We start from the raw sequence: 71,894 nt of genomic DNA, 5'->3' as shown, positions 1-71,894 counted from the left end.
TTATCTGAAAGCGAGGTTTACATCGTGCCTTGCAGGGTTATGTGCTGTTAAACCTGTGGTTAATGCAACGACTTGCAAAACTGTTATCTGTCTGCAGGCAATATTTTAATGTTGCACTATTTCCTTTAATACTTGAACTCTATAAGCACGCTCTATTTTGTGTAGAAAACATAATAAAACCATATATAAGATATATAAAGCAGATTAAATTTTTCAACTAAATAGCATTGGAAAATAACCACTTGAAAAATGTGACTAACATGAAATACTTAGGTTTTAATCACATATACAGAAAACTGAAGAATTTAAACATAGAAAATATCTCTTAGGAAACATGAAGGAACAGCTATGAACACTTACAGTTACAGGAAATTAATTTTTTTGTTTTGTTTTGTTTTTTATTTCGATGTACACCAGTTTTAGCTTGGGCAAGAGGTTGTAGGATAGTTTCTGGATCTTTCTTTAGACAAGAAATGCTTTAAATGTCATCAGTATATTTACACCGACTGCTTTAGCCAACAGAAGTCTGAGACCAATCACAAACAATTGCATGGTGTTTCCCTTAGGATCACCTAAAAAAAGAAAAAATCTCTATATATGAACAAAACATTCAAACCATTAACCTTCCAGACATCATATATACAGTATATTTATTAATAGAATGTACTCACCAGAGTAAGTTTTTGTTTCAAGTTTCAAGATTTCAGTTGAATTGGTCAAGTCAGTCACGTTAGTCGGACTTTCAGTCAAGTCAGTCGGACCACAGTCTGGTGCTGAGAAAAGATTAACATGGAGATTCTCATGAAAATCTATATAATCTTATTGATTTATTTTAGACTCATTGCCTCATTTGCAGAAGAAAAAAAAAACAATCAAGAAATGATGTATACTTACATTTTACAGAATTTCTATCAATGGATTTGTTTTTCATTTGACATGTTTCGATTGCATCTTTGGAAAATGTTGCGAAGTAATACGTCCCGTCATTGGACATCACAGCTCTGTCAACAGTGTGATTAACAGATTTCTTATTTTCTAAGGACAGAGATAATGTGCCTTCTTTTGGAGAGAAGGATGCAGCCAGACATGTTTCCCATTTTTCATTGTTGCCATATGAAGATAATATCGATAGCTCTGGCAAAGACTGAGGCACGTTCTCTAAAATAAAAATAAAATGGAAATAAATTACAAATATAAATATGCTGTCAAGTCAAGTCTTAATTAAGGCTTATCACGTAAAATTAAAACAGCCGCAAGTAAAAGATTTGAGAGATAGAATGATGTACAAACATATCTGATTCAACAGTTAAAACAACATAATAAAATTTATGATTCTAGGGCAGGATGAATTAGCTTCAGCTTGATACAAATTCCATTCCTACCTCAGTTTCTACACATATTAGAGCTGGATCAGTCAGATTGAACCCTTTTTAACAGTACACTGGCATTATTAGGAATTTTTGATCAGTATAAAATGAATTAACTTTTATACTTAAGAAATTATTCTGGATACTATTGGATTTGAGCGGGAGAGATTTTTACCTCACAGAATTTGAGAGGTTTATGAACAAGCACTTAGGGCATCTCAGAGAAAAGAAATGGGTTTGATATTACCATTTAATTTGAAGATTTGCATGAAAACATTTGTTTTTTTGTTTTTTTTCAGTGAAAATTTTACCACAAGTAGAAAAAACAAAAATACCTATTAAACACTACAAAATTCTTGAATGTCTACTTTCATAACCTTCATATTTACCACCATTATGGAGTCAGATGTGACAAAGGCATTCAAAGAAGAACATGGACATAACAAAACAGGACCGAACAATTTTTTTTGCCTCTGGGATTTTAAATATCGACAAGTTCTTCAGCCATATAGGGCAAAACCTCACAGTATTTCATCACAGATTACCAAAATGAATACATTTAAATTTATAACATGCCCCATTGACATTTTAGCAAACACTCTTCTAATCCTCAACTGACAACCCTTTTAATAAATTATTCATAAATTACATGATGGCATTTTTAAACAGCATTATCTGCAATTTCCTCTGTGCACAATTATGATTATTAAGGTGATTTTTCTACACTATTCTACCCACAGTATTTTTTGTAAACATTGACATTGCCATTGATTATTAAATGTTATATCCAAAGGCCTTATATATAATAGATATGTAATAGAAATTTTCATTCAATTTTCCAGCAAGGATAAATAAATACTGCTGCTTTAGTTCTTTTAACAATTGTAAATATCTTTAATATTATCTCTTTAGTTATATACAAAAATACAATGCTTGTTTTGTGCATGTTTGTTCAGTCTATTTGGTCTGTAAAAATCATATTATATGCAAAACAACAAACATCTGAGACTCTATAATTTAGACTAACTAGATTTAATTTTCATTATTTTTACTCTATTGCTCTTCAATATGAAATCAGTCCACTTGATGATGTAAGACTTTTCGGTAATAGAGATTTCTGTGATTTTCTGAAATTGTCTTCTATTTTGCAAATGATTAAAAGTGAAGGGTCAATAAGTAGACACTGAATGTTTTAGCAAAAAAAACATCTGATGCTAGGTCTTTTTTTGGTGTAAATTTCATTGTTTAAGAAATGTAAAAGTAACTTTTAGAAAAATATCCGTAGAATTATTTTTCAAATTTTTGGGGGAATGAAGAGGTACATCTGAGAATGGCAAATAAATAACTTGAATCTTGAATATGGAGTCAAACCATTTTATGGATGAATTGAAGGGTAAAGTAAAGGAAATAAAGAAATTAGTGCTTGGTGCAGTATACATGGCATTATAGAATATTTCAATCCTGGTTTTATACAACTTTTTCTAGATAGATAGATAGATAGATAGATAGATAGATAGATAGATAGATAGATAGATAGATATTAATATATATTCAACTTGTACTGTAATATAGTTTGTAGATTATTTACATATTTACATTCCAATACTCTCCAAAGGCCAGTATTAAGTTATTACTGAGTATTAGTTACGTTGTATTATTATCAGCATTATTATACCTCTTTTTTTTTAGTTTATTTGGCATAACCTGGTATTAAAAGTGAAACTTTTTATGCTTCAATTCATATTATATTGCATTTTTAACTGTTTTGCATTATTATTATGAAACAATTTGAAAAACTTTAAGATGAACTTTAACTTTGTCTTTTATAATAAGCAAATGCAGAAAATGAATAATGTACATATACAGTCAAATATAGATCCATTTTTAGAAATTGAATGACCTCAATAACAATTGTGAAATTTAGTGGGGGGTTTTCTGCAGGAATTTTGCAGTTAAATTTCATTTTGCAATGTTAAATATTATGTTTATTTTAATATCTATTCCTTGCCAAAAAATTCTGTCAGCTGATTTTTCTTAACTAGAATTCTCTCAGATTCTCACATGGCTTATTTCCACCAGATATACTTTTAACATGCAATTTGTTCTCTAATGACAAATACATCTTGAAACGTGCAAATTTTTATATTGTATAGATTATTATAACTGGATAAGTTTTTAACTGGATAAGTTATTTTCATTTTTAGGTTAATCATTCTACATGTAAAACAGCTGTATTTACAACCTACGTTTTATGCATGTGTGCCCCATTTTTCACATAGAACATACTCTATACTACACGAGACATATATATGAATATACAAACATTTTTGCACCTTTGCAATATTGCCATTTCTCCTTTAAAAAGAAATTAAGCTTACGGTTCTGGTTCAAGCTGCCAGTACTTTTTAAAGTGGCATTAGTTAATTCTTGGAACTCATTTTTATACCATTGTCAAGTTACAAGTAACAACATAAGCAATTAAACACTGCATTGGCCATTTTCATTTGTACACATATCCTCTAAGAATAATCACATCTAAGCCAAATTTTCAAGAACAAAACATTAACAAGTTGCAATTTACTTATTTCAACAACAAGAAAAGTAAGGTGAAAAATTACTTACTTGGTTCAACGTGAAGGTTGATCGGCTTTCCGAACAAGAGAGGATCAGTGTCACTGTGATTCGAGCCTTTACAAATACCCTGCGCCCCAAGGTTGTCTTATGAACAGCATAAATAAAGCTAAAAACTGTTATTTTATTATAGAAGAAGGTCATGTTAAGCTTTAACTACATCAAATTAATGACAGGAACATTGTGAGTGTATTTTTTTTTGTTTTGTTTAATAAATTGAAAATATCAGCCTGGTACACAATCAAATCTGTTCAGGTTACTTTTAATAGATTATATAGAAAAATGTTTACATTAGTTAAAATTACTATAGGTCAAAATTTGTAATTATGATGAATATCTTACTTATTTGATATAATGCTATGGTTAATTGGCTTTCAAAAAGGTTTTTCTTCTGCATCCAAAAACGTCTTTAAACATTTAAACAACATCCCCATGATTTTTAATAACCATCCTTTTGCATAGACAAAAATCTATAGTGTAGTTTGTAGACATCTCCAATTTCCTCCATTTTCCTCCATAGAAGCACATGCATCTTTCCAGAGTAAAATCCCCTCTAAAATAATTCCAAAAACATACAAAAATACCTCCTTATACACTAATACAGCCGTGATTATCCAGCACTCCTGAGTCTCCAGTTGTTTAACACATCCAAATTAAGAAAATTCTATACAGGTATTTTGTACAGGGTTTAACTGTGTTTGAGTCACTGTGGTAAGAGTAAGACACAGTGATATTCCTCAGCCCAAAATCCCTTTGACAAATCAGCAGGGGCGTCTCTAGAGTTTCTAGAGTTTCTAGAGTTTGATCACCATTGGAGCACAACCCCCATCAAGAATTTTACAAAAGTGCTTCAAAAATGTGTTTCATTAGAATCCTACATATAAACGTTGTTACAAAGAGTGTTACAAAGAAAAGTGGATTTTTGGGAAAATTCAAAGTGAAGGCAGAAAGAAAGAAAGAAAATGTCAAGCTTGATTTACATTAAAGACATTTTCTATTCAAATCAAATCAAATTTTATTTGTCACGTACACATACATACGGAGTAAGACATGCAGTGAAATGCTTTTTGCATCTGTCTGGTATTCAAACATAAAAGGAATGCAATTAGGAATGCAATTTTGCATTTTAAAAAGAATCAAACCAAAATGAGGTAGATAAATCAAAAGTATAACCTATATAAAAACTATATAAAATATGAAAATATGAAAATATATGTGAAATAGAATTTTATAATTAACTATTCAGGATACTTTTAAAAGAACACCTAGAAGAAAAAAAAATTACCAGTCATTTCTATTTCATTATAACGAAACTCTTTACTTACTTTATGATATGATGAATGGGCTTTTCGAAAGTTTTTTCTTCTGCCATAAAAACGTTTTTCCCATGGTCTTAATGCTTTGTATTAAACTTCCAGTAAGATGTTCAATGCTTATCTCCAATGTCCATGTCATTCACCCTCCAAGAAAGCACAAACTGGAGTCTCCGGGTTGTTTAACACACGTTCCATATGGAATACAGGTTTTTGTACGGGGCTTAACTGTGTTTGAGTTACCGTGGTAGTCCGTGTACACAGTGATATTCTACCATACAAAAAAGGTTTTGTGGGGCGTTCCTTCACTTTAATCACGAGTGAGGCACAATCCCCTGTAGAATTTTATAAAACTTCAAATAAAATTTGGATTATGAAACTGTGAGTCCAACAATTGAGGACTTAAGGATTGATTTACCAAGAGGAATGGTAGAAAAACCCAATTTCTTTTAGTCGCAAATTTCTCGAAGCTTTACAACAAAGCAACGAAGCACTCCTTTTAATATACTTTTGTTTGCAATAAATTTTATTTACTTTCTTTACATACATAAATATATACTTTTTCTAATATATTTTTAGGACAAAGACAAAAGACATGAGCACGTGTAAATTTAAAAAGGATAGATAAAAGGAAATTATATAAAATTACAACAACAAAAAAAGGTTGAAATAATATTTACCCTAACTTTATATTTTATAAAGAGAATTTATTCATTTATTTATTTGTTTGATGTTTTACTACTTTTATTTATTTCTTTTAATAGAGTTTTGGACTTATTCTACCTTTACCTTTTTTATTTCATTTATTATTCATTAATATTTAGATTTTTTTTTAATTAAAGTACAAGTAATTCAAGTGTAAGGTTTTGTATACTACACATAATAAAATAAAAGTATATAAAAAACATTCCATATTGTAATTTAATATTCCCATGCTAGAAAAATTAAACACATGCATATATATATATATATATATATATATATATATATATATATATATATATATATATATATCCCAAGAACACCACAAATGGAGATAACAAAAACACTTACAATGTATGAAGAAAGCAAGACTACGGTCAATGTAGATTATTAGCCATTTAGTCACAGTCATGGTAGAGGTTTACATACAGGTTTGTTTTTTTTTTTGGTATTTTTCTCTTCAGTTGTCTAAACAAAGTACAATTCCACAAAAGGACAAGTGACATAACCTGTTGTTGCAGTCCATTCTTATCATGGTACCATTTGAACCTACATCTATATCTACAAATAGATATTTAATTTAAAATAGCCCATATAATCGGCCAAATTATACAAGGCCATAAAAAAAATACAAGGTTTTTAAAAACCTGGATTTAAAAGCATCTATAGAGAGTCAAACACTATTGCAGAGCTTCCACTGACCGACTCTCAATAACATAGACCAAAATACAACGAATAGACCAATGTAGAAGGGATTGACCTCAGTTGTTTAATCCCTTTAATTAATAAAACAGTATATATGTGCATCTTTTATTTTTATAACTGTCCTTACAGTCAACAAGGTTCTTCTAATAGTAATATTAGTAGTACTGTGGTATTTCCACAATACCAATCAATAGATATTCAGTAGAGTCTGGAAACTGGATAGTGTGTCAACACAATATATTTTATACACATTTACATTTCTGGCCTTATCCAGAGTGACACAATTTATTTCCATTTATACAACTGAGCAATTAAGGGTTAAGGGCCTTGCTCAGGGGCCTAGCAGTGGCAGCTTGGTGGACCTGGGATTCTAACTCATGACCTGCTGATCTGTAGTCCAATGCCTTAACACGCTAACCTACACCACGGCACTCCCGTAGCAGGTTTTTGTACAGCAGTGTAATGTGAAATGAACTACTGTGGTATACCCCACCACAGTGGCACAAAGCTGAACAAAAACTCCTTCGTTTCAAATAGCAGTGCAGGATATTCTGAAGAGCTCTTGAGCTTTCTTGCATTATTTGTGAAAAGCTACACAAATGACCTACAAATCTACAAATAGTGATGAATTACTAATGAGAATAATCACATGTATATTTACAGTTAGTCAAACTACAAATTTACAAAGGTCTGTTTTAAAAGGTCTGGTTCCTTATGCAGTCTAAAACAATGTTTCCGTGATTAGGAGCAATAGAAGTGAGACACTGCCTGAGCTGATGTTGATCACGGTAAATTTTGGATACTGCTTCAGGATTTCTGTTAATCTGAAAGTTAATCTGTTAAGCAAAACCATTGATAAAAGTTAAGGTTAATAAAGATTTTCATTAAAGAATTGGTGTATTTTTTTTTTGTAATTGATCAAAAATACTAAAAATATGCGCCAGAAGTGAGATAACTGAAGAATCAGTGTACTAAGAGCCAGAGTACGGTCAAAGAGATTATTGTGTCAGATTAAGACTAAGACTAAGACAATGGGAAAATGGATAAAAAAAAATAAAAAAAAAGAGCAAGGGCAAAAATATTCTGCAGAAATGTGTACAAAAGGTATGTGTACATACAAATGCACTGAATTGGGCTTAAATGATATTGTATATTTTTAACGGTGAATGTTCAGGTGATGATGGCAAGGAAAAACTCCCTGAGACAACATGAGGACGAAGACTTTAAAGGGAACCCATCCTTATCTGCATGACACAGGCAGTGCCATTATAAATCATTTCCATTCATTTATTATATGTTATGCTTTATAACTGTGGGTCATTTAACTGTGGGTCATTCATAACTGTGGGAAGTTCCTTAATGGAAACTTTTGTTCAAAAAGGAAACTAATGTTCAAAACTGTTCAAACCAATTGCAGTCCAAAGCCATCTTCATGTTTTTCTCAGTAATTTCACGTATCTCCGTTCTGTCTTCAACATCAGTGAGAGCTTTCCCAGTCATGAGACTCCAACCAGGATGGATCAGGCAGGTCTGGAGAACAGAAGGTGTCAGGATCACTAGTACTGTATCAGCACTAGGTCATCATCATCACATAATCATGCAAAAATAAGAATATAGTCTCACGAAAGTGTCCAAGTATTGCTTGTACAATCACTTTTTTAATCCTTCCCTTCATAATCCAGACCTGCAGAACTTTCTCCTACAAAGCTCCCCATCTCTCAGATCCTTTCAGTTAGTGTTCAGGACTCAAACACAGTTGCAGAGTTTACAAAGCTTTTGGAATTTAGCTCATAAACGAAACCCGTTTTCAAACATATTACTGTACATCATGAACTCTGCTTGTAATCCCTTCAGACAAAGGGAAAAGATGGAGATGAATTTTTGAGCACCATATATTTTAATGACAGTGATAAAGGTGTGGAACCATGTGTAGTTGTTTTTGAACAAAGCCAAGTGTGAAATGACTTACTGTGGTACCCCAAGTACCACGATGGCATACCGCTGAACAAAAACTCACTGCCACCCTCTATATGTGTCTTGATTATGACACATTATTACGCTAATCTGCATCAAGTCATTAAAAGTATGTTAGCAGCGGGGGAAAAAAACAGGAACTATAAATTTGCCAAAAAGTCTGAACCTGGCTGATTAATCGTGGTATTTCCTCAGCATGAGGGAAAATTCTTCTTCTTTCTTTGCATAGCCACATACTGTACATATACTGTACAGTGGAAAGGATTTATTTACGTAAAAATATGGCATGATCTTCAACTACGTTCCAGGAATCAACCAACACAATCAGGTTTTACTAATAACATCAAATTATTGAATTTTATTGAATATCTCATTCAAATATTCAGACTTGCCCTGCGATGGGTTGGCACTCCGTCCAGGGTGTATCCTGCCTTGATGCCCGATGACGTCTGAGATAGGCACAGGCTCCCCGTGACCCGAGAAGTTTGGACAAGCGGTAGAAAATGAATGAATGAATGAATGAAATATTCAGACTATAGGTTGGAAAAATATCAACAGGAGTCAATAAAAGCTGATCAGTTAAAAATTGGCAAAATTGGCAAAATTGAGATGTGGGCTAGAGCTAATTTATTTAAGACAAAGTTGGTCTAAGTATCATGACATGAAAGCTGTAATTCTTCTCCGTCATCTCATATCCGTCTTTAGATTTCTGTCTGGAATGTCTCGAATGTATAGCAAAAAATAAATAAAATTTAAATTTACTCCAGAAGTGCATTAAGCTATATTTACAGCATTTAGCAGACACCCTTATCCAGAGTGACTTACATTTTGTATTTCAATTTATACAACCAAGCAATTGAGGGTTAAGGGCCTTGCTCAGGGGCCCATCAGTGGCGGCTTGATGGACCTGGGATTTGAACTGATGACCCACTGATCAGTAATCCAACGCCTTAACCACTATACTACCACAGTAGTCGTTCTAACCCATTTTATCTCACAATCCAAAAGGTTAGTGGTGATTATGTTGGTAACCAGACCAACCAGACGTAAATTCCAATAATTAACATTGTAAAATGGAGGAAAACTTCAAGGTTCATGTTTATCTTGAGGCTTTTGTGCTGTCAAGATCTATTGCTATTGCATAGCTGTGTTTCTGTAGAGGCTCCAAGTTGCCTTGAATAACTGTGGCCCCAGTCGACACAGTGAAACATTCTGGTGCAAAAACCGTTCAAAAGAACTTGCATGAGTAGGAACTGAGATAAGGTAAAAGGTGCTTGTGGTAAAAAACCACTTTGGTTTTCTCAGGAAACAGATGATTTGGTAACATTTGTCTATTTGGGCTTCAGAAAGTTAGAAAGTAGTTTCAGAAAGCTAGGAATTATGTAGCTGATAATCTATTTCTATTTTCTTTGAATTTAAACATAATCCTTTGTATTATATCCTTAAAATAGATTTAAGAAATTAAGATAAATAACAATACGGTGTTATCTGAAGGAAGAAATTGAAATGTGAAATATATATTGTGTGAGACAGACTTCTATTTCTTGTTAGGTGCATTAACCTCATAGTTCCTGTGAAAATGAGTCGGTTAACTAAACAAGTCTTGACTCGATGATTATACTTGGGGTATAGGGAAAATAGTCTAAATTAGCAGAATAAAATTGAAATCAATTCAACTCAAATGGCAGTTTATTTATTTATTTAGTTAGTTTGTTATTTTGTGAACATCAATAATTATCCCAGCATTCAGTATTGCGACTTCCTAGACTAATCGTCTCTTCTTACAGAGCTACTTCGTCAATCCGGATGTTCTACCCCTGGATGGAGTCTCATAACCCGGTGGTCACCCTGCCAGGAATTGATCTGCATGGTCAGCCAGTGTCTCACGGGATTGTTGTGGAAGGAGCCGCCCGGAGACTGTCATGCCTTCTTTGAACCATTGTTGTGTCAGTCAGCAGTATGGTCTGGGCTTTATCAGCAATCATTTGCAGTTTTTGAGAGGAAGGAATTAGTTTTGGGTTTTGTCATAAACTCTGAGTTTGCGCTGACCCGTTATTTCCTAAGGAGCTCTCGGTTGCACTGTTATAAACTGTTATAGAAAGAACATTATTGACTTTTACATTATTTCATGTCCAGTGTCACCCGAATGAGGATGAGGTTCATTTCTGAGCCTGGTTCCTCTCAAGGTTTCTTCCTCATATCATCTCAGGGAGTTTTTCCTTGCCGTCGACACCTCTGGCTTGCTCATTGGGGATAGATGGTAAAGATATATACTGTAGTAACTTAATTTTAAACTTTATATTTTATTAATTTATTTTTATACTTATTTGTTTTCTGTTTTTAAACTTCTGTAAAGCTGCATTGAGACAACGTAAATTGTTTACGTGCTACACAAATAAATTGAATTGAATACCTATCAGTCCATCCGTCCGTCCATCCATCCACCCACCTACCTACCTACCCATCTATTCATCCACCTATCTATCGATTTATCCATCCCTATATCTACCAATCTACCTATCGACGCATCTATCCATGCATCTATCCATCCACCTATCTATCAATTAAATTATTCAGAATTAATGGATGAACAGATATGAACGTATGTTTGAATAGGATGTGAAGTATTTTGGGGTTTGTTTGCTTGAACAAGAATTCACACAATATGCTGGAATTTTTACATTTTTCCTACCAGTTTTTTTTTTTTTAATTTCTAAAGACTTAACTTTTAAAAAAGTTTCTAAACACTTAATATGCATAAACAGAGAAATTTTAGAGCCCATATACAGTGGCAAGAAAACGTGGTTTTCTACAAATAATGTGACACGAATAGACAAAGACAAAACCAACAACATACAAACAATTGTAATCTTTCATGTTTTTATTGAATCCCATTAAACATTCACAATTCTGTGGGGAAAAGTAAGTCAACACAAATTTAATAACTAGTTGTTAGTAGCAGCTTTGGCTACTAAATTCCAACAAAGCATTTCCTGCATCTGCGGATTAGACCTGCACAACGTTCCGAAGGAATTTTAGTAGAACTGCTTCATCTCAGGTATGTTCTTGAGGTCGTTCCACAGCATCTCTATGGGGTTAAGGTCGGCGCTCTAAAAAGTTGGATTTACTTCAATATTTAGGAACATGTTCCTGGTGCATCACCTAACTTCTGCTGTGTTTCAGCTGTTATTATCCTCTTACTGGAGGTATCTTGATAATTTCCTCGAATGATGTCAGTTGGCCCAGACCAACTGACATCATTCGATGCTCCATCAACTGTAATGATCAAGCCTGAGGTGAGGTGAGGTGATGTGAGGTGTGGCAAGGAAAAACTCCCCGAGATGAGATGAGGAAGAAACCTTGAGAAGAAACAGACTCAGAAAGGGAACATCATCATTTGGGTGACACTGGACAGGAAATAATTTCAATGTAAATAGTATTTAAGGACTCAGATGTTTTCAGTTCCTTTTTTTACACAAGTCTTAGTGCAGCATGTTCTTCCCAAACAATTCAGCATTCCCAGTAGCGTTACGGAGCATCATGGTGAACTTCAGCAAAGTTCAGCGACACAGACTGGGATTTTTGTGGAAGGCAGTGGCTTTTTTATGTAGCATAATGTCCATGGACACCCTGCCTGGGTAATGTTTTTTTTTTTTCAAATAGCAGAAACCAGTTCCAATATTTTCTTCATTGAACACTTCCGCGGTCACTCCATCTACGCTTTATATTTTTCAACCCTTTCCAGACTCTAATTTCCAACTCTAATTAACTTTGCCAGTCATTACACTAAGGTTTAATTCCAACCTACTAGGAATATTAAAAATAATATATTTGAAAAGTTAATGAAGAATATGCTAATTTGTCAGTAGTTGATGACTGTAGCTTAGCTGAAGGTCAAATCAAATTTGAATATTTTAATTACTATGTTTTATCCTGGTTCATGTACATTGTGGACAGCTTTTTTCAGAGTAATGCAAATCTTCTGTACATCCTGAATAGGTTTTTTTGGCCTTTTTTCTGACATACAATAAATGGTTTCTATAGCAACAACAAATTTTTCATGACTAAGCATTTCACTAACAAATAAAATTCATATTTATTCCATTCATATTTAGGAATCTCTCCCATTGAGGCAACAATGAAGGCTCCCTGTTTAATGAATATGCTACTAATTTCCCATAAACACACAAGATGAAGAGTTGCATTGCTTAAGCACCAAAATGGAAAAAGAAATGACATGAGAAAAGAAGAAGAGGACATTTTTTTTTTTTACTTTATTGAAGGCATAGCTGATTTCAGCATTTCATGTCTGTCAAAAGAGGCAGGAACAATAAATCAAGCCCATCTCAGAAGGAGACATCATCATCATCATCATGTGATCTAACCTCTTACACAAAGATCCTCTAAAAAGATTTGCTGGATATCCCCTCGATTCCTAAATACACAAAAATGTTATTTTTCATGCAGACTTCCAAAGGGATTCTCATAAAACGTGGATGGGTGTCGTTTTAGCTTTCTCTGTCGAGTGGCTGTATAAAGCTGGTTGTCGTTTCTTTTTTTTTTTCTTTTTTTCTCTGGACGTGTATTGGAATGTTAATATTGCCACTGTTAACGGCAGCCACCGTCAGAAACCGAGTAGAGGAAATGGTATTATTGACGATTGTTACGCAGTAATCAGAAAGGCTTCAGGAGGGTGAGGACAACCTTTAGAACCAACTGCCTAGTGACTCAAGTGCAGTTGATGAAAAACTCAATGTTTGGGGTGATAATAAAAGGGACAATGAGCGAGTGACTGAAGCCTTAACTGTGCTCATTAGATCTTTTGATACGTTATAAGGTAATTATTTTCTTAAGGTTTAGCTTGTTTTATTATGCCATTTTAAATCTTTTAAATACATTTCTTTTTTTTCTTTTTTTTTTTTTTTTTTTAAATGCAACGAGAAGCACGATCACACAGCAAATAGAGATATTTAAAGTTGTCTCTGATAAAAAGTCTCTACGGGAAAATTAAGAAAAGAAAAAAAGAAAAAAAAAAAGAAAACAAAAACAATGTGCTTTCCCTTCATACGCGAAACCGCTGTTCTTCTTAGGCTTCTATGGCTGGTATGCCATAAACCATAAAAAGAAAAGCTACTCGAGACATACTTAGACATTGAAGCTTATCCAACACTGACCTCCAGCCAGAAAATAGCCAGCCATTATTAAACAAACAGAGGCACAAAACCGGGCGTTAACACTTTTTTTTTTCTCCGTAGTGCTGCATGTCTAAACTTCAGAACGTTATCTCAGCAGATTAGAACAGACAGTAACTGATTTTTCAAAAGAACAAAATCGTCAAAACCCCTTGTTGGACCAGATCAGAGAAACAAAACTCAAGCTAACTGAAACTTGACAGAGACAGTAAGATCAGCAATAGAGACAAAACCTTGTAGAGCTTGTCCAGAACCAGCGCTAGCCTATTGAGTCACAACTGATCAGAATGCGGCTAGGTCTGTATTTATCCGCGTTCTTTTATTATACAATAGTCGCTATTTTGAGGAACAGCACAAAAAGCTTTGTCAGGTTTTTTGTTTTTTTTTTTTTTCCTAAAGAGTGATGGAAGAAAACACCGGTTTCTTTTGATCGATGAAGGGGACTTGATATCGATGTTTCCTGATCCGGTTACAATTAGTGGCTATGGAAATGTTCTCGTCCCTTCATTCAGAGAACGGTTCATTCATTCTGCTTGCGTTCCTTCTGCTTCCCCCATCCACAATGCTGAACCAGCAGCGTTGATGCTGGACCCGTTTTTTTTTTCCTTCTTCTTCTTTGCTAGTTATCTTCGAGACGCTGCCAACCATGATGTTGGTGATTCTTTAAAAAACAAAAACAGACAAAGCGAGAGAAACACTGACGAGGCACAAAAAATGAAAAGGAAAAAAACCAAAAGGAGAGAGCGTGCGAGCTGGAAAATATTATATTAAAAAAAAAAAGGCTCAAAACTTTGAAAGGCAGAACATGAACGAATGGAGCTGCTTCGTAAGCAAGTTAAAGTGTTGCTCAAGAAAACAAGAAGAGCTAGAAGGGACGGGGGAGTAGAATATAGAAAGCTCCCCCTTTAGCAGTAAACTACTGAACATATTAATTCAATATTGTCTCAAAGCTAAAACTGCTACATAACAAGTCACAAAATACAGTATTGTTAAATGCAATCTCTATTGCAGCTAATGATACTACACTCAATATCTAGAGTCTAAGGCCCTACCTCCGTTTGATTCGTTTTTAAGCTATAATATTATGGTGCAGTTCATAGCAGTCTCATTTCTAGAAGAGCAGATAACAGACCACCCCACCCCACCCCCCCACCCCCCAAAAAAAACTTCCAATAGATATCTAACTATATCCTGTGCGTGACCAACATAGGCACACTCGTTACACCCACTGCAATATACACAGCACTTTATTCTCACTATATCTTTCCCACCCTAGATACAGAGCCCTCCTCCAATCTAATACGTTTGGAAAAGTTCATCCGTCTGTTTTGCCCTTCCATTTTTACCCGTCCATAAACAACCCATTCTTCTCCCTCAAAAACAGAAACGCATACACAAAACACACACACGCGCGCACACACACGCACCCAAACGTCATCACTCTCTCCCATGTGCTGTGAATCAGTCCTGCAAAGCAGGTAAAAGCAGGTGTTTTAGACAAGGTCCGGTCCAGCGTCCAGAGCCCGAATGAAACAGGAGAAGTACTTTTTTTTTTTTGTCCCTTAGAGGAAGCAGAGTGGTGATCAGAGAGGGAGTTCCCACTAAGTCACCCTCCATGTGACCGGTTCTGCAGCGGCTACATGCTGAGCAGTGCGGTATATCAGGTGCTTTTTGTGCCCTCCTTGCCTTTGAGGCGCAGAAAGACAAAGATGGAGAGACGGAGAGAAAGAGAGAGGAGAGGGCTTCACCTCCCCTGCCGCTCAGACAAGCGGTTGCTTTGGAGCGTGTTGGTTCACGCCTGCCGCCGTCTCCAGCCTCCACACGCAGATTAACGCCGGAAAACAAATTTCCGATTGGAGCTTGTGGTTTTGCACCTCTTCTTTGTCTTCAGTATCGTTTTCGCACAAGTGCTTTGCACCCGCTCTGTTTATCTCTTCAGTGCGGCGGATTCATGGTGCCGTGGCCACGCTGCTGCTTCTGCTTTTGCTGCATGAGGAGCTGCTCCAAAGCAGAAGGGCCTGGTGGCATCATTGAGCTCGACCAGATAGACTGAGGACACACAGAGGCTCGATTATAAAATTAAACTGCTGATGAAAACCATTTGAAACAGAGATCCAGCAAATATTCTCGTGCCCTCTTTACCGAACTACTAATATCAACACCTATCCTGTTACTGTGAAAACTGTACCTTGAAGCTGTCGAGTAAGACAGTGGATGAGTCATCCATGGGCATATCCTGGGCTGCCCAGCTATTGGTTGGGGCACTCTGGTGCCAGCTGTTTGGTTCTGGGGCAGATGATCCAGCAGGCAAGTAATCTAGCCCAAAGCCACTTACGCCTACAGACGAAATAGTGACCCAAAGTTCAAGATCTTCATTTATGCATAGAAATAATGGTCATAATTAACGTTGACGCCTCAGTTTAAAGAAAGCTTACCAGTCTTTTCAGGCTTCCAGCGGTCAGCTGTTCTGCGGTCACGGCTGTCTGGTGTGCCAATGGGGCCAAAATTGGAAAAGGGCAGAGCACCGTGGCTGTGAGTGGGAGGCGACGATGGCAGACTGCTCGGGTTGGACGAGTGAGGGGATTGGCTGGCTGGGGTTGAGTGATCTGCCAACACAGGAAAACAAACTCTAAAATTCTTTGGCAAAGAAAATGCTTTTTAATTAGCAGTTGTGTATTGTGTATATATAAAATGTTCACACGCTCAGAAAGATGACCTACCTGAGCTGGCAGGAAGAGAGGGTGACCATGGAGTTCCTTCAAACAGTGAGTAAAGAGAATGTTCCTGGTGCATCATGGGTACATCAGGCTTTGGTGTGCTCGCTATGTTTTTACCATATGCCTCGCTGAATATGCTGTTGTTTTGGTAGTTCTCCTAGAACACAGACAATTCAAGAGTTTTTTTCAAGATCAACCACAATGCTGTTTGTGTCCGTTGTTAAGAGCAGTTATTAAACCTGCCTGTAAATGGAAATGACACCTGAACACTAATAGGTTGCTGTTTCTCACAACTTTTCAGACCTAGTGCTGTTAAATCAGTGGGAAAGTAATCAAACTGCACCAGATTCATGGAGTATTTCGGTGGAGTGTGCTGCCATCTAGTGGTACAAACATAGTTCTTCAGGCTGCCAGGACATTGTGTTTCGATAATGATAATAATAATAATAATAATTAAAGCTGCAAGCAGCATTTCCCAGATTCAAGCGTTTAAGGCCTTTGGATTGACATGACAATATATGGCATGTCATGCTACATATGTCATGCTACAGAGGGTGCCACAACATATGTCATGTGAAGTACTCACCCGTCCAGTTTTCCCTAAAATAAACAAAGTCATATCCATTAGAGATGAGCCGGATACTCGGCTGAAACGAGTATCCGGTACGGATAAAGCACTTCTGCCGAGTACGAGTATTATACGAGTAATACGAGTCAATATTTGTGCTCGGATTGTATGAAAATAATCATTGGCTAGCGTTTAACCGGTAATTAAAGCCCCGCCCACTTCAAGACCCACCTACTTCCGGGTTAGGCCCCACCCACTCTGAGTCAGAACCAGAATCAGAATCTTTGCCTTACAAGTCAGCACAAAATTGGGTTTTTGGACTGTTGGGGGCACTAGAGGGCTTTTTTTTTTAAAATGGCTGTTTTTAGTGATTTTTCCGTTATAGCGCCACGGTTTTAAACTGTGACCTCAGTTTGACCTCTTTCACATGTGTCCCAAGTTTGGTGTTGATAGCTCATTTAATTCTTGAGTTATTGACATTTTAGTAAAACTGGCCCCTCACAGTCCAAACTTTTTGGGGCCCCTTAAGGACCCTGAATCAAAATTTAGACTTTTTTTTCGAAAATTATTGTCTTTGAGACTCCAGAGAATATTACTGCACTGGATTGGTCTTGATCAGGCGAAAAACCTAGGACTAGTTAGCAAAAGTAGGTTTCGGATAAAATGCGCGATAGCGAAAAACTTTAATGGCGGAAATGAAATTGGAGTTATATGTTTTTTAAGTCATGAGCCAAGGATTCCACTGATATAAAGCACTTGAGATTTGGACATAGGGGTTTTAGGGGTTTAGGGGTTATGGGGACAAACACGTTTTGGGGCGCTGAAGCGCCCCAAATTGTCCGATTCTGCTGAGATTTTGGCCCTGAGTAACTGTGACCAGTACTACCATCTGACCAAGTTTGAGCTCTCTAGGCCTTATGGTTTGGGCTGCACGACCATTTCTAGGGCGGAATAATAATAATAATAATAATAATAATAATAATAATAATAATAATAATAATAAAAATCCTAACAAAAACAATAGGTTTCCAGCGCGTCGCGCTTGAACCCTAATAATAAAAAATTACTGATTTACCTGAATGGGAAAGACGGAGCGGTGTAGAAGAGAGGACTGTCCCATTACCTCTGATCCACTGTCCAGCCTGGACTGGCTCGACAACTACAAAAAAACGCAGAAGCAAAATAAATAGGTTCTGGAGGAGAACTACATGTACAAGCATTCAGCTAGCTAGCTAGCTTTAAAAGAAAAAAAGTCAAAAATGCACTGGTGTATCTCTACAATTAACTACACAAAACCTGAAGCATTAACGTCGACACAAACAAAAAAGCTGAAGCAACAGAGTTTGTAAATAAGAAGACAGAGGAATAAAAAGCCCTGCAAATAGAAATAGGAGGGAAAACGACATACAAACATGTTTCTTCCAGGAGCAGAATTAAGAGGGCCGGCCAAGGCCTGGTAGAAATCATGAGGCTTAGAAAAGACCAACTCCTCCTCCTCCTCCAAGTCTGCCAGAGTTTTTAACAGGTCTGGAGGAAGAAGAGGAGAGCTCTTGTTGTCCTAGTGAAAGATGAAGCACACAGGAAAGGAAGGAGACAGAAGAAAAATGGAAGAAGAAAAAAAAAAAAAGAGAGAGAGAGAGAGAGAGAGAGAAACAGGCCTTTAAGAATGAGAGCACCTGACAAAAGAGAACCTGAGAAATGCAACAGTTTAGCTTATCTCTACTGGATTCATGGAAACAGCCACGTTAGTATCAGTCGAACTAAAACGTTAAAGAAATTTCACCAGCTTGGGAAGAATAGAAAAGTAAAAGTTTAAGGCATGCGTCAGTTAGACCTGCTTTTAGTACTGTACTAAAAAGAGCTCCATGTGTAACGAGATTAATCGGAAATCAGTCTTGCACCCACACACACACACACGCAATACTCGTCCTAACAAAACAAAAAGTATGCAAGATTAACCTTCGTTTAACCTTAAATCAGAAAGGGATCAAAGTATTCTGGAGGTCTGGAACTTTGTCCAAAATCATATATTTATTTCTTTTTTATTTCTTTCTTTTTTACAAAAACAAAAGCTAAACAAACATCTTGATGAAAACATAATTGTCAAAATATTACCCTTATTACTGTGATGACGAATTTTCACTTCTTAAATCGGAGTTAGATTTTAAAACACCCATCATACATTGCTAATGCAAAGAAATAATACAAATCAATTAATTAAAAAAAAATAAAAAAAAAAAAAAAATGAAGAATCAAGTATCAACAAACCTCATAAGATGGAGCTCTGGGTGTGTTCTCCTGCTCGGGGCAAAAGACTCCAGGCTGGTGTTTTCCCATCCTGTCTGCCAAGCTGCCCCTGTTCTCAGTCATACGGTATGGTGGATCCCAGAAAAAATCCGGCATCTTCACTTCCTGGAAATTCATTTTCTTGTCCATGCTAGGCTGGGGGGGCTGCAGGGACATAGTTGGGGGTATGGGGTGCTCAAAGAGCTTCATGTGGTCCTGTGCAGGCATAAAGAATGGTTGTTTGACGGACATAGGCATCTTGGACATGGAGGACGGGGCCTGGTGTTGGCTCCACATTTGGCCAGCCTGCTCGGACACTGGCATGTATGACTGTAAGAAAAACATTTAATGACAATGAAGACAGAATCGTAAGACAGTGTACTCGCAAAAATGCTCCCATACTGTCAGAGATCACACGATACTACGTGACAAACCTAGTGTCCTTGACAATGAGAATGAATTGGAAAAGCCTGTATGAAATCTAAGCCAAGGAAGACAAAGCTGGCTAGTTTAATGTTTACTTATCATCAGTACCTGCGGCATGCCGGTGTGGTGAGGTGGACTCTTGCCCAGCTGAGAGGTCTGCTTGGTGGGTGACTGTTGCTGCTGCTGCACCTGAAGCTGCACACTCTGCTGTAGGGCTTGTTTGGAAGGCTGTGGAGGAGCTGGCTGTGGTTGCTGGGGCTGAGGTGGGGCTTGAGGTTGAGGAGGCCCCTGAGTGAGAGACCCAGGACCAGAGGGCCTCTGCTGGCTATAGGGAATGTGTGAGGGCTTTCCAGATTGCACCTGATTGGGAGACTGAGGATGGGAGGTAGGCTGCAGGAAGGAGGTGGGGACAGACACACCTGTTGGGAAGGTGAAGCCAGGGTTCATAGAAAATGCCACAGGGGGTGGGATCACATATGCAGGCGGAGGAAAACCTGGTGGAGAAGAAAAGAAATGAAGAAATCATGTATTGGTTCATAAAATCGTTTGTTACAGAAGACACCGAAAGGGTAGGTTTGTACCTGGCCTACTGGGGAGAGGAGGAAACGCTCCTGGGTGGTGTATGGGAATGAACTGGGAAGAGCAAGTTGTCTGCGTCTGCGTGACAGGAGTTTTCCTTGCCTCGGACACTGGAGTCTTCCTCATTTCTGCCTGAGTTTTCACCTTGACAGAATTGTATGAAAAAGAAATCAAATGGACTGATTCAATCATGCTGAATTCCACAATAAGAGGTGCACAAATATCAGAAAAAGGATTCCACTCACCTGCTTCCCTGCATCCAATGCTTTCTCGTGACTGTTCTTTTTAACTTCACTCTTCCTCTTGCCATCCTTCTTCTGTTCATTTTTCAGTGGCAATCCGTTGCCCTTGCCAAAGCCTGCTCGCTCCTTCCCTCCGTCCCTGTGCTGCTGGTTACGGCTCTGCTCACGGCTTTGATCGCGAGGTTTGATGTTCTCCTTGAAAGTGACTACAGGCCTCTCGCTGCTGTCCAGACCGCTGCTCTGGCTCTTCCCCATGGAAAGTACTGATTTGAGGCCAGAAGAGCCATCGTTAGGATTCTGCTCACCGTTCGATGATTCCTGCAACACAGAAGGTTCCTTCTCCTGCGGCTCTTCCACCGCCAGCTCAGGGATTTCGGTGAAGAAGAGGAGTAAACCATCACTGATGCGGCACTGGATTAGGCTGTAGAGACAAGAGTGACGAGAACGTTGAAACGGTTCAGAAAATGTGATACATAAAGTTAAGCCTGGACAAAGAAAGGGGGGGAGAAGAGATACTGACCCAGGGTGGTTGTCTGCCACCCACTTGCCCAAACTGATGAGCCTCTGATGACGGGCATGAACTATGAAGCTCTCTCTGCCAACTGCAATGCCCTGGTGTCCTTTGGAAAAGTCTAGCAACCTGGATCATCAAAATGCTTTTTAGTTTAACAAGTAGGACACAGAACAAATACAAAAACATATAGTAGAGGTCTTGCTGGACACAACGACTTGGTATCAGTCTGAGTGCAAGGGCTTCTGATTATGATAAAGTAATTAAGGTTAAGTTACCTCAATGCCGGCCTCAAAGCCAAAAAGCCTTGGAGCTCAAACTCTTCCGGGAGTGGAGTAGCTGTAACAGAACCAGACACAGAGCTTCAGAGCTGCTTTCCATTACACGGCGCTGCAACGAGAGGCATGATAATGCACCACTAAACGGATCTACACATTACCTGATGAATTTGACACATCCTCCTCCTTGGGCTGGAAGCTGTTAAGTATGGACACCAGCCATGGCCAAATGCTGTGTGAAGATGACACATATCACATAAATCAAGATGAGGCGCATAATAAAACTTGCTGTTCTGCCAAACACCAATAATCAACAAACGGCAAGGAAAGCAATACATTTTCAGATTAATTTCATCCAATAGGGCCCATATTCCACGTAGCCTGTGTAGCACCATAGCAGTACTTTTCCAGCATTCAATTATCTAGAATACTCCAACTTGACGTGATTTCAACAATCGTGTGAGACACACGTAGAATTTTTTCCCTCCCTCGGTTTGTATGCAAGAAATCCACGCAAGAACATACAGGAAAAGCTACCTGTGAAAGTAGGTAGGAGGTTACTGTATATAGGGGACTCATAATATATATAGGTGACTGACAAATCAAATCAGCCAGCTAAATACAGTAACCACCTACATAGATTTACAGGACGATTTATCTAAAGGTAAATCGACACACAAAAAGGATGCACGCGGCCTTGGGGTGGCGTTTGTGGTAGAGTTGTTCTGCATGGTACATACAAATCAACAGCTACATGGAATTGAAAAGGAAGAAACGTCATACTATTGTCTGTGATCAACAGCGCTCTCGGTAAACACGCCTGACCGCAGCCTTAGCCAATCCAGGGACACCTTGATAGCTGGCAGAGGGCACTCGCCCATGATCTCCTCCTGGTTCTTGTTCAGTAAGGCTCGGCTGCACATCACACCCAGGAAAGACACTGAAGGAAAAGACGCTTGCATTAGAACAACTTAAAAGTCAAAAGTGCTTGAATATGACATTATAAAAAGGTAAGAAGTTAAACGATTATAAATTCGTACATGGCACTGGAATAAAAGACTAAATTCCATATTTTGCTTAAATTTGAAATATGTAAGTAATGTAATGAACCAGACAATTGTTAATATTTAACGATTTAATATCCAACTCTCAGGTCACATTTTTTTGGGCTCAAGAATCTTTGCTATTTGATCCAAACTTCAGATAACGCGCATGTCAATCAAACGCAGACTTAAAAGCAATGCTGGTGGCACTTACTGAAAAGGCCGAGAAGCTGGATCCAACTAAGCTGTTCGTCTGAGCTGAAGCTTTGGTCGTCAGTGTCGTTGCTGAAGTCTCGGAGGTGGTGCAGCTCGAACAGGTTAATAACGGTTATGTGGACGAGCTGCTGAGAGCTGAATGCTTTCTGGAGAATCAGTCGCTGTAATAAAGCCATGAGAAAAATGAGACCGCGTGTATACCATTACCACACTGACTAAACATTTGAACCAACTGGGCAAGTGTGTAATATGAGCAGCGAGCTTGGGGCCAGAAAAGATCCGGATAGGCATAAAAGGCTACCGAGCATTAACAAACAGCAACCTAGTTCATCTTGGCTGGGAACGTAGACTGGAAATTGCTGGACTGGAAGCCTGCCTTCCTGCATGATTTAACAATGTTTTGGTGCAGCCTAAACCAGTTGCACTACTTCAGTGACGTGTCTCATCCGATCTTCAAATGATTAAACGCTTCTTTCACCTGAGCGAAATACGCATTAAACGTTGTTAGCGCAAATGCTGCCTGCATACCTGAAACTGCTCTTCCAGCTTCTCCCTCAGTGAACCGAGTTTCTCCAGGCTTTTGCTGAGGTAAACATGTCCGTGGAATTTGATGAAGGCCTTGATGAAATCGGACACGCTCCATTTCGTTTTGACCTCGTCGCGGCTGCAGGATGTACAGACAGAACGGTGTAATGAAATCATCAAAACATAAAGGCTACTCGTTAATATATACGTCATTCCCAACTTCTTGAGACCCCTATGGATATGAAGCAAATATTAAAGTGCTAGGAGATGAATTTGTCAAGCTATTAAAAAAAAGAGAGAGAAAGATTAAGAAAAAGAAATGTGCGTACCTCTCGAGAGCCTTAGATAGCGCTTTCTGTAAGTTGGTGGAAGCTGCTGGAAAGGGGAATTTGACTGCAATGCTTCTACAGTAGTAGAAGATCGTCGTGAGGTGGTCTCCTTTAGAGGAAGCCAGGATAGCCAGCTGATTGTACGGTTGACCTGGTGGCAAATCCAGACAGATCAGGATCATTGTTAGAAGGTTGTTCGAGTTTAGGTTTTTAAACGTTTTCATCTGTTAGTTATTAATATAGAATTGTAGCAGTGGTGAAGTCACAATGTGCTGATGTGACTGTTTGGGGCTTCAGGTTTAATTAATTAATAAATAAATAAATAAATAAATAAATAAATAAATACAAATAAGCCAATAAAATGTGACCAACCATTTGATGGAACGAGCTGAGCTGCGTGTCTGTAATAGGATTCTGCCTGGCTTGTCTGGTTGCGATATCGTGCTGTCGTAAGGGAGGGAAAAAAATTTGATGCTCGAAAAACAATCGATGCAACAATTAATAACCACATTAGAGTCAGACTGAAGAGTCTGTGTGAAGACTCACCAATGTCCCCCAGGTGGACGAGACAGTGCTGGCAGATGTAAGAGCAGGAGCTGGGCTGTGGCTTTACAATCGCGCTGGAGTTACACTGTTTATTGCTGATTATGCCGAGCTGAGATGACTTCACCCGACACGGTAAGTCCACGTTGAACACCGTGCATAGCTCCTGCAACAACTGTGGAAGAAGAATTTTTAAGCACCGAAGGTAAGTAGGAATTGTACGGGGATGTTTTTCTTGTTCTAAATTCATCGTAGACTTATCAGCAACTCACCTGTGTGTAGAATCCACTAGCTGCCTCGAGAAAGAGAGAGAGATTTGCCTGTACTTCACTTCGGTTGGGGTTGGCTCTGTTTTTAGCCTGACTCTGTAGTGTTGTTATCTGATTCTTAAAAGCATGGTTCCAGCTGATGGGGGGAAAAAATAGATCGTTTGGAAAGGATTTACCTTCTATACGCATTTAAAAAAATGGTTTTAAAAGAATGTTACAAGCGAGACACCTGGTCCTCAAATACACTATTGGTGTAATTTACTCATAGCAGTTATGATGCTAAAGATGTAACTATAGTAAAAGACTGATTTTCCCGTACAGGTCTTGTTCGACTTTCTTGTCCAGAGCATACTCCAGGTCCGTCACCAGCATTTTCTGGTACAGGTCCTGAAGAGCCTGCCGTGACGTCCAGACCTCTGCAGCGCCAAGCTTCGAATCTGCAAAGCACACAAAATGCTAAATCACGCAGGAGCACAACCTTGCAGACGCATTGGAAATATGCTAACTTTTATATCACACACACAAAAAAATTAAAGTCATTATATTCACGCATGTAATATGACCATACCTGTCATGTCAGCCTTCAGGGCCTCTGCCTGGCTGCTCAAAAAGAAAAAAATATATAATAATAATCACTTATCTTATAGCACACTCAGATATAGATATGCAACACATCAAGTCATCTAGTAAAACAAGACAACAAAATAAACGCTTGTCATTCAAATCCCCAGTACAGCTATATAACGTACATGATCCATGGGCGTTCATGCAGGGTGGATTAGGAGCATAGTTTTGCATTTGAGCAAAATAATTCCTATTAATTAGGTAAATATTAATTATGTATAATGAAAGGCGGTGGCACAGAAGTCACACAGAAGAGTTCAACCACTCAACAGAACAGCAGTATGTTAAAAAAGTTTCAGAACTAACTAGATCATTTAACTCCCAAGTAGGAGAACAACGCAGTACACGTCAAGTTCAATGTGGTCTCACAGAGATGTCTTGAATCTATTGGCAAGTGTTTTGTAAACAGCATTAGTAATCCAATTCACTGTGATGCATATAAAGTTATTATATTGACCGTGAACGCTCTCATACGCGGTCCGTTTGAATCAAACAGTGCTAAGTTTTCCCATTCAGTCTCCTGTCAAAACATCTGTCTCTTTCTCGTGCCTATTTCTGGTGAGAAAGCGATACGACCCTGAATCAACCTGAAAGCAAGAAGGACAGTGGAAACGCAGTTCAATCGGTTCAGGATATTTGGACTCCTGGCACTGGTTACTTTACCTTTTCCCTTTACCATATTTCTGACTAATAAATGTCAAAGTTGTATGAGAACGTCTTCAGTCTCAGCCAAAACAAAACCTCAATTTCTCAGTCCATCGGACATGATTTAGCAGATAGAAAGCTGCAGAAGTGACCTGACCCAAGAGAAACCATGCATGAATAATATGGACACAAACTGTCAAAGCATGGCACCAGCAGGCCTCTGATGTTTTGCATAACTTGGCAAGAGAAACTTGCAAAGGCTCAGCTTGGCGAGCGTGAGAATATCAGCGCTCCATCAAATATGAAGCTCTGTCAGGAACAAGGGATGGTGCTTAGACAGAACTGAACTGATGAAAATGCACCAAGCAGCAACAAGTAACGCTGTCTGTAAAACACACACGTTACGCTTCGCTTAGACTCATCATATACAGACCCTAGGTTTATAAGTATACAACGTATGAAAGGATTGACGCGTGCGACGTCAGAAAACAAATCCTGTCCATTCGGAAAACAAAACCTTTGTACCTTACACGTGCTTGTGTGGGTGTGTAAATTTTACGCAGAAGACCACTATCTAATGTAAACTTTGTAGACCTTGAACATTATGTCAAAGTTAAATCGCTTGTTTTCTTCGCCATCACAGTCATCACAGACAGTCGTATCTGGAGCAAATTCCAGAAGTGCTTTGGGGTCTCTATTAAAACGTTCGTTTATTTTATTGCAACTAGAAATAAAAGGACAGACCGGTCTATCTGCATATAACCTTACACCATAGACAATGCACACGAGTAAGAAGAAAACATCAGCTTTATACAAATATACTAAATTGCTGATAAACCGTGAAGCCCACCATGTTTTCTATTGACATGTAATTCTGATGCAGCAGCTCGAGACGGTAGCATAGGCTGGAACTCTAATCACAAGTTTATATCAGACTAATTCTATTAAGTGACTGTTTCCATGGCAACAGGACATTTGCAGGAACTTGTCGCAAGACAACCTGAATAGTCTGATCGGGTTTAAACCCATGTACTGATCTGGAACAGTACATTTTCTGCCGAGAAAAGACAGGAGAGTCTACATGACAAATCTGTTCCTGTTATTGCTTATGCTACAGCAACGATTCCATTCCCTCACCAGCCAATCGCTTGATCAGTTTTTCTTTTAGAAACCAGACAGTAGAATATTTTCATATTCTGTAACATTCACATAAGCCACCTGCATTAATATCAACCTGTGGAACTACCGTTTGACCACAAATAGTACACACCTTCTGTTCTGACCAATAAGATTCAAGAATTCAGCCACATAATATAATAAAGATCCTCTGATAGCCGTGCAAACTCGGGGCAATAAGGAAATTACATTCCCTTAATGTAGCTGCCCTCCTATTGGTGGATTTTTGACCAGCATAAAAGTACCGGTCCCTTTAGTCCTATTCTGACTGGATTACTTTTATCAGCGGGACGTCTGTAATCACTAATTACTGTAATAAAACTCTTCCGTACAGAAAATAAAATAATACTACAGACAGAGGGAGCTTCTTGCAGGTTGTATTTGGTCGTGTACGGCGTCGCATGGCGGCCGACGAGGCACTGGATTAGAGCAGGCTATTCAGTCTCTACAAGACGAAACACTACAAACAGCTGTGATGGAAGCATGCTATGAAGTGGCATCTTGCATCTGCTAAAATGATCACGTCATAAGACAGAGAAAAACATTGCTACGGCTCATCTGCACAAACAAACAAATAAATGTAGCAGTTGTTAAACAGGAAAACAGTAAATTACCCCAGGACCTGTCCATGCAGGGCTTTTTCTTGTGGCATTACGTACTTAAGCTCTATCCAGACTGCAGTTTTGTGTCACTATATGACTACGAACATTAAAATCATTCAATCCAAATACATATATATTCAATTATATATATATTTTTTTTTAATGTGGGTTTTTTTTTTCGTCTTTCAGAGCAAATTTTCTTTAAAAATCTTAAATGTAAGATGAAATATTCCAAAGTCTGAATCCTTAATAAGTATAAAGGATTTGTTAATTTCTTAATAAATGATTTGTTCCTTAGACTGTGTTGCTCGCTATAGACTCGGTCTTAACTAGTTAACTAGGGAGTTAATAGACTACTAGTTAAACAGTAAACCTCTCTCACACACACAGGTGTGTGTGTGTGCGCGCGCGCGCACATCTATTCAAACCAAACTCGGTCTCAAAATCAGCAAAACAAACCAGAGTTACACGAGCAATAACGCAGAAATAAACGCCCCCAGATGTTTGTGCGCGTTCTCGACGACATCCTCGCACATCTGGGCGCGTAAAGCAGGCAAATAAAAAGCCAAACAAAAACACTTGTCTGTCTAAAATAACCAAGCAACGAAGACAGACAGCTTCATAGCTAGCTAGACCGCAGGAATGTGAAACCTTCTCCACAAACAGAAGCAAATGTCAAAGCTCACACGCTAAATAATAATAATAAGCTATATTACTATTAATCGTTATTATTAATAATATTAGCTGTACTGGGCATAACAAAATGGCTCGTGCTAAACACCTTTTCTACATGCTGCGTCGTTTTGTTTGCTAACGTTAGCTTCAAGGAAAAAGGTTAGCGAGTCGAATTAGCTGGACATTCGAAACGAGAACACGTAAAATAAGCAGCTCGTATACACTAATGTTATAAAGTACAGAACGGTGAATATACGTAGATAAACACATGAACATTTTAGTCTTACAAGAAATTTGTTCGAAATTTGTTTCACTCACCAGCGCTGCTATTTAGCTTAGCTTAGTTTAGCTTAGCTTAGCTTAGCTAACCGAGCACTCGGAATAGCTATTCCTTAGCAACGCCTGGAACTACTGACCCGAAACACGAGCGTCAAGCCGCGGGAAGTCGTTTATTGACGTTTCCTTACCGCAAATATTGGCCACAGAGGTTCATCCTGCCGGACTATTAAAAAACCGCAAGTCCAGAAGCTAAATCTACACCCGGCGCCATATTGTCCATCACTTATAGCTACCGCTTGCTAGCAAGAAGAAATGCATGATTATTTTCACACCCATAATTCGACAACATTCCGTCAAGTCTTACTACAATTGGCTGAACGGTCTGTCAATATAAGCCATCAGCCAATCATACATCAGGGGGCGTGACTTGTTAGAATATCAGCGGGGAGTTAAAGTAAAATAGCAGGAATCGTCCTCTAGAGGGCGATCGTGAGCTGTCGTCGTTTTCAATCTCCTAGTCTTCACTGCGCAAAATTTGTGTGTTTATTAGCTATATTACAAGTAAAATTTGCCCTGAATGACTTGTATAATAATGTTTATAATTAACACAAATCCAAGATTTAATTTATAATGAAATTTCCAATAAGGCTTTTTTTGGTTATCTATTTGTTTGACTATTTTTGCTTTTGGTAAAGGATTCCTACATTACCCACAATGCAGTTTTTACTACCTACTGATGAAAATACCAGTGAAATTTATTTGTTTTGTTATATATTGAATTCTATTAGAGTAATCCATTGTTTCATATTGCAGGATAGCTGAATCTCTGCTGTAACTCCATGCAATTGTGTCAAACTACCGCATTGCATTCTGGAACTTTGAGTCCAACAATTGCTGTATTGACAGTATGACATTGAAACATAATCATTAAAATAGTTTTTCACTAAATATATTTAATGTCTTATAGGGCTGAAATGTTCTTAAAGCATATCACATCAGCCAAAACTGCTATAACATGGGACGTTGATTATCTTGTTACAGTGTCAAGAGGTGGAATATATTAGGCAGCAAGTAAACAGTCAGTTCTCAAAGTTGATGTGTTGGAAGTAGAGAAAAATGGGCAAGCGTATGGACATTGAGTGAATGACTGTGTTATTGTGTGTAAAGGGAAAAGCCATTATGCCACAGATCCTTAGTGTTCTTGGGATAGGCCGTAAATCCATCAGGACCCTGACCATGAAAAGGCAGTTACTGAAGATTAAATACATGATGAACCTGCCAGCATAATTAAAACTGGTGTTCTTTTTATTTCACTAGAAATAATGAGGATTTCTCTCCTTTATTTCATTTAAATTATTAAGGCTTTTATTTATTTAATTAAATTTTAGCTCCTCAATTTAATTATACTGGATAGAAAGGATTAATCTGTAACCATCTGCCTCATGGTTGCCAAACAAGGATATGTTCCTCATCCCCCTCCTTGTTCAACAAAGTAAGTACTGAGCAGCTAGTGAAAGGGATAGAAAAAGGATTTTTTGGGTTTGCACCACTGGGAGACACTCAATGTAGAATGTAGGATTGATTTTCAGAAAAGGCTTCTTGTGTAGAATATCTTTAATTGGTATCATCCAACAAGCCCCTGAGTGTACTCAGCATATCATTTATTAGGGCAGATCCAATAATCAATGTCAGTGTCCATAGCGTAGGTCAAGGAAAAGGTAGGTAGCATAATCCATATATTTAAGTGATTAAACCATCAGAAGACACAGCAAAAACAGAGCTCAGAAAGTCACACACAATAACAGGTAAGACATCACCGAAAGACCTGCCAAATATTGTGTATGTCCTCCTAAATCTGACCTGTGAAAGTCATGGACTCCTCAAGACCTCTGAAGGTGTGCTGTGGTATCTGGCACCAAGATATTAGCAGCATATCCTTTAAGTCCTGTAAGTTATGAGGTAGGACCTCCATGGATTAGACTTGTTTGTTCTTCACATCCTATTTTGAAACCAATTCAACATCGTGAACATTTTGTCATGTTCCTCGAACCATTCCTGAATAATGTTTGCAGTGTGGCAGGGCATTATCCTGTTGAAAGAGTCCACCTGGTCTATACTTGGTGTATTTGGTATGCAACAATGTTTAAGTAAGTGGTACATGTCAAATTAGCATCCATATGATTGCCAGGACCCAAGGTTTCCAACCAGAAAATGGGGTACATTCCTTGTTCCAATCCCCAAATTCCTTGTACATTTGGGGATTTAACAGTCCCAGGCCAGTTCCTCCCGGTTTTCTTCATGACTCACCTTCCAGTTTAATGCTCATTCAACAGCATTTTTGTCCACACTATCTACAGCATTGTGTAAATAAACCATTTGAATGAAATTGCCTAAGAACCATAAAACAATAGGGTTCTATGAGCCCAACAATGGTAAACTATATGGCCAAATGTTCGTGGACACTTGATCATATGTCCACGTACAAGTCTAAAAGTAGATTTTTTTAATACAATTAACAAATATGATGACAATTGTACAGTCAGCAGCATGAGACTTTGTCTTTCAGGGTCTGCTAACACGTTGCATGTAGTGGATTGGTTTACAGATTTGAATGCCATTCCATCCTAGTCCCAAAGGAATTTCTACCACAGATGCACAAAGGTCTGTGGAGCTGACCATCACATTCATATCCCCAAAGAAAGTCTATGCTTGATGCAGCATTGTAATTTCCCTTTACTTTAATTTAACCAATGTGTTATTGATTTTTTATTGTTATGGTTGTTGTTGGATATCTTTTATTTACTTTGTAATACTTGTGATATGCTGGAAAAGCTCAATATATGATTATTTTGCAGAAACAAAAACTACAAATAATAAAAAAAAATGAACATTCATTTTTAATTTATTTTATAACTAGATTTGTAAAGTTTGTCGTGAAAAACGTTGACGTTGACTTGTCGGAGCAAGCATTCTCAATGATGCATGCTGGGGTGGCAATTACTTTTGGAGGTGAGTGGATTCGAGCATGTGACGTCACCCGAATACCCGTGACGCCCCTCATTTATTTGGGGGCGGGGTTGCACTTGACGTCAAGTGACGTCATCCGGATACCTGTGAGAACAGCAAAACTCCCAATACTTATTGGAGTGTTTCTATCTTTTCAGCTTTAATTATTTCACAAACTGTTTGGTCTTTTCAAAACATCTCACAACGTTTCTATACGTAGAGAAAAATAAGAGCAAGAAAATAAAGACCTCTATTTCTCCATGTGCATATATTTTTAATATAAAAGATTTACTACTCTCCAATGATCCTACATAGAACCACTTTTTGGGAAAAGGTCCTATTGGCTAAGCTCAAAACCACAGGCTTCAAAATATAACCAGAAGGAACCTCTTTTCTTTTCAGTCTTTAGGTTTCTTTACATCTTTTTTTTTTTTAAAAAAAAAAAAAAACAAAGCACGTGTGTTGCTTTAAGACAAGAGGTTAGGCAGCCAATCAGAGTCCAGCTCTGCGTCTAGAGGAGTGGAGCATCTCTGCCGCAGCTGAACCAAACCTCGCCTTTTTTTTTTCTTGGAACATCTAAACAAAAAGGCCTACAAAATCAAGCACGTATATGAAAAAGAGACAAAGTGGACGACCATCAACATGACAGAAACGGCCAAAACTCACGTTATATTGCTTTCCTGCGGAAGCTTCAACCCCATCACAAAGGGACACATTCATATGTTCGGTAAGCAATTCCTCTGTTTCTCTGATACACACCCTTATTTTGTGTTGTTGTTTTTTTGTTGTTGTTGTTGTTGTTGTTTAAATATATGTGTATATTTCTTTAATTTTGGGACGCCGCATGATTTAGCGGTTAGTGATTTAGGTTTAGGGTCGCTGTCCAAATCGCGGTGCTGAAATGGGCGACGGCCGCTGACACGCCAAACAACGTCCACGTAGCGTGATCATGTGGCGCAACTAGGCCTAGATGATTTATGCAACTCATGTTCACTAATACCCAAATGCTTTTTTTTCTCACTTCCTGCTTTTTGTCCTCATTACAAACAACGACAACTATGATTTAACTAGAATTAAACAATGCATGATGTATATATTGGGTTACAGTGGTTTGGTTATTCAAAAATATCAAGCAACCCCAACAAAGATCACATTCAATTTCATTAACAAACCGTAAACCAAGCCTGACTGATATGTTTTCAAAGTGCCTCTGCGTCACCCAGAGAGTGGTCGAGGCTAGATACAAGACTTAGTTTTTATCAATTCCCTCTGATGAGATGAAATCACTCAGAAAAAGATGTGTTAGGATCCATTTTGGGTCTGATCCCATTCATGATTTTTTCCCTCAAATGTAGTTTACATCAAATATATATATGTATAAATATAGGGTATTTTAGTCTGAAATGTTTACAAACCTTTACCATCACCAAAGAGAGAAGTGGCATCCAGTCTTCCCTGGAAATGAAATAAGCTTCCATTAACAGATCCTAATAACAAGCCTGGGCTCGTGTGAGATAAAATCAGATAGAAGAGTAGAGTCTGGTTCCTTGCCAGCATCACATCTGCTTTACTCATTAGGGAGTGAAATGCTCTGTACATTTAGATATCTGTAATAAATACAGAGCAGAGCATAAAATACAAATCAGATCAATTAAATGCGATCATAATTACAAGCCTGAACGTCTAGAAGAGGATGGGTTTGGGTTCCTTTTGGGTCTAACTTATTGTCAACATTATTTGACCTGAAAATGCAAAAATGTTTACAAACCTTTGAAAAGCCTCTCTTTGTCCCCAAAAGGGAAATGATATCCAGTCATCAATGAAAATAAAATAAACTGGCAGAAACAGATCCTAACTACAGGCCTTAGCTTATTGATTTCCACTGATGAGATAAAAAAAAAATCCCCTTTAAATGCATGGGTTTGTTCTTTCTCCTTGCTTCCATCACCTCCGGTTTGTTCACCAGGGATCTAAAGATACTGTACAATTCGATTTCTGTAAACATTCCTCGGATACAGTGCTGTGATTAGAAGCTTTGGCCTATGTAGACTGCAAAGCAGATCATTTGAATGGGATTAACAGATGCTGATTACAAACCAGAAGATTTGCAGGAAGCTGCTTTGTAACTATATTGAGTACATTCTTGAAACTGCTATTAAAATCAAATGGAATGAAACAAGATTTAAAGCTGAGGTGACTTCCTTCTGCATTCATTAAGGAAAACTCTCACCATACTGTGGTTGACCTGGCTGAATGTATATAGTAATGCCCAAAAGTTTGAGATTGAATTTCTGACTGTTCAAAATGGGTATGATTCTACTTCGAATTTTTTTGAATTCCAAAGTTTAGGTTAATATTGAAAGGAAAATAATCTGTGTAAAGTTTCTATGTAGAATCCAGAACCCGGAAAACTAAATCTCAAATTATTTGATGGTAGTTCATAGAGAAGTATATGGAGGATTATTATTATGTCATATAATAAGGGGCTTTATGGAACATTTTATTTAGCTCTGTTTGGCACATTCACAGCATTTAGCAGACACCCTGGGTTAAGGTCTTTTCTCAGGGGCCCAACAGTGGTAGATTAGCGAAACTGGGATTCAAACTCACAACCTTCCGTTTGGTAGACCAATACCTTAACCACTAGGCTACCACAGCCACTTCACACAGCACCTGTACATTACAGCACAGTGAAGTTCTTTTCTTTCCAAATCCCAGCTTTGGAAGTTGGGGTTAGAGCGCAGGGTCAGTCATGATACAGAACCCCTGGAGCAGAGAGAGTTAAGGGCCTTTGCTCATGGTGCTGGGACTCGACCTTCCGTTCAAAAACCCAGTGCTTTAACTACTTGGTGCTGCATTTAATGTTTATCATAAGCTTATGCCTTACAAATTCTTTCTATAAAAATGAAGTCAGAGGGTAGATGATGCTGTGACTTGCAATTTAGAACCTGGTAAGCAAGAAGTAAAGGAAGTGCAGGAATCTGAGTACTCCATGCTTGCAAAACTGAGGTGCTATATGAAAGATATAGCTTTTCTCAGTATATTGTGACTGTATCAAGATACTCCTCTTGATTATTTCGTCTTGAGTGTCAGCATTAATCATGTCCTCTGTTCATTGGCATGGCAACAGACACTATGTTTATGAGGCTCACAGAATATCATATGGTATCAGATGTTGGAATTGGAAACCATATACTAGGCATTGGTGTTTGCGGTGCATCTGAATGCACTGGGAGTGTTTTAAACTCCTTTTTAAAGGTTTCACTGTGTCCAGAAATGGGAACAGATTCAAATTTCCATTGTTAGACTCAGTTCTCTTGCTAGTGAATAAAAGTGTCGCCAAAAGCAGTTTATTAAATACATTGCATGTTTGGCGGAATAATATAATGGCCGTATACCTCGTGCGGAAGTAGAATTATTTTGCAGGTGCTTAAAAAATACCGTCTCATAGGGTAAAGAAATGTATTTCAAAAGGACAAAATATGATTAATGTTAAAAGGGTACCTGATCTTTCCACAAATATATCTCAAGAGGACATTTTATTTGTTGTACACCGCTGCTCCACTCACATTTACTGCTCAAAATGATAAATGGGGGAACAGAATGTCTTTGCAGTCAGACCTGGGGCTTTTCAGACTTCTGGGTCGTTATTTTGGTGGCCTGTCCTTGTTTTAGATATTACATCTATTGTTTCTGAGTTTGACGATCTGTCCCTGTCTTCATGCTCCCGTGGCTATAGACTACCACAGCTTACATTGTTAGCTCAAGTCAGTCCTATCTGGAGCATATTGTGGATTAACTTTCTTTCTGAAACATTGCAATATAGCATGTATGTGCAGTATAGTATGGCTCCAGTAAATATTAATGTGCTTGTTCAAATATAAATAATTATTGTTTCTATGGTAACAGCCCATTCACATGGATGTGTCAATAATCTACATCTTAAAATATATGGATTTTCTTTTCAATGTAAAATCTATCATTGATCATATGGTGAAACTTTCTCGAAGGAGTCTCCAGTCTCAATAAGTTTACGACCACAGAAAATATTTCCAAGACGAACTGGTTAAACAGCACAATATAAATAAAGCCACTTCACTTGGACTAACTTAGTAAAAGCAAAAGGTAAGTTTGAACACCGTCATGACAATCTTGTTATCCGTTTTTGCAGAAAAAGCCAGAGAGTTCCTGCATAAGACAGGACGCTTCATAGTGATTGGCGGGATCATTTCACCTGTACACGACTCCTATGGCAAACCGGTAAGTGGCAGCTGGAAAACAAAGACTGAAGATCATTTTAAACAAACATATGCACTCGGTTGCAAAATGATTATTCACAGTTCTGGATCTCATTCTGAGATCTTTTGTGTCTCATGTGGAATTAATGAAAAGCTTGTCCTAGATTCTAGCTCATCGCTTTAAAAATAAACCTTTTTACACCCTCCTTCTATGCATTAATGAGTAAAATCAATGGTTTGGATTCATTCGCCCTTATTCGTCAGGGTCCGAGTGTCCAAACATGTCTTTTTAACCATTTGAAACCAAAAAAACTTTAAACAAAATCGATATCAATATCATAAATAAGTAATAAGCAGAGTGAATAATTAATTAGAGTACTTATTAGCAAATAGAAGGCAACTAAAATACTGAAAGTAATGGGGTTGAGTGTCAACATTTTTTATGTGAATTGAAGGCTCTGAAGTGGATCATTATTACAATAATAGATGCATTTAGTACAAGAGATAACACACACCAAGCATTTTGGTGGTCTATTGTTCGGTGTTTGATTCATTTCTAAACTGAAAAAAAAAAGCAATAAATATCTTGAGGTCTTATAACAGACTTAATGAGAGCTTTAAACAATCAGCATTCTCAGCAGCTCCAATTCACCTTCACGGTCATTTTTTATTTTAGTGAATGTTTACTTTTTTTCTTTGGATCCTGAAAGCACTTAAAATGCTGACTCATCACGTTCACCAATCCATGAATCAGATGCGGTGTTATTTGTATGTCACTATGTTTCACGGTGTTACGATTTTTTCATCTATCATTCAGATTAGACTAATATGTGTTGCTCACACCTCTGAGGATTTGATTGACTTTAAACACAAGCATTTGGCTGAAAAACAAAATCATGGTGGATAAAAATATAGACAGAAAGAGATCCTGAAGAAGAAATCACAATATTCGTATACATATCATCAAGCATGGACTGTTTGGACTGTTTCCTGTCAGACCACTAGTGGGCGAACTGTCAGTGCTTATTCTACGTCATTATTGTGTTTTTGTCTATAAGTTTTGTCTACGCCATGTGCTTTTGTTATCAGAATCAGAATCAGAATCAGTTTTATTGGCCAAGTGTGTTGACACACACAAGGAATTTGGTTCCAGCTGTTTGTGACTCTCAAAAGTACAGATATAAATAACACTATACTATACAAGACAATACAGATGACGTGATACAATATATGTATACATACAGTATACAAAATATGAGTACAAAATATATGACTGATCAGTCATGTAAATAAAGTGTGAGAAGTGCATGGTAGTGCTCTTGTACAATAATACAGCAGCAGTAGTGTGTGTAACATATACAGATGATTTGATGACTGACAGTTCTGATAATGCAGTACTTATAGATATGAACAGTTTGTTCCTGAGTCTGGCAGTTTTGGTAAACAAAGTTCTGTAGCGCCTGCCAGAAGGAAGGACCTCTAAGAGGTTGTGTCCAGGGTGTGAAGGGTCAGTAGGTTTCTGGTTCTTGTGTGGTACCTGGGGAGTGGGCAGGGGAGCACCAATGATTTTTTTCTACTGTCTTTACTGTGCGTTGCAGTCTGTACTCCGGTTTCCTCCCCCGGTCCAAAGACATGCATGGTAGGTTGATTGGCATCTCTGAAAAATTGTCCGTAGTGTGTGATTGCGTGAATGAATGAGAGTGTGTGTGTGCACCCTGCGATGGGTTGGCACTCGGTCCAGGGTGTATCCTGCCTTGATGCCCGATGACGCCTGAGATAGGCACAGGCTCCCCGTGACCCGAGGTAGTTCGGATAAGCGGTAGACAATGAGTGAGTGAGTGAGTGAGTGAGTTGCAGTCTGTTCCTGTCCTGTTTTGTTGCTGCACCAAACCAGATGGTGATGGATGTGCACAGGACAGATTCAATGACTGCAGTGTAGAACTGCATCAACAGCTCCTGTGGCATACCATACTTCCTTAATTGACCTAGAAATTACATCCTCTGCTGGGCCTTTTTGATAATGGAGTTTAAGTTGCACTCCCATTTCAGGTCATAATGGTAGTGCCCAGAAACGTGAAGGACTACACAGATGACACAGGGCTGTAGGATATTGTGGGAGGGAGTACTGTTGAGGGGTCTTTCCTAAAGTCCACTATCATCTCCACAGTTTTGACGGTGTTTAGATTTGAGCTGTTCTGACTGCAGCATAGCACCAACCGCTTCACCTCCTGCTGGTATGCAGACTCATTGCCATCTTGGATGAGACCGATGAGCGTAGTATCATCTGCAAATTTTAGTTTAACAGTTGACAGTCACTTGAAGTGCAGTCATTGTTATAGAGGGAGAATAGCAGTGGGGAGAGGACACATCCCTGAGGAGCACCAGTGCTGACTGTCCGAATACTGGAGGTAACACCTCCCAGACTCACTTGTTGTCTCCTGCCTGTCAGGAAGCTGGTGATCCACTGACAGATGGCAGGGGGTATAGTGAGCTTTAGGAGTTTGGAGAGGAGAATTTCCTGAATTATTGTATTAAAAGCCATCAAAAGGCAGTCAAGGTGTTGCAGAATGTAGTGCAGCCCAACGTTGACTGCGTCGTCCCCCGATCTGTTTGCTCGGTAGGCAAACTGTAGGGGATCCAGCATCCATTCTGGTAAAGTCTATAGGTGGGCCAATACGAGCTGTTCAAAGGTCTTCATGACAACAGATGTCCGAGCGACAGGCCTGTAGTCGTTTAGTCCAGTGATGGAGGGTTTCTTGGGTTTCTTGGGGACCGGGATCACTGTGGAGAGTTTAAAGAAGGAGGAGACCTCACACAGCTCCAGTGATCTGTTGAAGATATGGGTGAAGATAGGAGGCAGCTTAGCACATGCTTTGAGACAGGAGGGAAAGATACAGTGAGCAGGCGTTGAGGTCGTAGGTTATGTTTTGTGTTTCCACGTCTGTTCCACGTCTTTGCACACCTGTTTCTCATGTTCCACTGATTACTTCCCCTATAGCTACATATAAACACACTTAGGTGTGTCCGTGTCACCAGTCTCGTGTTTCTCATGGTTCTGTGATTAGCTATACCTTCTGATTTCTGTATTTATTCTTGTTTAGTTTTCCATAGTGTTCTCCTGTGTTTGTAGTTTTCTTATCAAAACCCATAGTTTGCTTTTATCCTGTGTTTGGGTTTGTACTCTGTACTGTGGTGAACCAGGTGTTCTCCCAACAGAGACCCGGATTCAAACCCCACTTTTGGTGGTTTATTTATAAAATATTTTATTCCTCGATCCTTTTTTTGTTGTGTATTTGACTAAAAATTTAATTTGAAGAAAGATGCTAACATACACGAACAAACAAGACATGGAGCAAAAAAGTCAAAAAAACATCTTATATCTGACAAGAAATAGGTTTAAGTCCAAGGATAGACACACGAGTCACTGAAACACGGCTACGTATGTAGCACCAGAGAGCACTTTATTCTGTAGCTACAACTAAGGTCTGAATACTGTTGCATTATTTCAGAATAACCTCTGAGCCAAATGCATCTATTCTGCTTGTGGGTATATTATACCAATGCTTTCCTCCATGTGGTTTCTTTTAGGGTCTTATTTCAAGCAGACATCGGCTCACCATGTGTCAGCTGGCAGTGCAGTCATCTGACTGGATCAGGTATTTGTCAATGAGTCAGAACGTCATATGTAGTAAATTTCATTGTATTTTAATATGTAACTGTAGATTGTTTACACCATTTTGCCTTTTTCCTTTGAACAGGGTCGACCCTTGGGAATGTTATCAGGACACCTGGCAGACTACCTGCAGTGTACTGGAACACCACCGAGACCTTATGAAGGTCCGCGTCATACTGTATATGTAATACGTAAAATACAAGATTGCCCGATTAGAATAAATTTCACGCTTTTAATATTGATGTGTTTAATCCATATTCCTGCAGAGAGTAACAGGATGCATTCTATCTAATGTGAACACACCCTCTACAACTCCGGTGATTGGCCAGCCCCAGAACACCACTTCTCCAATCTTCCAGAACAACAACTCCTCGAACAAACCCACAGCTAGTAAGTGTCTCTGTATATGCTTTCGTACATATACCGTACTTGCAAGTATATTATTACAGATTATATTTGGACTAATATCCTTATCCATATCCTAGATTTCATTACGTAGGTTTGTTATATTTGGCGTTTATTTTGTTGACACGTATATAACAAAGTCCTCAAAGGAACAGAGGAACGAACGTAAAAGAAGTAGCTTATTTATTTCATGATCCATTTTTTCAAAGCAGAACACATACTTTAGCCAGGGTTAACATCTAATCCTGGCTCTTCCTAATCTGATAATCTGAAGAGTCACACTGTATGTTTCAAAACTCTGGGTTTCATTTTCTCCCAGTGAAATGTGATTGCTTTTCTATTTGGAATTTGGTTGTTGATGGTTTATTTCTCTCTCTTATCCAGTTAAGCTGTGGGGAAAGATGAGTGAGAGTTTGGGCAAAATCTGCTGTGTTCGCCCGCACGTGGAGCGCTTCACTTTTGTTGGTGTGTATTATATGATCTGATATTAAGATACGATAAAAATGTTTCCTTTGCTAACTGATGTATCCACTCCATAAGTTTCCTCCATTACCTACAAGAATATTGGAATAAACTGCGTACATATTAAATGAGAATGTAATGGATGGGGCATTTCCATAATTCTGTTTCATTTGAGCAGATGAAAACGCAAACCTCGGGACCACAGTGCGTTACGAAGAAATCGGTGAGTATTTGATGCTTCGTGTCTTGTGTTTTGACACTGTAGTGAGTCACTGACGGGATGACACAATAATGATGGGAGAGATATATAGCCATTTAGCTTTTGAGCTAAATTGCTTGAGTCATTGAGCAGATTTTCATCTTTCATAGTGTTTGGCTTTAATGTGTATCACTCATTTGGTTTAATGATTAATATTGTAAATTATTTACTTCATGTCATGATAGTTAATAATTTGATTCTCTAAAGTTAGGCTTGATGAATGAAAGTTACATTGATATGAACTTTCATGTCAAAATGTGTCCATACACTTGTGTTGTATGTTAGCACAACGGTTTATTTGTTGTTGTTTTTTTATAGAACCGTAGGGTCCATTAATTAGCCCCAAAACAAGTTTTAAAGTACCAACAGAGAACCCTTTTGAAACCCTTTCTTTTGAGCTAAGAACAACTAGGGTTTCATATAGAAGCCCAATGAACCTTTTATCTAATGCTTGTTATTTCTTTGTTTTAAAAAATTAGTCGAATTGCGGTGTTTACCTCACACCACTAGTGTTGGGGGCTTGATTCCCACTTCTGCCATATTTGTGTGTGGAGTTTGCATGTACTCCCCATGCCTTAGGTCTTCTCAAGGTACTCTGGTTTCCTGCCCCAGTCCAACGACTTGCATTGTAGGCTGATTGGTATCTCTAAATCGTCTGTAGTGTGAGTGAGTGTGTGCGATTGTGCCCTGTGATAGACTGGCATCCCGTCCAGGATGTACCTTGCCTTGTGCTCCAAATCTTTTGGGATAGGTTCTAGTTTCCCTGCAACCCTGTAGGATAAGTGGTGTAGAGGATGGATGGATTTTTCGAAGGATTCACTGATTGATTCATTCATTGATTAATTCATTGATGGATTGATTGATTATTAGTCTTCAAATTATGGATGGCTTAACCTATAATATGTCATGTAAGTGGGCAAGACCAAACTGTAGGCTTTGGGACATCAATTTAACAGCTAGATGCTTGGAATTTTCAGTATACTGCTCAGTGAATAAGAGTAAAGGTATTGTGCATACCACAATGTCACTTTATTGTGCTGTTTTGTATAGAATTGCGTATCCTGCTCCTGTGTGGAAGTGATCTACTGGAGTCCTTCTGCATTCCTGGGCTATGGAACGAGAGTGATGTGAGTATCATATAAGTCCCAAAGAGTCTAAAAGTCCATCTAAAAGTGGTTTATTTAAAGTATTTTTTTTTTTACATCAGAACAAAAGGCTGCTTTGAACTTCATTGTTCCTTTCTGGACTGAAATACTGTGTCTTGCACAGAACTCTGCCTTCTTGAGGTTTTCCTCTTGTGGTAGTGTTACAAATTGGAATTAAAATGGTTAATATGGGTCAATAATTAGTAAAAAATATATATATATATATATATATATATATATATATTGTTGGCTAAATTACAGCTGTAAGTCTTTTGGAATATGTCTTTATCATGTTGAGCAAAATCTTGGAACTCAAGAATGCCCCAAAACCAAAGAATTAAACCTTAAAAATATTATAGTTGGTGTCATAAGACATATGGGAATAGGCCCCAGATGCTGTAATAGTTTTAAGGAAATATATAAATAACCACACCAGAGTCAAAGCTTTACACATCTGGATCCTGGAATTTCCTGACCATTGCCTTTGACAAAATTGATGACTCTTTGCCAGACAGTTGGTAAACAGCAAGCCTTGCCGTAGACTGGATATTCTATAATTCTGACCATTTTCCCAATCCGTGCTGATGTTACAACCACCATGCACCATAGATGTCCACCAAATTTCGCACTGTGTACCAAGGGTAGAACTTTTTGGTCTTCTATGACCAAAGAACCTCTCCAACAAGCCTTTTGACAAACTCCAAATGGGATTTCCTGTGGCATACTTCATGGTTTTCTTTCAAAAAGGCGAGCTGCATGATATGTTTTCCCCTATGAGCGTTGGATGTCTCCAGCATCTTCAGCATCACCTTTGGCCACTTGCTTGCATTCACACTATTGTTGCCCACCGTACCTGGTTACTGACCTTTGGTGGGTGGCTTCCTGGATTTAGATATGCACGGAATTGTTTTTTTAACCAAAGCTTAGATTTTTCCTTTTCTAGAATTTTGTCCTATTCCAGTAGCACCATCAGTAGCACCTTCTTCAGCTGTATTACAGTTCCAAGTTCTAATCAGTGAATACTTGTGCAAGACACTGTATTAAAAGCTAGTGAGGTAGATGAATTTCACTCACTCACTCACTCATTTTCTACCGCTTATCCGAACTACCTCGGGTCACGGGGAGCCTGTGCCTATCTCAGGCGTCATAGGACATCAAGGCAGGATACACCCTGGACGGAGTGCCAACCCATCGCAGGGCACACACACACACTCTCATTCACTCACACACTCACACACTACGGACAATTTTCCAGAGATGCCAATCAACCTACCATGCACGTCTTTGGACCGGGGGAGGAAACCGGAGTACCCGGAGGAAACCCCCAAGGCACGGGGAGAACATGCAAACTCCACGCACACAAGGCGGAGGTGGGAATCAAACCCCCAACCCTGGAGGTGTGAGGCAAACGTGCTAGCCACTAAGCCACCGTGCCCCCCGTAGATGAATTTGCTGTTTGTAAATCCACTGAGATGAGGCCGACTCTGTGCGAATCCTGAGACATCTACAGATCTACCAGTTCCAGTTGGACTCTGTGATACTAAGAGGAGATCTGAACTCCATGTGATCCTTACACCAATACAACATTTGTTTGACTGTATATTTGTAATCACACCCTCTAGTGTCACCCATATGAGGATGGGTTTCCCCTTTGAGTCTGGTTCCTCTCAAGGTTTCTTCCTTACCAATTTAAGGGAGTTTTTCCTTGCCACTGCTGCCTGAGTCACCTCAGACTTGCTCATTGGGGGATAAATACATATACATACATACATACATACATACATACATACTGTACATACACACTGTGAACTATATATATATATATATCTTGAATTTTTATTATATTAATTCTTTATATTTCTCCTTATGTTTACCTTCTGCTCTATGTTTATGTTCTGTAAAGCTGCTATACAAGTAATATATATGTCCATTGTAAAAGCGCTATACAAATAAACTTGAATTGAATTGAATTGAATTGCATTGAATTGCATTGAATTGCATTGAATTGCATTGAGGGGAGCACGGTGGCTTAGTGGTTAGCACGTTCGCCTCAGACCTCCAGGGTTGGGGGTTCGATTCCCGCCTCCGCCTTGTGTGCGTGGAGTTTGCATGTTCTCCCTGTGCCTCAGGGGTTTCCTCCGGGTACTCCGGTTTCCTCCCACGGTCCAAAGATATGCATGGTAGGTTGATTGGCATTTCTGGAAAATTGTCCCTAGTGTGTGAATGAGAGAGTGTGTGTGCCCTGCGATGGGTTGGCACTCTGTCCAGGTTGTATCCTGCCTTGATGCCCAATGACGACAGAGGCTCCCCGTGACCCGAGGTAGTTCGGATAAGCAGTAGTGAGTGAATTGAATTGAATTGAATTGAATTAAATCATTTTGTACTGTGTGATTTTGCAGATGGAGGTGATTGTAGGTGACTTTGGGATCGTGGTGGTGCCTCGGGATGGAACTGACACAGAAAGGATAATGAATCCTTCCTCTGTGCTTCGTAAGCACACGGTAAAGTGCTACAAAGCTACCTGAACCACCATAAGATCTTCAATCATTTGGCATTTTTAGAATATTATTTTAGCATTATATTCTTCTCCTAACCATCATTGATTTTCCTTAAAACACAGTGCTGAAGCAAACTGATGGAAAATCTTACTCCTTCTTCCCCATGACAGGGCAATATCATTGTGGTGAAGGACGATATGAACCATCCGATGTCAGTTGTTAGTTCAACTAAAAGCAGGTGAGGAAAAACATGCACGTTCCTTGTTCGGCTTTTTATCAGGGGTGTTTGATTACTCCTATATATACACCAAAGCACTGTGCCCATGATACAAAACAAGTTGATGCTGATGATGGGAACTGCAGTCATTGTGCTATTATAAGTCTGTGGGAGCTGATTTCAGCAGTTTCTCAGGGAATCGATGACGTAAACCGCAAACCTGAGAATTATTAGTAACCTTGAAAAACACTGGCTGTTTTTTCTTGCACTTGTGAGTAATCTTGGAAACATAATATTAGAAATCTGTCTGTCAAACATAAAAATACATCAATGCACACTTTATGGCCAAATATTTGTAAGCACCTGACCATTACACACATACATGCTTGATGAACATCCTATTCCGGATATTCTAGTAGTTCTACTTTGCGGTTTTAATAACCTCCATTCTTCTGGGATTGCTTTCCAATAGATTTTGTATTTTGTGACTATGAGGATTTGCCCTTTCAGCCACAAGAGCGTTAGTGAGATCAGGCACTGATGTTGGGTGAAGGTCTCTGTTCCATCCCAAAGATCTTGAGTGGGAACGAGGTCAGGAACCTTGAGTTCTTTTACATCAGCTTTGGTAAAGCTACAAAGACATTCAGTCATGTCTGCACTTACAGTACAACTTTTTGGCATCAGGTTGAGCAAGAACCACATGTTAATGTGATGATCAGGTGTTCAGATACTTTCAGCCTTATAGAATAAGGTGTGTTTGGATTTCTTGGTATCAAGCACAACAGTGAGGCTGGGGCTGATTTTCTTTCTTTCCCAGACTATCAATTCTAGTCATGTCAGATGTTTACAGAGAATGAAACGCCGCCTAGATTTCGTCTGACAAATCCATAACCAACAATCAGCAGTTTTGTATTCAGAAGGAATATGGAATGAACCTCAATATGACCTTATGATATAATGCATTTATTTGTTAAGACACTAATTGATAGATTTTACCACCAGACCTCATTTATGTTAATTAAATTGCCTCTCTAAAGTCATTTGCAGATAGTCTAACTATTTGTGTCCACGGTGTAACATTTACCTCTTTCCTGTAGACTGGCCCTCCAGCACGGAGACGGCCACGTGGTGGACTACCTGACTCAGCCGGTGATTGACTACATCCTGCAGAACCAGCTTTACATCACCGCGTCTGGATAGAAGAGAGGATGCAAGCGGATGCTTCTCTTTAAGCTGCCCCGTCCGTCTCCCTGTGTGTGAATAACAGTGTAGTCCTGCCTCACTCTACCACTGCTTTTTCCATATAGAGGAGTGTAACCTACAGTATCTGTCATCCTTTCTAACTGTATCATAGTGACTTGTCAGGAGTAATGGTGCGCTGCATTGTGCCGAACAGACCCGCCCTGTACCAATGCAGTGCGAGGAAATGGAGCAGGTGGACATAGTGATCTAATGATGTGAGAGAAAGGGATCTTTAAAAGAACAGAAAATTAAAATGAAGAGGGAGTAATACAGAAATTGTTACCGGCTTGAATGTTGGCCTTGCTGTCAGTTTGATACTGTCCTTTCCTCTAATTGCATGTCTAGAGGTTTTCTTTTACCGCACGAGTGCTTGAATAGCATTGTAGACTGTAGTCCGCTGTAACAGTGTTTCCGAAGACCCAAAAAAAAAAAAAAAAAAAAAGTGCTTAGGCGCATCTCATCTCTAACTTCATTTTCTATTGAATATATGACTGTGTACAAAGGAATTTGGATTGCTGTCCTTTTTGCAACTGCAACTATTATGCTGCACTGTTCTTGTCTTCGATGTGCATTCATGCATATGTCATTTGTATTTGGTTGCACATTAAAGAATGACCTTTCCTTTTGCGCACTACTCTTAATAATGCTGTGTTTGCTTGTAGAAAAGCTTGAGAAAGACATTAATCTGTAATATTGTAGTACTGCTGTTACTTTTGGGGCTGCCATTTTCCAGCTTTATATGACAAGAAGTCAAGCTACTGTATACTAATGCTTCTAAACTCTTAAATAGGAAGTCAACCTATCTGAATTTGATTTCAGTGTCTGAAATCTAAGGCATTATTTATTAGCTTGATTAGATTGAGTGAATTAGTAAATAAAAGTTATACAATAAAGATGTGCAGCGAGTTTAAACCTGGCATATAAATGAAATAAAAATTGACCGGATACATTATTAGGTATACGTTCATGTATGTGTAATTATCCAATCAGCCAGTTGTACTGTTGTCACATCAAGCCCCAGGTTCTTGTTCTTGGCTGGCCAGGGTGGAACCCAGAGCGGTTTTCTTCTATTGTAGCTCCCCACAAGACGTTTGATGTTTTCAGATGCTTTTCTGCTCACCATGTTCGTAAATAGAGTTTACTTGATTTACTATATGGGGGCACGGTGGCTTAGTGGTAAGCACGTTCGCCTCACACCTCCAGGGTTGGGGGTTCGATTCCCGCCTCCACCTTGTGTGTGTGGAGTTTGCATGTTCTCCCCGTGCCTCGGGGGTTTCCTCCGGGTACTCCGGTTTCCTCCCCCGGTCCAAAGACATGCATGGTAGGTTGATTGGCATCTCTGGAAAATCGTCCGTAGTGTGTGATTGCGTGAGTGAATGAGAGTGTGTGTGTGCCCTGTGATGGGTTGGCACTCCGTCCAGGGTGTATCCTGCCTTGATGCCCGATGACGCCTGAGATAGGCACAGGCTCCCCGTGACTTGAGATAGTTCGGATAAGCGGTAGAAAATGAGTGAGAGAGATTGAGAATTTACTCTTGTCTCTCAGGGAGCGAGCCATTTAAAATTCTGTCTCTTTCTCAATCACAAACATTGATCTGGATCAATCACAAGGTTCAATACTTTTAAAAAAAAATCCAACAATGTCCAGGGACAAAAAGCAGGGATTATTATCGTTGCTCATTGTTTTCCCTGTCATATAAAAAAATGGGGGCAAACACATAACCATCTTTTTTAGTAATCATTTATTAAGTGGACTGTTATTGTTGTTGTAGCTCTCAAGTGGTTACTTATTTATTAAAGTTTTAAAGCTTACGTCAAAGTATTAAATCTTGAATTTTTAAAATGACTTGGGACTGTTTGAGACACACCTCTGATCTGATCTAATCGTATCTTATCTTAGAACCAGACCTGATTGTTCTCTGATGAAATTCTGACAAATACTGATGTTTGCTGTAAACATTAACTCAAGCTCATGACGTATATCTATCCAATTTTATGCATCGCTCAACTGCCACATGGTTGAATAATTGGATATATGAATGAAATGATATATTTCATGTATGATTAATATAAAAGTAGTTATTAACATTACTATGAAAGAGCAGTTAGAGTATACAGAGTTTGGTTTGCATTTTTTTTCCCCTGGGCTTGAGGGGTTCTCTCTGGGAACTCTGGTTTCCTCTCCAGTCTAAAGACATGCACTGTAGGCTGATCAACATCTCTAAATTGTCTGTCTGTGTGCGATTGTGCCCCGCTATGTTTTGGCACCCCATCCAGGGTGTCCATTGCCTTGTACCTTGAGTCCCTGGAATGGGCTTCATGATCCCTGTGAACCTGTATAGGATAAATAGTGCAGAAATACTGAAGTAACACCTATTTAAATACTTGACGTTTACAGGAGGAGGTGATAAAGAAAGGGAAGAATCATTTGAATCTTGAATCATTTTCAGCACTTGAAGGTTTTTATGATTGGTTGACAATCAGCTCAATCAGCTCAATTATAAACCTCACAATGACATTATTCACTATACTTTCAAATGCTACGTTGATTCTTCGGAGTCTTACACACAACCATCTCTTCACTGAGCTGTAAATTGTCATTTTAATCTGACATGTAATATTATGGTAATATTATGTGTGAACAGAACCAAGGTGGACAGGTGAAATAGGAACTAGTTCATCTTTAGTCATTTTTACAAATAAGTAAAGATATTTTAACTAGCGGAAAGAATGGGCTGATAGAATGGAGGTTGTGTTGGTTTTTGTAGAGGGTATATTTTTTTTCACTGTTTTGTGATAAACTGAGCTTGAAACACGTGGCTATACTTCATCCAAGTGTATGAATCATAGGTTAGGTCATTGGAATTGGGTTACTTCAGCTATGTGTCATTGTGCATGAGGCAATAATATGGTTTATCACAGGGTTACAGTGGATACATAATACACATAATACATAATCTCACTTTGCATGGCTTACTCCATTTTTGATGGATATATATATATATATATATATATATATATATATATATATATATATATATATATACCTCCATAATCCACTCAGCTTCCTGTAAAGCATAATCCACACACAAGACTTCCCTTCAGTTTTGTTCATTCAGCTTATTTTATTTCTGCTTTTTTTTTTTTTTTTTACATTGCTTGAGTATAAATGTATGTGTCTATTGATTTGCACATAATGGAACAGATATAAAAAAAAAACACACATTGTGGTGCCAGTGTTTTATTTTATGTCAAGTCAATTCTTTTAAATTATGTAAGACGAGATTTATTTATAAGACTAGACTATATTCTGTCGTGGCAGACTTGACTGCAAACCAACTCAACATCAACAAAAGGTTCACCATAAGACACTGAAACAAAGAACCTTATGTAAGGGACACAGATGAGGGTGATTAGGACGTTTGAACTGCTGGGGTTGGTGGAAATGCAATTCAAGTGCGTATTTGGCATTCACAGACACTTGAGCCCGCATGGATCCCAAAGAGTGAATCAAGCTCGAGAATGGGATGAGACAGCCAGATGAGGTCAGGGTGCTTAGATCAAGATGCTGGCAGAAGACACGAGGCCCTTCACCATACAGCATGGTAGAGCAAGGGACGCGGAATAGAGGTGAGGGTTTTTGGAGTCACCAGTGTGATGTGCTGGTACTGATGCGGATTGAAGTTGACAAAGAGAATTTGTAAGGTTTGAGTTGCAGGCGAGGTTTATCTTTATCGGGAAAACAATCCAAACCAGGACAGAAATTTAAGGACAAAGACAGTTTTAGGTGATCAGAAAAAAAGACAGCAAAGACAAGTCCTTAATAGCTAGACAAGACAATAGAAAAGGCAAAGGCATGGTGAGCCAGGCAAGGTTTGCAATGAGTAGGTTTATATTTTAATAGGTATGATTGAAGATTGGCATGTGATGGGAAGTCCTAACTGTGCTGGTGAAGATTGCTGTGTGAGTTGGGAAGTATAGTGTGTGGCAGCCGTGTTTGTAGGCTGTAGTTTGTACTAGGAAGTGAAGACTGGTGTCAAATCAGCGCTGACATGACATAATTGTCTGGGAATGTTTGCAATACGATGATTGTGGTGACATCAAGAAGGTTCTTGATAGAACCTTAATGGCTCAAATAAATTCAAGTCTATCCAGCATTTTGGTCAAAAATCATTTAATACGAAATACTTTTTCTCACATTAAGTTTTTATTAGTAGTAGTATTACTAGTAGTAGTAGCTGACTTCATCACAATTAAGCAGTACCCTCTTCAGAGATCTAAGGACATCATGGATTGTGATTCTGGTGTGTATATTTGTGTACTGACCTCTGTCTGGCATTCCTTAAATTCCTTAAATTCTGCCTTTATACAGTCAGGTCCATAAATATTGGGACATTGACACAATTCTAACATTTTTGGCTCTATACACCACCACAATGGATTTGAAATGAAACGAACAAGTTGTGCTTTAACTGCAGACTGTCAGCTTTAATTTGAGGGCATTTACATCCAAATCAGGTGAACGGTGTAGGAATTACAACAGTTTGCATATGTGCCTCCCACTTGTTAAGGGACCAAAAGTAATGGGACAGAATAATAATCATAAATCAAACTTTCACCTTTTTTAATACTTGGTTGCAAATCCTTTACAGTCAATTACAGCCTAAAGTCTGGAACACATAGACATCACCAGACGCTGGGTTTCATCCCTGGTGATGCTCTGCCAGGCCTCTAATGCAACTGTCTTTAGTTCCTGCTTGTTCTTGGGGCATTTTCCCTTCAGTTTTGTCTTCAGCAAGTGAAATGCATGCTCAATCGGATTCAGGTCAGGTGATTGACTTGGCCATTGCATAACATTCCACTTTTTTCCCTTAAAAAACTCTTTGGTTGCTTTTCCAGTATGCTTTGGGTCATTGTCCATCTGCACTGTGAAGCAGTGAGTCCAATGAGTTCTGAAGCATTTGGCTGAATATGATCAGATAATATTGCCCGAAACACTTCAGAATTCATTCTGCTGCTTTTGTCAGTTAAAGCACAACTTGTTCGTTTCATTTCAAATCCATTGTGGTGGTGTATAGAGTCATTCATTCATTCATCTTCTACCGCTTATCCAAACTACCTCGGGTCACGGGGAGCCTGTGCCTATCTCAGGCGTCATTGGGCATCAAGGCAGGATTCACCCTGGACGGAGTGCCAACCCATCACAGGGCACACACACACACACACTCATTCACTCACGCAATCACACACTAGGGACAATTTTCCAGAGATGCCAGTCAACCTACCATGCATGTCTTTGGACCGGGGGAGGAAACCGGAGTACCCGGAGGAAACCCCCGAGGCACTGGGAGAACATGCAAACTCCACACACACAAGGTGGAGGCGGGAATCGAACCCCGACCCTGGAGGTGTGAGGCGAACGTGCTAACCACTAAGCCACCGTGCCCCCGTGTATAGAGTCAAAAATGTTAGAATTGTGTCGATATATGTGTATATATATATATATATACTGTATATCTGTCTTGATCTCGGTCTGGAAATTGAGTCTAACGACTGAACTTAATAGATCTGCGTTCAGTACACATCCTGCACACACCTCTAAGTCTTATCCTTTACTGAAGGCTTCTTTGTTCTACCATTGCCTCTGAAGGACAGCTAATGGGTGGCTCATGCTCAATAGCTCTACCATATTTCCTACACTATGCAGTTACTCATCCAGTTCTGTAGAGTCGAGTTGCTTTCAACACCTCAGCAACATCCAGATACTAGTTTTATTAAACCCATCATCCTTTGTAAAAACAAAAGTTAACCAAGTTCCATGACAAAAATACAATGTCTCTCCTGGTGCAATGACTTTCTCATGAAATGCTCAATTTTCTGTACCAGCTCCCCCTCTCTTAAATCCAGAGGTTAATGTGGACAAAAAAAGTGCTAGCACTTCACACCAGAAGGGTGCTTAACAAAGCAAACACAGTGTTCACTTTCACAGTGTTTGTGTGCTGGATTGTAAAGGGCTCTTTAGCTACCCACTCGGAGACTTCGTCCACTTGCAGTCCAAAGCAGGAAGAATGAGCAATCTCTAAAAACTGTGTTTTGTCAGGGTTTCAAGGATCATATTATAATATAATTTCATGATAATGGTTCTTTCACAGTCAGTAGCTCCAACTGTCCATTCACACAGATCATTTGATTAAGACATGACAACCACATGCTTGCAACAAAAAACTAAACCTGTTTTTCCAAAATCACAATCAGAAATAGAAATCATGGAAGTTAGAAATGTCAGCCTCTTCTTTTGAGGCAAATGAGTGTTGCAGAGATTCTGCATTGGGTCAATAAAGAATGTTGGGTCAATAAAGGGTCGAACAGACCCTGGAAAACACAACATGACCAAGTGAGCAAAGGTACTTGAAATAAAACGTCCTGTTTAAATGTCTTAGTGCTAATGACTCTGGTGCAGCGGTGAATTTCCAAGATGATAAAATGCTTCAAATGCTTGAAATCGTCACGTTCCCCTGAATAGCATTTGTGTCATCTGCACTGTTGGGGATTTGTGTCTGAATTTTCGAATTTGTATTTAGAGTTTTGAGGAAATTTTTGAGAAAAAAATGTTATGCTCTGGAGTTAACAAGAGTGACTTGTTCTTTACTTTCTACTTGGTATATGGTCCTAAGCTTGTTCAGGTAGTTTAACCTGGAATTAGCAGGTCCTTGATGGCTTTGCTGCCAATTTTGTTAGGTGAGGTGGTTTGGTCTTTGTATTTTGGATTAATTAAGGAGTTATATTAGTTATGTTGCTTCTATTTGTATATTTATTCTGGGTAATTAATATTTTGGCCTTGGCTGGGCTCTTACATATACATTACTTACAACATATCTTCTTCTCTGAGAAAATCTTAGCATCTTTTATTCATTCTTTATTAGCCCTTTACACTTCTGCACTCCCAGATATAACAGGGCTGGGGTCATAACAGTCATATTGACATAACAGTCAATAAATACCTAAAAACAAGCTGCTGGATGACTGCATGTTGTTGGTTCTCAACTGCCTGCCTGCTCAAGATAGTAGCCTATAGCATAAGTCAAGCTAGTCATTTTTGTTTGTCATTATTAATGTTTTGCCCCAACAAAATCTATGGTCATGAGCTACTGATGTTTATCAAAATATCCATGCAAAACATATCCACAAACGTGGTCAAAATTTTATCAAACAAATTTGAAGCATTACGATTTGTTAAAGTGCTCATTTGCATACTGCAGAATTATAACAATTCTGTGGGAAAAAAAAAACAAGGAAAACAATAAAAAATTAGCAACTATTATAACTTTTGGTTTAATTAAAGATCAGAAATGTGTTATTCAAAAGCACTATACATACAATAAATACTGATAGTTCATTTCTCAGAATTACAGGACTGCTTGCCGACGTTCACTTTAATTATCGCATTATACCAGGTCCGTCTTTGGAAATTCAAAAGAATTATTTATCATTGCATTAATATAGTTTGTGTCTTACAGTACATATCACAGTCATCTTCTTCTCCCAAAGGAATATAAATATAGTTAGTAAGAGCGACAAACAAACTTACAAACGTTCCGGTAAAAAATACACACTCACAAAAAAAAAAAAAGCACATTAAATATTAAATTGTGACTGATTAAAAAATGTCTCTGATGCATTTTCTGTAGTCCTTTTCTTACATTATGCTACTAAGGCCTCTCGATGGGCGGTGAGTTAAAGCAGCCATCTGGAATGGTTCGCTGAATGTGCTCAAGGTTATCAATATCAGACAGGATGGTGTCGATGTCGTTGATCATGCGTGCGATGGCTGCTCTTTGCTTAGCCTCTTTGTCTTCCAGCTCTCTGAGTCTGGGCCTGAGCTCAGTCTCCACACGTCTACGGTTTGAGGCTATAGCGTTCTCCAGATCTGTCACCTTCTTTTCATCTATAGCTGTTGGTGTACCTGTGGGATATTTGCCAGACATTAGGAGGGAACAAACTGTATCATGTATTAAGCTGCTACAGAGCTTTGAAATGAATAAATAACTAAATATGTGACATATTTGTTGACGATTTCAACAAATTTACCATCAACTACAGATGTTTCATGCATTTATTCCAGCGTATTTTCTTACTGACGCATCCTCAACTTGGAATCTTCAGATAAATTTGTACGAACGCTTTGTACGAGACTCCGATGGAGGACTCCAATTTAGGATCAACCAATGATCTCTTGGTTCCTTTCAAATTTTATTATCTTTATACTGGTGTGTAGGAGGTGCACTATTTGATTTAATCTGGAGGTTACGGTTAAGTTTTATTTTCATTTACTTTCAATTAAGGTTCATTTGTGAGGTTCATCGCTCATCCTTAGTAACTACCTGGTCAGAGTCACAGTGGTTTACATAAGTCTGCTTCAAAACCATCTAAAGTGGTCAAACCTAATATTGGATTATATCCAAACACAGATGTAGAGGACAGTATAAAAAAAAAATTCCTATTGTAAATAGGAGCCAAGTGCAAAGAGGAACTAAAGTAGCTGTTATAGCTGATCTGTGTATATATATGAAATGTCATTTTTGTCTCTTGCTAGTGTGAATGCAATTATGGTAAAATAATTAAGATGAGTTCAATATAATCAATGAATCAAAATTTGAATCTCAATCAAACAAAGCTTTTTAAGTAATTATTAAAAATGAAATTTTACTTATTAATTCATAAACAACTGAATAAAAACAGCATGATTTTCATCAAGACTCACCGAGCAATCCTAGAAGGTTATTAATGTTCTTCAAAGCATCTCCGACAGCATCTCTTGTGTTATTTGCATTAATATACGCTCCACTGGCCTCCAAATTAACCTGAATTGGGGGGAAAAAACAACAACATGAAACTGAGCAAACTCAGGATTTAATTTTATTTCGATTTAGAGAGCGTTTGTGTAGTTGGTACCTCCTCAGCTAGCTCCCGCTCTCTCTCTGCATTCGCTTTCTCTTCGGTCAGTTTATTCCTGGTCAAGTTGACTTGGTTATTTAGCCCTTCCACATCTCCCTTCAGCATCGTAGCCGTTTTTAAAAGATTTGACGAGGAAGGCAGGGAACTGTATAATTTCTACAAAGACACAGAGAACAAGCTCATGAGCAAAATGCTCTTGCATCAATGAGTCGCTTTTGAGGGTCAACTCCAGGTTTCCACTGGTGATAAACAGTATACGCTACAGCAAGGCTTTTATTCAGTGTTTCCACTCAAGCACGAGGACAAAAAACCTTCAAGGAAATCCAGAATAAACGTGAAAATGCTGTGAATAATTAGCAGTTTGCTGATTGCATTGTTCAGCTGATTCGTTCTCAAGAATTAAATGGAAACCCAAAATTTAAGGTCTATTTCTCATACCTCTAAATTGTCCAGAGAGATGTTTAACTTGTTGAGAGTGGCTAGAGAATCACTGTAGCCTCCCATCTGGTCCAGAATGTCCTGAGTCTTGTCGTTGTTGGTCACGGCTTTCCCAATGATGCCGCTAATTATGGGCAGTCTACTAAGGGCTTCGTCAGCCAAAGCCTTACTACTGTCGATCTGAGCTTCAAATCCTACGCAGAATATGAAGACATTAAATTTGATATATAGAAATTAAAATACTCATATCATAAATATTAGTAATATTAATAAACCTGCAACTATTGTAATCTACTGGGTCAAGTTTCCTTCAGATGGTAAAAAGCTTGTCAACTGTTACTAAATGTATTATACTTCTTAAATGAAACCTGCAAGTCAGCATGTGAAAATATCTTGAATATCCTTCGATTTATCGAGCATTTCCTATTATAAGACAGTTACCGAGGAGAACTTTTTTTACAGACCACATTTTAACAACTACACATTCCTGTAGGCATCCAGGCTCCAAAAAGTGGACCACTCCAGGGAGTCCCTTCCAGCTACATCAAACCATTCCAGCACCATGACTCGTTGCCCAATAAGCCCAAAAGGACGCCACATCATGCCGCTCAACATCTTCGCCTACCTCCGACTTCTTGTAGCTGTCCATATCCAAGCTCAAATTGTCTGGAACTTCACCCCCTACCACAATGTACCTCAACATTCTCATCAAGGTTTATGTTCCTTCCAACAGCCTGTGATTAGTTAACAATGGACATTTGGTAATATCGTCACTGTCTCGCGGAAACCTCGTATGTCCAAATTTGGTCAATTTCATATTTTTTCACATATCGATGCTATTGGTCAGTCCCCACGTGGGTCTGTTATTTTTACAAGTTATTAACCAATCTAAAGTCTTGAAAGTAGCTTGAGAGCAAATCTCATAACTCCATTGGACACTTCAACCGTCCACCTCTTCCTCACTCCGTGGGAGAGCTTCACGGCATATTTCTCCTCAAGAAGAGTCGCAACGAATCAACACGTCTTCTGAGGTAAATGTCTTCAAAACACTGGGCTCAAAGAAAAAAAAATCTTGACCCCCGCTAGTTCTGGTGCTCGTCTGAGGACAGGAATTTAGCACAAGACAATCCACTGCAACGCGGACTGAACCCTGTGCATTGCAGATAAGGTACGGCGTTTTCCTGAATTTCCTGAAAAATAACGGTTTTGGAGATACGAGGATTCCGCCCGACAGCGACGATATGTATTATGAGGCATGAGGTTTCATTCCAGAAGCTTCCTACAGTGTTGAAATGAACTTCCAACCTCAATCTCAATTAGCAGAACCCGTCACTATCTTCAAAACGTCTTTGACAAAGCTACCCTGTGTGCTTTTTCTTCTTCTTCTTCCTGATATATCGCTTGTATTTCCTCATATGTAAATAGCTTTTAATAAACGTGACTGTTAAACAATCAAATGTACATGTATGATTTTGTTTGATTGGCAGATTGATTTGCTTAAAACGAGCAAAAGTCTATTCAAGCTTAGAAAGAAGTAGAAATGTGTAGAAAAAAAAGGTTTTAAGGTTGAGATGGTTATTAGACCAGAAAAGTATCCTAACCTTTGAGTTTCTCCAGAGCCTCATCCACACTGCCCAGACTGTTAAAGAGCTTCAGGGCTTTGTCTGCATCTGCTTTGGCAACATTTGCCCTACCTAGCAGATTATCCTGGACCTTAGAAGAATATGCGCAAGGCAAAGGTACAGTAAGATTAAAGATTAGATGAATATGAACTTTGGATAATTATTATTATTCAACAAAAATAAATAGTAAATCAATTTTTGTTACATCGTGGTCTTTTCTTACCCGCTGAGCAGTTTTGAGCTGATCCATTAGCTCCACTGCCTCTTTCTGATCATCGCCAGCCTGTTTATGCAGCTCCAGAAACCCAGACACGTTACCCCGAAATGACTTCTTCAGACCATCCAGTGTGTCAGCCAGGCTGGTGATGTCCTTATGTGGACAGACAATTGATTAAGGAGTGAAATCTATGAAGCGTTACCAATAAATAGTTGAACTGGCCGTGAAAAAGTAGTCCTTCCGAGCTCATTTCCCAGTACCTTTGGGGCCTTTGGAAGGCTTTCCTCCAGGTCAGATATTTGTTTCAGCATATCCAACGCCAGTGTGCTTTCCGTCTCAGCCGCTTTAATCAGACGATCCGCTTGCTTGTCCATGGCTTTCACCTGGGATATGTCTTTCTCGTACCTGCCACAGCGATAAAAAAAAAAATCAAACTGTACCTCGCTACACACCGTACCAATACAGATAGCTTTTAGTGAAACAAGCCGATCCACTTACTGAGACCTGAGGCCGTTAATTTGCTCTGTGACTTTGTTTTCTCCACTGATGACAGTGCGCATGAGAGCCAAAGCTTTCTCCGCTTCGAGAAGAGAGTTCTTCGCTGTTTCCTCCACTGATGCTGCCTCACCCGTGTGCCTGAAGAGAAAAAAAAAAACACTCTAAATTGAATAACATAGTAATAAAAATGTCTATGTACTTAAACATTGTCATTTTATATTAAAAAAAAATGCTCTATACAATTCTGTAGTTTTATTTCACCTCTGATTAATAATACCTAATAATGAATAATAAAGATGCTGCACTCACTTCTCAGCGAGATCACTTGCTTTCTGGACCAAATGGGACACGATGTTTGTACCTGGTACCGCATCACCCAGGGGGAGTTCCTAAAATATACAAAACACAAACGGAGTATAAATAGACAAAATAATCAAGGTCTTAACACAAAACAGATCAACCCGATAGGGCGACAAACCAGTAACAGAGCGTTGCCAGAGACCATAGAACCAAATCACAAGCGCACAGAATCGTAAACAAAACCTTTTGCGTCGCCACGGGAACTGCGCTGTAATGGAGGGGAATCTGTAACAGTCATGCTACAAAATTTTACAAACCACTCACAATTGATTGGATGTCCCGCTTGGCCTTTTCCAGATGTTGCCTAATAACGGCAAAGAGTTTCTGGATGTCAGCCACTTCTCTCTGATAATGCTGCTCCTGCCGGACAACGCTCTTTACGATCTTTGAGATGTCCTGAATTTTGCCCTCGCCCTTCAAGTGACTGCTGCTAATGGATAACAGCTGGTCATGAAGACTCTTCTCTGCCTCTATAGGATGAATGATGAAAATGTATAAATCAGTCAGCAGAGGTAGAAAAGTGCTGCAGTAATGGTACATTGTCACTACGCTTACTGTAAGTAACTTGTACTGTTTCATTATTTCAATTATCGAGTATTTCAGTTTTCCCTAGCATATTAGAGGCAATATATTCTTAGAAATGGTCCAAAAAAAAACAATTTTTTCACACAAATGTTTCTGTCATCAAAGTATATGGTGACCAAACGAAGCTCCAAGCCTTTGTTCATAAGCCTTTACAACCTGAAGCTGTTATCTTCAGCCATTAAGTTTGTGTAGAAGGTTTTTTTCAACAATCTCACACTGAAAGCCAACAGTTAAAATAAGTCCTGAATCATTTTCTATCAGAAATTTTATTTGTTTATGCTGGTTGAAAATCTCTTATAAGTCGTTTTTTTTTTTTTTTTTTTTTTTTTTTTTTTATGAATGGAGCGCCAGTGTACTGGTAAAAGGTTAATGAAAGGAAAAAAATTACCTGATCTTATTAACAGTATCTACAGTATGAATTTTAATTGTATCTGTGAAGGAAGTTCTGTAAATCACGATGCTATGATCATGTTTGGAAAATATTCAGTAAAGTAATTTACATTTAAGTGTGTGGAATTTTTACCAGCAAGAAAAACTTTGCCTTAGCATGTTGCACGTTGTTGCATTCTTTACATTCTTTACATATTCATATTACATTCTTTATTTCATTTTACAATGAAATAAAGAAAATGGAAAACGAGCAGGTTTTAGTCAGAATTTACCAGAGTGTATCAGTATTATTAACTTGAAGGTGACTGAATAAACTGTTAAACATCAGTAAAATAGTTTTAAAATAGTTTATGGACAAAAAGGAAACTGGGTAGTTTACCGATCAGTAAGTCTGCTTCACTTTCCACCATCTTGACCATTTCCTCAGCATCTCTGATAGCTTTCTCCATCGCGCTGATGTCTGCACCATCAGTCTCCACACTGTTAAAAAGATCTTCCACCTGCTGCAGCTTCTTCACAAACTTCCCAATCTGTTTATCATGACATCACAACATGTCCGTTTTCAGTCATTCGTTCATTAACAGAACAAATATGAAATATATTACATTTTACCCTAAATACCTATAAAGATTCCAGAAAAGAAATTCTCATGATTTCTGTCATAATTTGGAATCATTTCTATACTATTCGAATTGTTGGACAATACAGAAATATAATGTAGGTACAATTCTATCGGAATTTTTTACATAGGATCAACTTTGGGTTCCTATTTTAGTTCATTGGAACTCACTCACTCACTCATTCATCTTCTACCGCTTATCCGAACTACTCGGGTCACAGGGAGCCTGTGCTATCTCAGGTGTCATCGGGCACACACACACTCTCATTCACTCACACAATCACACACTACGGACAATTTTCCAGAGATGCCAATCAACCTACCATGCATGTCTTTGGACCAGGGGAGGAAACCGGAGTACCCGGAGGAATCCCCCGAGGAACGGGGAGAACATGCAAACTCCACACACACAAGGCAGAGGCGGGAATCGAACCCCCAACCTGGAGGTGTGAGGCGAACGTGCTAACCACTAAGACACCGTGCCCCCCTTCATTGGAACTGTGTATGTTAAAATCTTAACTAACGACCAATACTGATTCAAAGATTTACAGGATGTTTCTTACGATTTCTATTATAAATTTTAATACTAGGATAAAACACTTTTTAACTATGAAACCATTGGAATATTTTCAAGCAAAGGTTTTAAGATTGCAAAACAGAAAAATTCTGTCATTTCCAATGACTTTCCAATAAAAATACATTTTTATTGCGCAATAATATTCTAATCAAATAAGATCCTATAAAACAAATTAAAATTCTGATTTAAAACAATTTAAATAAACTCTAAAATCAAATTTTATAAAATTTTAAAATTTAAGTTAAATTTTATTAAAAACAATAAAATTTTAAAAATCTTATAAAAATATCCTAAAGGACAAACAGAAATTTCAATATCACAGCTGGCCAATCAGTTTGCGTGCTTTAATTTTGGACAGCATTGGAGAATTTATTCACACATGAACTGACTGGTTAGATTTGAAATGCAGAACACTCCCCACCCTACCTTGTTCTTAACAGGGTCGAAGCATGATGGGCACACGGATTTGATGCACTTTTGCCCCTCGAAACCCTCTTTACACTTGCACTGGCCTTGCTCGTTGCAGGAGCTGGCGATCGATCCCTTTGGGTTGCAGTTACAAGCTACGAGGCAGAGAAAAGTACACAATGAATTGAGACAGTCTAGACTGCAGGGGATCATTAGACTCCTTTTCATGTGTCAGGATTTGTCTACGCTACCTTGGCATCCATAGCCGGCTTTGCTGTGGAAGAATCCTTCCAGACACTTCTCGCACTGAAAGCCCGTGGTGTGGTTTGTGCATTTGAAACACTCCCCTGTCAAGCGGTCACAGTTGCCAGCGACATGTAAGTCCAAGTGTCCGTTACAGTGGCAGCGCTGGCAGGGTCTCTGAACGTCGCTCTCTCCCAGAGGATCGCCATAGAAACCGTCAGAGCATTTTTGGCACCGAGAGCCTATAATTCAACACAGATGATCTTCATCATATGATATGATAAGATAAGATATAATAAAGGTATATCTTAACTTATCTTATCTTATAATACATACTCAGACAGGGAAACAGTGTATATGGCTCTCTAGGGATGCTTCTTTCTACTCACCTGTGGTCCCAGGTGGGCATTTACACTTTACATTCAGGGTCCCTGCTGTGAGCGAGCAGATGAAGCCAATGGGGCATGTGCACTTCTTGCAGGCTCCAGGAACCTCAGGGTCACTGTAGTACCCAGTATCACAGGCTTGTCCATTAGGAGTCTCGTCAGCCGAGTAGCAGTCCCCTGGAAAGAATGCACCAATCATTATATCCTGATGGTAGTGGCTAAGTTGTTGGACTATTGATAAGACAGCTGTGAGTTCAAAACCCAGCACTGCCATGTTGTCTCTGCTGGCACCTTGAGCGAGGCCCTTAACCTTCGAAAGTTTAATTGAGTTGTATACTGTAAATAAATGTAAATGAGAAGTCTGCTACTTTTTTTGTAAATTACTGGTCAACTAGTTACAACAAATAGTCCTTCTATTATACATTTATGGCATTCGGCAGACACACACGTCCAGAGCATCTTACATTTGTTTCGTTTATGAAGCTGAGTAATTGAGGGTTAAGGGCCTTGATCAGGGGCAGTAGCAGCTTGGTGGCCCTTGGGATTCGAACTCATGATCAGCAGTCCAACACATTAACCACTGAGCTACCACTTCCCCATTGCAGTTTAAACAATTCATCCATTCATCCATTGTAGTAGCAAACCTGTTTCAGGATCGCAGCTTCCTCCCTGACAGTGACATGGCTCGCACTGGCTACGAACACCCTGTCCAGGGAAACGTCTTTTATAGCCCGCAGCACATCGCTCACAGAACTGTCCTTCGTAACCTGCAGGACAACGGCACTCCTCCACCCAGGACGCAGGAAAGCCAGGACCCAAACGAGCAGAGACTAGGGTGACGTCATCCAGACGACCACGTCCTGGTGTCGCGATTTAAAAAACAAACAGTATTCAATCGAAGTATTCCGTTTTTATTAAAGACAGTCGAAAAAAATTATGTTAATGGTTAATAATAATCATAATAATCAGTATACATTCACCATCTACCATTAGGAAGACTAGAACCCCATCATATTGATGCAGTAATATAAAGAGCCAATAATGTGACATGTGAGATAAGAAGAGAATTAACAGACTGGTCTAAGCTGACAGAAAGTCTATAGTAACTCAAATAAGCACTCTTTAAAACCATAGTGAGCAGAAAAGCATCTCAGGATTTATCACACCTCAAGCACAACAAACCTTTACTTTATTCCTGTCAATTAAGAACAAGAATCTGAAGTTATCCTGAGCACAAACTATCTCACCAAAACTGGATAGTTGAAGACCAGATAAGACCCTGGATTAAGAGCAGATAATTTTATTATAATCTTCAGCTGTCCAGTGTGTGTGATTCTGTGCCCATGATCGCCTCAGGTTCTTGTTCTCGGTTGACAGGAGTGGAACTGAATGTGATCCTCCATCAAGGATCAATGTCTTGTGCTTGCTGAGATGCTTTTCTCCTTACCACGTTTGGAAAGAGTGATGATACGAGTTACTATAAACCTCCTGATAGACAAATCATGTTCGCTGGCCTCTCTTAAGTGTTCTTTTGGTTTTCTCTGTAAACTCTAGAGACTGTTATGTATGAATATCCCAGGAGATCAACAATTTCTGAAACATACTCAAACCGGCCAACTGCCACCAACACCCATCAAAGTCACAACAAAGTCACACTAATCACACTTATTTTTATTCTTATTATTGTTGTGAACATTAACTGAAGATCTTGAACTGTATGTACTGTACATGATCTTGCAAATGCATTGCGTTGCTGCCACCTCTCTGGCTGATGATTGGCTCATTAGATAACTGCATGAATGTGAAGTGTACGTAATTAAACTAGGCTGTAAGTACATTTTCATACACACATACACACCTTCTTCCCCGAACGTGACTCGGATCTTGATGGCTGTAAGGTTACTCAGTAGGGTCTGAAAATCTGGTGCTGAGAGCTGGGGATTCCATCTGCTGCTGGGTTGTTCATCCAGGCTACAAAATAAAAGAATCTTTTATACACCCTGTCATGTTTTATTTAACTATGGAGCCTTTTGTGTGTTTACTGTCTTGCTGGCTTGTTCAAAATACAGTGATACCTCGAGATACAAGTTTAATTGACGAGTTTAAGTGACCTTGCTCGTATCTCAAATTGCTCGTATCTCAAAGCAATTTTCCCCATTTAAATGAATTGAAATCCCATTAATCCGTTCCAGCTCGCAAAATTCCACTCCAGTTGTTTTGTTTATGTGTTTTGAATATGAAAAATGTTCAGTACCTGTATTTATAAATGACAAATATTGTATAAAAACATACAGTAATAAAAGAGAATGTAAAAAAAAAGAAACTGGTTTTACTTTACGGAAGATGCGCACGGAGGTTGAGGGAGGAGTAAACAGGCGGAGGAGTTAGGAGGAATTACACTTTCACTTTCGTTCACTTACTCGCTACTGTACACTCTTAATACTACTTTACACTTAAATGGAACTTAACTAAACTTCATTTAGAGCGGGAAGAGCAGCAACTAGAAAATAGAATAGACTCCCGTATATAAGAGCCATTAATCATGCATAGAAAAATAATAAATGAATAAATTGATAAATAAATAATTAAATAACTGGAGAGAGAGAGAAAAATATGTGGAGATTTATGACGTAAACTGGTACAACAAACACGGGTTCCGGCATGGTGGAGTCGGGGTTGGAGGAGGGAGTTTAGATCGCAGCAGCAGCAAAACGCTAGAGCGGCTCAATGAATGTTAATTTAAATGGTCGGGTAATATGGATGTCGTAACCAGATTGGTGCGCGTCGTGGACAGCTGATTAACAGCTGACGCATGCTTGACGATGCAGCCTGCCAGAACTAACGCGATGCTTGATTTCTCTTAACTTAACTGAACTTAATTGCTACAATTTCTGTTTTCTTTACATTCATTTTGCTTAATTTTCTACATCGCTTTTCTCTTCACTTGTTTTTGCCTTTTTTGTCACTCTTTCCTCACTAACATCTGCCGGTCATTTTAATAAAAACCTGTCCGGTCGTCATATCGGATGCGGTGTAGTCGCACAAGTTCAAATTTTTTAACGGATCCGAAAATTACAGATCCGCAGATGGTCGGCACCTCACGCAGCGCCTTTGCGACTCTCCATAGGAAACGAATGACTTCCTGTTTATCGGCCGTCATTTGTCGTGTGCATTGGAAAGGCGGCTTTAACCGAATGAGACGCGGGAAGCTGAGGCGGGGGAAACAGAGCACACGTGGTTGTTGGGGATCTTTGTTTCGACGGCGGCGGCTCGGATGCTCGTATCTCAAACATTTGCTCGTATCTCCAGGCAAAAATTTGGTCGAATCACAGCTCGTATCTCAAAAAATTCGTATGTCAAAGCACTCGTATCTCGAGGTATCACTGTAGTAAAAAACGAAATTTGATCGCAAAAGAAAACCTCTTTCATTTATAGCATACTATCTTCAATCTCCTACTGGAAAAATAACTATACAATAATGTGTCATTTTCCTCACATTGTTGGTACTTGTTTCTTCTTTAGAATTCTGAATTCTGAATAGAAGTACTGAATTCTTTAAAAGCAATACTGTAGATGGAAGGCTATTTAAAACTATACTTCTATGCCAAGGCCGCAGCCGTTAAATTGCATAATATTGCTCTAGGACATTCTCTGTTAGGAAAACTCATCTCTAATATTAATATTTGCTGTAGTTATTCTTTTTTTTTTTTTTTTTTTTTAAGAAAACTACACAACTCAAATAATTGAAAGTACAGAATTCTTCTTTGAAACTTCAACCAGTGAACAATAACCTTAAAGAATAAATAAGAATTTTTAAATATGAATTAGCCTTAATGTAGAAAATATAGCAGAGTATAAAATATAAATATATAATATTTTTACCCAATATTTGTATTATATTTTATAATGTTTTTGTGCCCTTCCTGGCCTAAATGGTTAAAAAAAAGACTAGGTTTAATCATACTGTATCATCGTCGTAAATCATATCATATATTTGTAAGCCAATTTGTATTTTTTTATTTTATTATTCATATTTTATTATGTACCTCTTTTTTTTTCGAAATTTACAATGCAACTTATGGACTTTTTGTGCTTTTTTTTTTTTTTTTTTTTTTTTACAGAAAACTAATGGGCAAAATGCCAAGCAAATGATTCTTCTTTTCAGAGCCGATCGGCCCTATACGCTCACTACGCAAGTTGCGTAGGGCCCCACAAATTACGCAAGGCCCCGCCTCCCCCTGCCTCATTTTACAGCGTGTGTTAATGTTTACTGTGTAGATGACAATATGAAGCGGAGCTATCCATCTGGCCATGAAAAGAGAAAAAGAAACAAAATGAGAGTGAAATGCGAGAACAGCAATCAGGTAAACTTGTGTTCTCTTCATGTTTGATGTCAGCAAGAGCAAATAACAGTAAAGTTAAGCTGATGTGATTCTGTCTCTAGTCTCTATTCCAACTAGCTAAATTAGCTGTGCAGTGCTGCCAGTGAAAGTGTTAATGTGTGGGAAATGGTTTACATGGCCCACGGGTCAGGTAGGAGGGCCCCTTAGCAGAATTTCGCTTAGGGCCCCAGGGAGGTCAGGATCGGCTCTGGTTCTTTTAAACTTCTTCCAGTGAAGACACAAATATGTAATGACATCATGACATCAAACAACATTGATGTCATGATGTCTTGGCCCAAAATCTACAGCAAATCTGGTGATCTTTCTTCATTTTGCATTCATTTCTGTGATTGCAAAAAAAACTTGGAGGGACTGTTTCTCATGTAATTGGGAATACGCAATGTAGTCTGGTCTGCATGGGCTATAAAGAGCTACCCATGAGCACTTACCTGAAAGTGTAGGTGATTTTCTTTCCACATGGGATGACAGTCCTCATGTTTCCCAGCGGAGCAGCAACCTTCAGTCCAGCTCCTTCTAACACAACGTCTGAGGCGGAGGGATAGCGAACTCCTCGGTGGAGATAGAGGACGAAAGACAGCGTCTGACCATAGCTCAAAGCCTGGTTGCCTAGATACCGAGCTGAGCGTGATAAAGAAAGGGAAGAAATGAAAGCATTTCATCATTTCAGTCATCATTTCTGACTAACGTCAAATTTGTTTCACTGAGTAAAACCTGTTACCTGGAGCAGAAAGGTAAACAGGCAGCACATCTGTAGAGACAACCTCGACGCTGTGGTGCGCTGGAGACCAGCGGTATTGCACCTGGGAAGGACTCACGCTCGGAGCGGTGACAACTCTCCAGCCCTCCATCCCTGTGTTTAGACCACATAGCATTTTTGTTAAAGAAATTATATATAAATTCCAAAGGTTTAGTGGATTTAGTTGACATACACTTTAACTCACCTTGGTCAAATGTTGAGACGATGTTGAACACTGAGTAACCTTGTGCTGTGGAACACTCGTTCGAATGACCGTTACAGAAACAGGTTTTCTGCCTACACAAAATATGTAGAGATTAGTGATCAGAGATATAGAAAATGGCAGGAGTAATTGTATGTATCATCTATTACTCACTGCAGCTGCTCACAACCGCTGGCCTTGATCGAAGATCCGTCAGCGCAGCGGTCACACTGAGTCCCCTGCACACCTCGCTTACACACACACTGCCCCTGATCGTCACATCCTCTGCCCTCAGAGCCTAAATCATATAAAACCAATTTTTTTTAAAACACCCTAGTAACTTACACACGTACAGTACATATGCTCTACATCTTCACCCCGTAAGCTCTATGCCAGAGTTTCACAAGATACGGACAGCGTTCACTACAGCTAAGTAGATAAAGTTAATTTTAAAGTTAAGATATAAGTAAATTTGATTTGATTTGTTTTGAAGATTATGCTAACATTCAGACCCAATAAGGCAGAAGATGTCAATACAGTTTGGAATAAATCAGTAAACCGAAGTCTGACTTGTGCTTATCAACTATAATTTAGTTCCTACCGATTCAAAAACGTCTACAAAAAGAAATTAAATAACAAAACCAGTCCTCAGAGACATTACTGCTGAAAGCTGGACAAATCATTGGCTTTAATAAAAATGTAGGCATTTCTGAAAAAATTCTGACTTTAATACGCTAGTGAACATTAGCTGAGAAAACAATAGAATAGGAAATTTGTTTATTTTGTATTCTTTATTTTTGTTTTCATTTTTAATGCTTTTTACATTTTCCTATTTATGTATTTATTTATTTGTTTGTTTGTTTGTTTGTTTGTTTGTTTGTTTGTTTGTTTATTGCGCTGTTGTCACCTCAGTCTAGCCAATTAGGGATACATGTTCAAATTCTGAATTGTTATTATTAATAAATAACAATTAACAATTAACATTGTTAATAAATAACAATTTATTTTAAATGAATTGAACATTTGAAAATCTAAATTAGCATTTAAATTTTAGATTTTAAATTCAAATTTATTTATTTTTTTTGTATATTTCTGTGGAGCTGCTTTCTCTATAGAAATGAATATAAAAATTAATTGAACATAGTATTTTATTTAATCATGAGCCTCTACAAAATTAAGATATGAGTCAATGGTAAAGGTACTGTATGTTCCGCAAGGATATAAATAGTTTCTTTAATGAAACAAAATTTATTTATGCGGATATGCAGATTTAAGCATTTTCTAGATCATTATTAAAAAAAAAGTAGATGATTAAAGGAATAAGCTCCATCCAGATGTTTACCTACCTAAAGGATTGCAGTCGCAGGGCAGGCAGTTCTCTCCTGCCTTCTGGTGGTAGAATCCTTCTTTACAGCTCTCACAGTGCCTGCCTTCAGTGTTGTCTTGGCAGTTCGCACAGCGCAGGCCCAAGTAGTCTCTCACGCAGTACAGAGCCTTTCCGTTACATGTGCAGCTCGAGGCTATAATCAAACAAGAAGACAGTTGTGTATCTACAGTGTCATGGATAACTATTCCACCCCAATATTGTTTTGCAGAAGTCATACAATCATTTAAATGGAGTTTACCTGTGTAAACAAAGTCATATCAAGTGATCTCAATATAAATATACCTGTTCCTAGAAGGCCCTAGTATTCATTAGAGAACATTTTATTAGTCACTTAGACAGTTATATACAGTATATATAACTTGCAGTGAAATGGAAACATGGCTTGCTCTATAAAATAAAAAATGAGAAAAAAAACTATGAAAAAACAAAAGCATATTGATTGTGTAGTAACAGTACAGACTGGGCAAAAAGTCATGTACCAAAGTTAGTAACAGTAAAAACTAATGGACTCCGAAGGGATCAGTTTGATGGACAGGTACAAGCAGAAGAGTCTGATGACCTTAGGGAAGAGTGCTTGCCTTATTGCAGTTACCAGGGTGAATGGAGTCCTTAATGGTTTCAGCAGCTCTGGTACTGCATCACCTTTTGTAGATGTTGTGTAGACTCAGTTAAGCACATCACTCTCTCCAGGGTTTTGGGTTGTGCACACTGAGATGCAGTATCACTTGGATCACAATAAATGTGTTTGGCAAAAGATTATGTGTTTGGCAACTCACCAAACAGGTGGAATATAGTTCTCTGGTCTGATGAGAGCAAAGAAGCATGGTGATGGTTGCATAATGTTGATGGACTCCTCTGAGCAGAGGAGCGTGCCGTGTTCTTACAATTTCTTGATCATTTATTTAACATTGTTCAAATGGATCCTTATAGTTTGGTATCATTTGTTATTGAAATCAGGTGACACTTCAATGACAGGTTGTAACAGGGCACTGTAAACCACCAAGAAAATGGCAATTACTTGCTTGAAAAAAATTGTTAACGAAAAAGTTATGCAAGTCGAAATGACATCATGATCAAAGCTTTTGAAACAAGCTGGTATGTGTAACCTGTAAATAATTCCTAAGCCACACCCTGAGATAGACATCAGCATTCTTCAAGTAGCAGCCAGTGCAAGGCAGTACAAACACAAAGAATGTAAGAAAGATATGGCAGAAGGGGCAGCAAGAAATGATCCAGGACCAGTGAGTATCACAAAAGGGAGTTAATCGCAGGTGTGTCCACATAGGAACATGAAGTGAACTTGTCTTTGTTGGGTGAACAATAAACAGGCAAGTTTTTTCTTGTACTCCAGGCTGAACCAATCCATCCATCTGTCCAATTTCTGTACTACTTATTTCCATTCAACTTATTAATTGTGGGTTAAAAGCCTTGCTCAAAGGCCCAGCAGTGGTAGTTTGTTGGCCACTGAATTTGAACTCACAACCTTCTGATCAGTAGTCCAACATCATCTTAACCACCTCCACAAAGCAAGAGCTGGTCCATCAAAAGCAAGAATCATACCACTAAACAAACGAGCCAAAGAGCTTATCCTACAAATTGTTGCTGGGATCCTGGAGTCTATCCCATGGGACACAAGGTGGGGGACACCGGGGACAGGGTTCCAACCCATCCCACACATACTCACAAACCCATTCACACACTACTGACAATTTTGAGATGTCAATCAGCCTACAGTTGGACTGGGGGAGGAAAATGAGGTACCTGGAGGAAACCCCTAAAGCATTGGGAGATTAGTAATCAGTATCCTGTATCTGTTTATTGCTCCAAATATCTGTATCTGAAATCAGTGGTTTATATTAAATATGGACCTCTAACTGATCTGACACTTCCTTAGCCTCAGCTCGCTCCAGTTCACGCCAGTTTATCCATCCTTGGTCACAGCCTATCCCAGGAGACTATGGGCAAAAGACAGGGTACACCCTGGACAGGATGCCAGTCTACAACAGGGTACACTATAGTTCATAATTGACCTCAAATACGTGTGCAAGTCTGTTTTTTAATTATTTTTGCTTGTACTTGCCTAAGATATTAGAAGTACCAAAGGTGTGTAAATACCCTATTGTAATTACATGTTGTTGTTGTTGTTTTGTCAGTTCCAAAAGTAGAATTTTTCAAAATAAGAAATTTGTAGCTTTATTCAACCCAGTAACGCAAGCAGCTCCTAATGTTGAATGAAATACTAATAATATCCTACGAATTTCTGACCAAGAACTTTATAAATAAATGTATAGTAGAATACAAATGGGTTTATAAATGATTCCTAATCTTGCATTGTTTTGTTTTTTTTTTGTGCACGTTCTCCTGATCTACATTACTAAATATCCTGACTGAAGCCATAGTGTTAAGTTATTACATTATGACAGTATTATGATATTATGACAATATATTTTTTAAAGCTTTTAGGCCAGTCTGGTGTATTTGTTCAAATGAAATATACAACCTGAACATCTAAGGTCTTTAACTCACTGGTACAATCTAGGTACAATCGTGGTCCTACAAGTTATATTATATTATTGTTGTCGTTCTTTCGGCTGCTCCATATTTGGGATTGCCACAGCAGATAATCTAATCCATATATTTGATTTGGCACAGGTTTTTTACACCGGATGCCCTTCCTGACGCAACTTCTCATTTCATTTTATTGAAAGTTGGCCCCTGAGGCTTATTATGTACCTTTTTACATACAAAAGATGTCCCTTATGTTACATTTGCACAAGAAAAAGTGTACACAAGTGATGTTGAATTCTTGTTTCTGATTGTGAACATATGCCTAATATAAACGGATTAACAAAATTACTTAAAATTGTTTATAATCATTGATTTGTTTGTTTGTATGTTTGTTTGTTTTAATATATATGGAAGAAGTCTCCAGTGCCAGTGCTATGTTTTGTTCTGGTCAGTAAACATATAGTAAAGTCTTCAGGTCGTTTTCAGTACTAAAATAATAAGCTTAAGTAGGAAAACAGAATGTTGGCTTCTACAAAGCCAACATAATAAATACTGTATGGTATAAGAAGGGCAATACACCCGGTGCGTGCTGTTAAAGGAAAACAATCAACTGTAGTGTGATGACAGTCCAATTCAACAAGAGCGTCATGCATTATTTCCCTATAACGGAAAAAATAACTTTATCGTTATTTATCTAATATTTTCTGAGTGCACGTGTTGTTTTAGGAGCTCTGGCACGTGATTCTATTTAGTTGCAATAAAAAAAAAAAAAACTGCACTTACGTCGATATGTTCCGTGAACTGGATACCAGGCGCAGACCGCACACAGAAAGATCCAAGCGCTCTTCATAGTCCAGACACTAAGAGTAAATCCCGGTGTTGTGAGCGTTGTAGGGGAATGAAAACGTTTCGGCGCGCGCGACTTGTTTTGCTGCGTCTTCACTCAGTGCGCCAGCTTTAAAGGTGTCTGGGGGGGAGACTCGTGCATGCGCCGACACGTCGCGCGCACATCACTGGCACTGAGTCAGGGCTGAATCAAAAGCGCTCGAGCCGATGACTATTAGCTGTTAGCACACCCAAACTCAGAGTTCGGTTCAGGGGTATTTCTGAGTGTATAACACTTTAAAGTCTACATTTTTGGTACCTTTAGGATGTACACACGTGGACAAAACTGTTGGTACCTTTCTATTAATGAAAGAAAAGCCACAAATTGTTACCTCAGAAAATACCTCAGAACAGGTGCAGAAGTCTCAAAGAGAGTTCCAGGAGTAGCTTGATTGCCTCAAAAGGTTACTCAAAATATTAAGTTAAAAGTACCTTTGTTTTGGTCCAGGCCAGTCAATTTCAATACATTTTTTATTTATTATTTTATTTCAGTCAACATTTTGGGTTTGTCTTTCTTTAATGGTAGAATTTTGTTCACCTGTGTATCTGTCACCTGGGATGGAGAACATGGTGTGCTTTTTTTAAACCTCGTTCAAGCTACGTAACTGGACTGTAATTACCTTCCAGGGTAAAACTTTTTAGATAAAAGATGAATGAAGATACCATAACAAAGGGACAACGACTTTTGGTACATTTGATGGAACCGCCAGAAAGACTAGAAAGCTTAGCTTAGTAACTTTTTTCTGAGGGTGTATAACAGACAACAGAGCCCAAATAAAACCCTATGTTTGGTTCATTAATGATATCAAACACTATTTATAATGCACTAACATTAGCATAATAGCCTTCATAGTACATCATTTGTACCTTTATTGTGTAACTTTTACACTGTATTGTAAATGTAGCAGAATTTT

The 71,894-nt window shown here is 38.6% G+C and overlaps 4 protein-coding genes across 6 annotated transcripts in view; 1 reads left to right on the top strand and 3 right to left on the bottom strand.

Moving 5' to 3' along the window:
• Positions 1-5,290, bottom strand: part of LOC132848092 (uncharacterized) — a 5,724-nt gene extending 434 nt beyond the window's left edge. The window contains exons 1-5 of the mRNA XM_060873595.1: positions 5,284-5,290; positions 3,990-4,085; positions 895-1,158; positions 672-773; positions 1-572 (exon numbers count right to left, since the gene is read on the bottom strand). The exon at positions 1-572 is cut by the window's left edge and continues 434 nt beyond it. Of these exons, the coding sequence (XP_060729578.1) occupies positions 463-572; positions 672-773; positions 895-1,158; positions 3,990-4,085; positions 5,284-5,290 (579 nt within the window). The 3' untranslated portion in view covers positions 1-462. The remainder of the gene's footprint in view (positions 573-671; positions 774-894; positions 1,159-3,989; positions 4,086-5,283) is intronic.
• Positions 5,291-12,948: 7,658 nt separating this feature from the next.
• smg7 (SMG7 nonsense mediated mRNA decay factor) lies at positions 12,949-28,739 on the bottom strand. Of its 3 annotated transcripts, none has more exons than XM_060873920.1 (23): positions 28,606-28,739; positions 24,985-25,016; positions 24,736-24,853; positions 24,420-24,552; positions 24,151-24,322; positions 23,977-24,048; positions 23,605-23,755; positions 23,279-23,414; positions 22,749-22,911; positions 22,275-22,431; positions 21,653-21,723; positions 21,492-21,552; positions 21,223-21,342; positions 20,706-21,123; positions 20,463-20,604; positions 19,990-20,375; positions 19,438-19,785; positions 18,578-18,727; positions 18,245-18,328; positions 16,605-16,758; positions 16,320-16,490; positions 16,073-16,221; positions 12,949-15,933 (listed from the first exon to the last, which is right to left on the bottom strand). In XM_060873920.1, the coding sequence occupies exons 1-23, from the start codon at positions 28,629-28,631 to the stop codon at positions 15,820-15,822; spliced, it is 3,528 nt and encodes a 1,175-aa protein (XP_060729903.1). In that variant the 5' UTR covers positions 28,632-28,739; the 3' UTR covers positions 12,949-15,819. The 3 variants fall into 3 exon arrangements, with proteins under 3 accessions (XP_060729903.1, XP_060729904.1, XP_060729905.1); XM_060873921.1 differs by lacking the exon at positions 28,606-28,739 and adding an exon at positions 28,457-28,582; XM_060873922.1 differs by lacking the exon at positions 18,578-18,727.
• Positions 28,740-31,930: 3,191 nt separating this feature from the next.
• Positions 31,931-46,748, top strand: nmnat2 (nicotinamide nucleotide adenylyltransferase 2). Its single transcript, XM_060873388.1, has 11 exons — positions 31,931-32,150; positions 35,595-35,683; positions 39,250-39,317; positions 39,420-39,498; positions 39,601-39,724; positions 40,124-40,204; positions 40,380-40,424; positions 41,511-41,587; positions 44,005-44,106; positions 44,274-44,341; positions 45,418-46,748. Exons 1-11 carry the CDS (start codon positions 32,066-32,068, stop codon positions 45,518-45,520), a joined length of 921 nt encoding a protein of 306 aa, XP_060729371.1. The 5' UTR covers positions 31,931-32,065; the 3' UTR covers positions 45,521-46,748.
• A 6,379-nt stretch (positions 46,749-53,127) lies between these two features.
• Positions 53,128-71,043, bottom strand: lamc2 (laminin, gamma 2). The gene is made up of 22 exons (XM_060873919.1): positions 70,879-71,043; positions 67,547-67,720; positions 66,375-66,498; positions 66,204-66,295; positions 65,981-66,112; positions 65,691-65,880; positions 62,718-62,830; positions 61,504-61,719; positions 60,863-61,036; positions 60,482-60,715; positions 60,249-60,385; positions 59,006-59,156; positions 57,916-58,121; positions 57,601-57,680; positions 57,292-57,429; positions 57,054-57,198; positions 56,800-56,946; positions 56,556-56,667; positions 54,955-55,148; positions 54,514-54,672; positions 54,323-54,422; positions 53,128-53,524 (listed from the first exon to the last, which is right to left on the bottom strand). Exons 1-22 carry the CDS (start codon positions 70,943-70,945, stop codon positions 53,271-53,273), a joined length of 3,339 nt encoding a protein of 1,112 aa, XP_060729902.1. The 5' UTR covers positions 70,946-71,043; the 3' UTR covers positions 53,128-53,270.
• Positions 71,044-71,894: the final 851 nt, after the last annotated feature.

Source organism: Tachysurus vachellii, chromosome 7 (assembly GCF_030014155.1).
Source record: "Tachysurus vachellii isolate PV-2020 chromosome 7, HZAU_Pvac_v1, whole genome shotgun sequence".
NCBI classification, from domain to species: Eukaryota; Metazoa; Chordata; class Actinopteri; order Siluriformes; family Bagridae; genus Tachysurus; species Tachysurus vachellii.
This window is presented reverse-complemented; position numbering and strand designations above follow the sequence as displayed.

Excerpts from the sequence above, each read along its gene's own strand:
- lamc2 (XM_060873919.1), bottom strand. The coding sequence starts at position 70,945 with ATGAAGAGCGCTTGGATCTTTCTGTGTGCGGTCTGCGCCTGGTATCCA. Across the intron at positions 66,499-67,546 it reads CTGCGACTGCAATCCTTTAG|GCTCTGAGGGCAGAGGATGT; the intron begins GTAGGTAAACAT and ends TATATGATTTAG. Across the intron at positions 62,831-65,690 it reads AAAATCACCTACACTTTCAG|CCTGGATGAACAACCCAGCA; the intron begins GTAAGTGCTCAT and ends TTTATTTTGTAG.
- smg7 (XM_060873920.1), bottom strand. The coding sequence starts at position 28,631 with ATGAACCTCTGTGGCCAATATTTGCG. Across the intron at positions 22,912-23,278 it reads AGCTGGAAGAGCAGTTTCAG|CGACTGATTCTCCAGAAAGC; the intron begins GTATGCAGGCAG and ends GCTTTATTACAG. Across the intron at positions 16,222-16,319 it reads CTGGAAGCCTGAAAAGACTG|GCGTAAGTGGCTTTGGGCTA; the intron begins GTAAGCTTTCTT and ends TTTCGTCTGTAG.
- nmnat2 (XM_060873388.1), top strand. The coding sequence starts at position 32,066 with ATGACAGAAACGGCCAAAACTCACGTTATATTGCTTTCCTGCGGAAGC. Across the intron at positions 39,318-39,419 it reads CAGTCATCTGACTGGATCAG|GGTCGACCCTTGGGAATGTT; the intron begins GTATTTGTCAAT and ends TCCTTTGAACAG. Across the intron at positions 39,499-39,600 it reads ACCACCGAGACCTTATGAAG|AGAGTAACAGGATGCATTCT; the intron begins GTCCGCGTCATA and ends ATATTCCTGCAG.